We start from the raw sequence: 51,884 nt of genomic DNA, 5'->3' as shown, positions 1-51,884 counted from the left end.
GTTCACAAATGTTCAATCATTTCTCCTTGTTTTTCGTTTGTTAATGGCTCTCCCTTTGGCTTGCTGGAACACTAAAGCTTTATAAATTAAGTAATGATTAAACAAGGGGGGTAATTACTCTTTTCACACAAGGTCAACTTTGAATCGCTATTTTTCCTTATACTCTAAATGGAATCACTTTTTGAAAACAGTATTTTTGTTCTCTTGGGTTATATTTGCCTCACATTTACATGTGTTTGATGATCTTAAACATCACAGTAGGGAAACTTCAAAAATATAGGAATTTGAAAGAAAGCCAATACTTTTTCATGACATTGTACATACAGTACATTCACTCACTCTTCTGATTGCAACCATTTGCAGAAAACAATTATTTTTTTCCCCTCAACGTATACACAACACTCCATATGTACAAAAACTGAAAAGTAGATTGTTTTGCACATTTATTAAACAATAAAAACTGACAAAACACATAATCGTTTTTTCCAGGCGCTCTGGTTTCCTTGCGCATCCCCAAAACATGCAACATTAATTGAAGACTCTAAATACCCCCTAGGTGTGATTGCGAGTGTGACTGTTGTCTGTCGCCATGTGCCCTGTGATTGGCGGGCAACCAGTTCAGGGTGTACCCAACCTCCTGCCCATTGACAACTGGGATAGGCTCCAGCACTCCCCGCGACCCTTGTGAGGATAAGCGCCAAAGAAAATGGATGGATGGAGAAAAACACATGACCGTAAGTACTCTGACGCTTTTTTCAGTAGTGAGTCCCTGCACTGTGAATTTTTCCATAAAGAAAAACCTAAAAGCATAAGTTTATGTGGAATCAATTTAAGAAAACCTTTTCAATTGTTGTGACTCAGACTTAGATCAGATCACATTTAATTACCAATTTAAGCGGAAATTGTACAAATTTTCCAAGTGTTCACATGCATTTTCATTTGCAGCTGCAATAGGCATAGTGTATTAAGAATAAAAATAAATGCAGCAATCACATGACGTGTGAGACATCATACATGAAATAATTCTGCAGTCACATTTTAACCAAATTACACAATATGTAAGATATACAAGGTTTTCATATATTGTAATTATGGATGGATGGATGGATGGATGGATGGATGGATGGATGGATGGATGGATGGAAGTGTGGAAACAGTATTTGAAAGGAAGGGGATGGGTCCATTCATTTGAAAGTATATTCTGGTCACAAACTTTGCTTTGTCATGATGGGACATTATATATAATGAATATTGGTAAGTATTGATTGAAAACAACATTTGATACTTTACATAATTTTTTAATGGCTTGAGGCGAGGCAATGTGGGGGCATGGCTTGTAAACCCAGAAATGTATTTTCACCTTGAGGCAAAGATCGAGTGCATTTTGATTGAATGTAAACTTGGACGTGAAGAAACGTGCGACCGAGATTATAGTTTTGAATCACATCAAAAGCAGTGGCCGACCGATCGGAAGGTTCCGAAACAATGCACACTGCGCCATCAGTGGGGTTCAGCTGTGATCCTTCATGTGCATCGGCCTTACTCATCTTAATTAACATTAACTGATCCTAAACTACCTTAACCCCATCCCTAGACCTGAACTTAACCATAAAATTCAATGTTTTTTATATTTGGGATCGACATCTCCTTATATAATTGGCACAGTGAACAACTGGTTATAGCTACCTCACATTTCGGAGGACTGGAATTCAAATTCCTCCCTGTCTTTGCGTGGATTTTCTCTTTTTTCCCTTCCATATCCTAAAAACATGCACGGTAGGTTGATTGAAGACTCTGAATGGCCTGTCGGTGTGAAAGTGAGGACGCATGGTTGTTTGTTTAGAGGGTTAGGGGTGGCCACACAATCCTAATGACCCATTTTCAAATCCCGGCTCCGCCTGCGTGGTAATTGGATGTTCTCCCCGTGCCTGCTTGGGTTTTCTCCAGGCACTCTGGTTTCCTCCCACATCCCAAATACATGTATTTATTGAAGACTCTAAATTGACCGTAGGTGTGAATGTGAGTACAACTGAATGAATCTCTTTACATCCGTATAGTCTACGCTCCCTGTGATGGAAGAGCCAATCATGTTGAAGCAGGGTAGGTATTGCCGATAAAAGGCAGTGGGGTATCGAAGAATGTCTGTCTCGTTCTGGGATCATGGGTCTTTGTTGTAATTTCTTGTCTTTTGTGAAAGTGTTTCTGCTTTTGTTAATGTCTTTTGTGAAATGTCCATCCATCCATTTTCCTAGCCGCTAATCCTCACAAGGGTCGCAGGGTTGCTGGATCTTATCCCAGCTGTCAAGGGGCAGGAGGCAGGATACACCCTAAAATGGTTGCCAACCAACCGCAAGGCACATGGAGACAGACAAACGTCACACTCACAATCACACCTGGAGGCAATTGAGAGTGTCTACTTAATGTTACATGTTTTGGGGATCTGCGGGGAAACCGGAGTACACACAGCTGGCTTCATGAACCACAATCAGCATTAATCAATCAGTTAAGTGTCTTTAGAGAAGTGTAGTGAGAATAGCTGAGAATAACTTTTTTTTTTTTTATGTATATGTGTAAGCCTCTGGTACTGACTTGGTCTACCTGTCAAATTTTAAAATTCAATGTGGTATACCCTGAACTGGTTGCCAGGCAATTGCAGGGCAGAAATGTGAAAGTGTTTGTGAAAATGTGAACATTTGTTTTCTGAAATGTAAAATTGTTCCAATATTTGTTATATGAGGTGGCACCGCATCAGCTTTAAAGCGTTGGCCTCAAAGTTCTGAGGACCTGGGTTCGATCCTGGCCCCGCCTGTGTGGAGTTTGTATGTTCTCCCTGTGCCTGCGTGGGTTTTCTCTGGGCACTGTGTTTTCCTCCCACATCCCAAAAAAAATGCAACATTAACTGGACATTCTAAATTGCCCCTAGGTGTGATTGTGACTGTGACTGTCTCTATGTGCCTTGCGATTGGCTGCCAACCAGTTCAGGGTCAACCCTGCCTCCTGCTCGTTGACAGCTGGGATAGGCTCCAGCACTTAGCGCGACCCTCATGAGGATAAGCGGCAAAAGAAAATGGATGGATATTTGTTATTTTGTTTTTAATTTCCAGGCCATCGTAATTAATATACCTGAACTATTTACTTCTTCATCTATATGAAACGTTAGAACAGAGGTGGGCAAACCACAGCATGTGGGCTACATCCGACCCCTTGATCATTTCAATCCCCAAAGTTTGATACAGAACTGCTCAAATTATACCAAAATTCTCACTACGTTCATATGATATTGGTTGTCCTATAATGTCCTGTAATGCACAGTGGTTCCCCCAGAAGGTGCAGTAGGTACAGTGATACGTTGATTTGCCTGAGACTTTTTACTCTGCTTCAGCTCTGAACGCATCTTAAACTAGGAGTGCACAACAGAAAATAAAAGTGAACGGTGAGTGCGTGAGATGTGACTCTGCCATTTTTGAGAAACGAGTTAATTTATGTAATACACTTCCAAATAAAATATCCATCCATACTATTTTCTTAACCGCTTATCCTCATGAGGGTCATGGGAGTGTTGAAGCCTATCCCAGCTGTCAACGGACAGGAGGCAGGATACACCCTAAAATGGTTGCCAACCAACCGCAAGGCACATGGAGACAGACAAACGTCACACTCACAATCACACCTGGAGGCAATTGAGAGTGTCTACTTAATGTTACATGTTTTGGGGATCTGCGGGGAAACCGGAGTACACACAGCTGGCTTCATGAACCACAATCAGCATTAATCAATCAGTTAAGTGTCTTTAGAGAAGTGTAGTGAGAATAGCTGAGAATAACTTTTTTTTTTTTTATGTATATGTGTAAGCCTCTGGTACTGACTTGGTCTACCTGTCAAATTTTAAAATTCAATGTGGCCCCTGAGGCAAAAATTTTGTCCACCCCTGCATTTCAACATCATTTATATTAAGTTGTGAAGTATTGTTGTTGCATTACATTAACCCAAAATACACAAAGTATAATTCTGAAATATGACGCGAGCAGGACTGATGCGGCATTGTAGGTAAAGTATGTTTCCTTGGTAACATCAGAGCCTGGAAAATAGACCATAAAAGGAAACTGTTTTTATGGTTTTGAAATACAGTAGAAAGGTCCAAAATTAAACGTTGTTCCTTTCACTGGATGACTGACCTGTTGTCACAGTGGCATCAGAGTGTGCCACCACCAGGTTGTTCTCGATCCTGCAGCTGTATGTGTGACTTATGTTGACCAATCGCAGTGTGCTGACCACTCGAAATATCTCTGCAGAGCTCTGCTGGACATCTGTGCTCCCCTGCAGGATGTTGTTATCGCCATCCAGCCAAGTGACATTGGGCCTGGGAAACCACCTGCTTGCCTCAGCGGTTATAACACCATTTGAAAATGTAAATGTGGGTGCCGTAAACGCTATCGGGAGGTAAAAAGAAATCATTAGCACACCATCAAAAAATGTACAGTTTATCCTAGCCTGTTATGTTAATTAAACAAAAGAAAAGAAAAGAAAACACTGTGGTGTAAGGTGGAAATGACCAATGGAAGCCGAGTGGCTTTTGTTTGCTTTATTGTTTGTCTCCACATAAGACACAATGAGCCTGATCAAATTGCTCCACTTTACTTGGTTGTAATACACTTTCATAATGTCATATTTGCTTCCGCCATAATATAGTACTTTCCCAAAAAGAACACACACAACACATTAACAGTTCTTGTCATAAACAGTCTACAAAAAAAAAGACAAATAGTTTCATACAACGGTGATCTGGGAGGATCACCAGCGAATCACTACATACACTTTCAGCAAGAAGTTTACATACACTGTGCCAAAACACACTTTTCATTTTTCGTCACATTGTCTGAACTCAAATCAGACTAAACCTCTCCTGTTTCAGGTCAGTCAAGATCACCAAAATTATTTAATGTTGTTAAATGCCACGATAATGACAAAAAGAATGAAATGACTTCAAAGTTTACATACATTTCCTTAATATAAAGGATTTCCTTTGAATTGCGTCAAACGTTTTGGGTGACCTTCCACAACCTTCTGATAATACTCTGCTGGAATCCATGCCAATTCCTCCCGATAGAACTGGCATAACTGAGGCAGGTTTGTTGGTTACCTGGCTTGCACACTCCTTTTCAGATCTGCCCACAAATTGTCAATAGGAGTCAGATGAAAGCTTTGTGAAAGACACTCCAAGACATTGACTTTATCATCAAGCCACTTTTTAACAATTTAGGCAGTATGCTTAGGGTCGTTGTCTATTTGGAAGATGCATTTGCGCCCAAGTTTTAGCTTCCTGGCTAATGTTGCTTTAATATCTTGCATTTAATGTTCTTTTTTCATGATGGCATCTATTTTAGGAAGAGCTCATGTTCCTGCTGCAGCAAAACAGCCCCACATCATGATACTGCCACTTCCATACTTCCCAGTTGGTATGATGTTCTCAGATCTCCAAGCTTCCTCCTTTTTCCTCCAGATGTAATGTTGGTCATTATGGACAAACAGCTACACATTAGTTTCATCAGACCACAGAATGTGTCTCCAGAAGTTAAGATCTTTGTCTTGGTGTCTTTTTGCAAACTGTAATTGGGCTTTTTTAAGTTTGTCTTGGAGTAATGGCTTCATTCTCTGTGAGCGACCTTTCAGCCCATGTCAGTGCTGGACTTATTTCATTGTGGATAGTGACACTTTCTTACCGGCTTCATTCAGCATCTTCACAAGGTCTTTCAGCTTTTGTTCTGGGGTTTTTCTCACATTTCAGACCAAAACATGTTCATATCTGGGATACAGAATCTGTCTCCTTCCTGAGTGGTGTGATGGCTGGACATTGCCATGATGTTTATACTTGTGTGTAATTGAACAAATGAACCTTCAACCATCTGGAAATTGTGTGGCCTTAAATACATCCCCAGCTCACCTAGTCTGTTCACCTATCAGGAGGGTCCAAGGCCATGACCTCATTATCTGGGCTTCCCCAGGTTCTTTAAAGACATAATATTTTTCGTGGATGTAAACTTTTCACCTTGAATAATATAATGTTAATACTTTTAAGAAATTTTCTCTTTCATTTTTGTAGCCTTTAATATAATGAAATAAATTTGCTGATCCTGACTGACCTGAAACAGCGGAGGATTAATCTGATTTGACTTCAGACAGTGAGACAAATAATGCAACATGTATTTTTGCATGTGTCAAGCAGACCAGGAGAAGTCCATGCATCCATAAAATCCATGCTTTTATCTCAAGTAGACTTGATTATTGTTGATTATTGTAATGGTCTTCTGACTGGGGTCCCCCAAAAGAGTTCATTCAGAATGCTGGAGAGCAGGTTGTGAGCAGAACAAAGCAGTCAGCGCATACAACTCCAATTCTAAAGTCTTTACACTGGCTTCCAGTCAGTTTTAGAATAGATTTTAAAATTCTACTGTCCATCCATCCATCCATCCATCCATTATCCAAGCCACTTACTATATCCTCACAAGGGTCATGGGAGAGCTGACTGTCTCTTCGTCGTACCATCTCTGCGGGGGGACGTCATCAACTGGGCCCACATGAATAGGATGGTCTGCCAACCGGGCATAGCGAAGACGTGCTCGGTGATTGAACAGCGGTTCTGGTGGCCCAACATGGGTGGGGACGTCAGGGAGTTCGTCAATGCCTGCCCAGTGTGTGCAGCCAACAAGATGTCCCACCTTGCCCTTTTGGAGAGCTGCGTCCTCTGTCCATTCCTTTTCACCTGTGTTCGCATATAGCAGTGGATTTTGTCACTGGCTTGCCTCCCTCTTAGGGGTACACAGTGGTCCTCTCTATTGTTGACAGATTCTCCAAGATGGTCCACTTCGTGCCGGTCCCGAAGATCCCGTCTCCCAAGCAGACAGCCCAGTTGCTGCTGGACGAGGTCGTCCACTACAAAGGGCTCCTGGTGGACATCGTGTTGGACAGAGGACCGCAGTTCATGTCGCGTTTCTGGAAGGAGTTCTACGCCCTCATCGGCGCTTTGGTAAGTCTGACATCAGGCCATCACCTGGAGTCCAATAGCCAGACAGAGAGGGTCAACCAAGATCTGGAGACCGGCATTTGCTGTTCGGTATCGGGACCGTAGCACGTGGAGCCAGCACCTTAGATGGATAGACTATGCACACAACTCGCTACCCTCCACTTCCACAGGTATGGCTCTGTTCCACATTGTGCATGGCTACCCCCCCTCTCTGTTCCCTTCGGTGGCCACGGATTCCGCGTTGCCATCGGCCCTGGCGGTGGTACGACGCTGTAAGTGGACTTGGCAGGCAGCACGCAGGACGCTGCTGTGCATGGGCAGCTCCTACAAGTCCGCAGCGAACCCCAAGAGGAGAGGTGCGCCGACGCTCAAGGTGGGACAGTGAGTGTGGCTGTCCACCAAGGACCTTCCGCTGTGCACTGAGTCACGCAAGCTGGCCCCCAGGTTCGTTGGTCTGTTCCCCGTCTGTAAAATCATCAACCCTGTGGCCGTATCCCTGAAGATTCCTAGGTCGATGAGGGTCCATCCTACTTTTCACGTTAGCAGGCTCCGTCCGACCCGTCTGTCGCCGCTGGTTCCTCCGGTTTCTGATCCTGCTGCTTGTTTGGACTGATTCGCTGATCTCTGATACATGAACGAATTAAGGCATATACGCACCGCTTCTCTGCTACCTGAGTTGTGCTTTTGGGTCCGCCCTCGAGCCTTGTTCGTGACATCAGATTAAAAAACTTTTTTTTCCTCAAGTGCTTTACAATACTTTCACTTTTCAGTGATATGTCTTGCACTAAAAGCTGTTTTAATTGTACGTTTTCAAATATTTGTATTTATGTATTTGAATGGTTTTAATCATGTAAAGCGCATTGCGTTGCCTTGTGTATGAAACGTGGTATACAAATACATTTGCTTTGCTTTGCTTTCGTTTTAGAATGCCATCAATAGTGGGAAGAGTATATTTCTCCCTCTTCATTACTTTGTTTGGCTTATTGAGGTCCACACTTATCCTTGGCTCACAGTGGACGAGCTGTGGGATGTGCCGCGCTCCTTCAAAGTGAATTTGATTGGTTTATGTTGAGCTTGCCAACATTGACTAGAGGGAAGTCTTTAACTGGTCTGCGGTCATTATTTCTTCTACATGCTTATCTCGGTGCATTGCTATGGCAACCTTTTAACTCAGTAGGTTGCTACAGTGTGGCACTTTTGTCACACAGACTTTGAACCTACCGGTAAATTTTATAAATTTATAATTTAAATCTTTTCCACTTCGTAGTAGCTGTGAAGTGTCCAACACCATTGACTTTACCTCCTTGGCTGTCAGGTTTGCTCAATGGGGTCTTCAATTTTGGCTTTTATTGTACTTGATTAAATGTCTTCTCTAACATGACACTTTAATTGGATATTATGAGTCCATAGTCCATGCGCCATTTGACTCATCGACATCTAATTTCAGCTAGAAACAAAGTAAACGTATGCTTGGCTGTAATTTTCTTTGTGGGTTGTATTGACCTCATTGACAATGTGGGACTGACACACCACAGTAAAATGCCATAACTTTCAATAGTTGTGACACTGCATTACATGTCATACATTTTTACTCCTTGGAATGCACTCCTCGACCTATGTTGACTCTGCACCCAGGCTTACTTACATAACTTCCTAATTGATGCTCTCCTCCACTTTAAGCATATCCATGGTTAAATTTGTCATTATACAGCACACGTTTTGACCCTACTTCACTTATTTGCACAGTGGTGTTAGCCTCTTGTTCACAGATATTTTGCTTCACTTGGTCTCATTGTCTCACTAGCTCTGCTTTGCTGGGTGTAACCCTGTTAAAAGTTGGTACAGGTAAAAGTTCAGTATAATAGAGTGGCAATTAGGTTATAGGTTTTCTTTATGCAATGTGGTGGAATATCTGTTAAACTGTGTGTGCTGACAGTATTTTCTTTTGGAAGGATTTGTATTTAAATGTGTTTGATTCATTTGTGAAAAAGAAATACTTTTGTTAGTCATTTTATTGTTGTAACCATTGTTTAAGAATCATAGGAAGTGACGTGTTGAAGAGCCGGGAGAAAGAGAGAGAGAGAGAGGGAGAGAGAGAGAGAGAGAGAGAGAGAAAGAAAGAAGGTGTGACCTGGAGTGCAAGGTACAAGTGGTTGAAAAAAAAAGAACCAAGAAAATGAACGGTGGATATTTATCAAAAGTTGATCGTGTTTGACAAGGATTTTTGAAAGTTCAACTGGGATAGTGTGTCGTTTGAGTGGACTACTCAAATCACGCTGTAATGTGGTGGAGTTAGCCACTACCACAGGGGCTAAGTGCATGCATGGGACCAGGCTTGGGCGCTAGCAACCAGCAAACACTAGCTCGCGAGGCCTGTGTTGGACCATGTGGAAGAAGATGAAGACACTAGCATCGAGCTAACGCGGTTAGCGAGGCCTGTGTTTGGACTTCAAGGAAGAGAAAAAGGGACGAGGACTGTGAGGACGCCGGACAGAGGAAAAACCACCTTCACCTTTCTTCATATCTGCCTTGGGAAGCATCACAGTGACATTGGGGTTTGAATTTTGTTTGCTTGCCGGCTATATTCACATTTGTTTGGGCTCTTAGCTTAGCATGTGTGCATTGTGTACCTGTCATATTGACTTTGTTTATTTGATTGTTGTGCATACATGTTTGATTTTTCATCCTTTATTTTGTTATTAAATGTTCACACTTTTTATGACAACCAGGTGTATTATTTGACTATCTGCAAGACAGTTAGAAGTGGAGAGTTTATATGATAGCTGGGTTATCTACATTAGTTAACCTTTACTCATAAGGGAAACATTATTGCAGAGACTTTTGATAGAGAATTAAATGCACAAGTAAAGAGTAAAATTGTAATAGACATTTAGAGTAATTACCATTGAGTTAATTTATTTTTTGACTACTTTGAGGTGAGGAAAGAACTCAGGTGGCTAACTCATTGAAGTATTTTAAACTAGAGAGGCGCTACATGAGGATCAAATCAGGCATTAATTGCAGCATCTGTGACAGCTCTATAGCGAGTATCCCTATGACCAATCTGTCACAGATATTCTCGTTCAGCAAATGAATAGGTGTTGGCGAGTTCATGCATATGTCTTAAGCACTTTTCCGCAATTTCTCCCAGCTTTCGATTGCACAGATGGTAACAGGCTCTTTCATGAATAGTGCGCACTTTTGACACCAAATAATTGTGCAGTTTCACCATGACTGCCCCATAATTATTTTTTGTGTCATCTTAAAATATTGGCCTTGTTGACTTGTTGGGCTTCTCTCCCCGAAGAAAAGAGTAGACCTGTGCCTCTCCTTCCTCTTGTTCAACTTTGTTGCCCTGTTCGGGTAAATTGTTTGATGCAACCCTGGCCAACATTCTGGGCATGAAAAGTCGAAATTCTCAGGCTGTGGGAACTTTGCAAACTTCTAGAACTTCTGACACCATGTAGTGTAATGTGGAAATGAGAAGGAGATGTCGACTGGCTTTTGATCCCTGTCTTGCATTCTTCTTCTTCTGCCCTTCCTTCACAGGTTGTAGTCTCATGGAACATCCATATTTAATGTTCCTTTGTTATAGACATGGAATGATTTGATTCTCATTCGCTTTTCAGTGAGCGCTTCATCTTTGTTTCTCCAACCCCTCAAAAATTTTGTTCTGTTTGACTGGTCGACTCTGATCCTCAATAAAACTTAAATTCAAACACAAAGAAAAGACAGAGGAAGCTCAAAAATTCCATTGTGATACAGTAAAGCTGTTCTGCCATAAAAGGGATGCAGATTCTCCATTCTGTTTGATCGAACAGCCAAACAGGACACAAAAAAGGAAAGAGAAACCCAGTCCAAACCCTCTCAAGAGGACTGGTACCAGACCCCAAGCAGTGTGTGGGAGGAAGTTTGACTTTATCTAGTCATAACATCTTGACCTTACACAGCAGCTCAGGCTCCTTCCCAGCCAGAGTGGTGATGTTCCATGTCTCTGGAACCAGAACCAGCGTTTGTACCCGGGGATTGGATTTCCAAGGTCCCTGCCTTCGGGCACCACCCAACTTGCACTGCACCCGGCCCATATGCCCTCTCCCACAGATGGTTAGCCTATGGGCAGGGGTACCCACGTTACCCTTTGGGGCTCTGCCCATCCGGACCCCATGGGTGCAGGTTCAGCCACCAGGCACTCTTCTTTGAGTCCTACATTCAGGCCTGGCTCCAGAAGGGATAATGATGCAGTCCCACTTCCACATTAAATTCTTCTAACACACCAACGGCACACCTCACCACTGTTCTGCTTCCCTCATACATGTTCTGTAATATTCGAACATATTTCTCACACCAGAGTTACGCATGCAGTACCACAGTTCCTTCTTGTCACTCTCTCATAGGCTTTTTCTCGATCCACAAAGACACAATGTCGCACCTTCTGACCTTCACTGGACTTTTCCATTCGCAGCCTTAAGGTAAATAATCTATCTGTGGTACTCTTTCTTGGCATGGAACTATACTGTTACTTGCAGATATTTACTTCTGTCCTGAGACTTTCATCCTCTTTAATCCCTTTCTAACATCCCCCTTACTCATCATTGCCACTTCCTGGTCATTCACGCTTGCCACTTCAATTCTACCCTCTCTCCCATTCTCTTCATTCATTAATTTCTCGAAGTACTCCTTCCATCTACTTAGCACACTACTGACATCAGTCAATATATTTCTATCGCTATCCTTAATCACCTTTACTTGCTCCACATCTTTCCCATCTCTATCCCTCTGTCTGGCCAACCTGTAGAGACCATGTTCTCCCTCCTTCATATCCAACCTGGCGTACATGTCGTCATATGACTCTTGTTTAGCCTTCACCACCTCTACCCTTGCCCTACGTCACTGACAGCCAAGGAGGTAAAGTCTTCATTCTTCCTGGATCCTCTCTTAAATTGTTTTTTAGTGATTGAGAAGCACTGACTCTGGACAATTGACATTATATTAGAGGTTATGTTTCATACATACAGACAGCTTTCTTACAGAGCTAACACAACAGCATCGAGCTGGAAAAAGACAAAACCAACTCTTACTACTACAGGGCCTTGTGAAAGTATTCGGGTCGGACTCCGCCAAGGCTCCCCTTTGTCACTGATTCTGTTCATAACTTTTAGGGACAGCCGAGGTGTTGAGGGGGTCCGATTTAGTGGCTTTAGTATTGCATCTATGCTTGTTGCGGATGATGTAGTTCTTTCGGTTTCATCAAGCCAAGACCTCCAACTCTCACTAGCGCGGTTTGATGCCGAGTGTGAAGCGGCTTCGATGAAAATCCGCACCTCCAAATCTGAGACTATGGTCCTCATTAGGACAGGGGGAGCGTACCTTCTCTATGTCGTGGATGAGATCCTGCCCTAAGTGGAAGAACTCATGTATCTTGGGGTCTTGTACATGAGTGATGGATGAATGCATTGTAAGATCAACAGACAAATCAGTAGTATTTCAGTGATGCAAACTTTTTATTGGTCGGTTGTGGTAAAGAAGGAGCCAAGCTGAAATGCAAAGCTCTCAATTTATTGTTCCTATCCTCCTTACCCATGGGCATGAGCTGTGGGTCAAATAACAAGATCCCGGATATAAGCAGCCAAAAGGAGTTTCCTCTGCAGGGTGTCCGGGCCCTCCCTTTAAGATAGGGCAGGAAGCTCGGTCATCCAGGAGGAATTTAGAGAAGAGCCGCTGCTCCTCCACAGTGACAGGAGCCTGATGAGGTGGCTGGGGCATCTTATTTGGATCCCTCCCAAACGCCTCCCTGGTGAGGTGTTCTGGGCACAGTCTAGGGCACACTGGAGAGACTATGTCTCTCGGCTGGCCTGGGAATGACCCGGTGTTAGAGTTATTGTTAATATATTCATTATGGACTTGCAACAAAGCCAGTATGTAGTATGATCCTTGCTTCGAAGAGTCTTGTTCACAGGACGAGCTCCTACACACAGATGCAACAGTATCTTCCTAGAAGTGGCCATGGACAACTCCATCATGACCAAAGAATGTGCCACATCATCACCAAAAACTGTACTTTTGTTCATTTAATCTCCTCACCCCTCCTTTTGATCTTGCGTGTTTTCTGATTAAAAAAAACGTGAGAGGTTGGTTCAGAACGTGTTTGGAGTCTGTAACTGGCCTGTCTCTCACGTCCTCCTGATCAGAAGAAAGACGACTTCTTGTCTGTTATTTGTGTAACTATTCCAGCAAGTTAGGTGATAAACCTAACACTTGGGATCCCCATGGAAGAGCTGAATGGAGTGGGTGAGGATTAAGAAGTCCAGGCAGCCCTGCTGAAGCTACAACACAACAACAACACCTATTTAACAATAATATTTTTATGATGTGATATCATGGCTTCGTATCCCACTGGGGCCTCCACTCCCTGAGAAGGGTTGCGTCAGGAAGGGCATCCGGTGTAAAAATTGTGCCAAACATATATATGCGTTCATCTGAGATGACACGCTGTGGCGACCCCGAAAGGGACAAGCCGAAAGAAACTTGCTTTACTCTGGGCCACACACACACATGGGGTACGGCTAATGACTGCCAGTCGGGCATACGTGAGGCCAGGTTATGAGTTGCATGTGGGGGTGGGGTGCCTTGGTGGGACCAATGGATTATCCTGAATCCCTCAGTATGGAAGGTGTTCTGTTCACCTGGCCATTCTCACGTGGACTCCTGGGCCCAACCATGCTTCTCAGTTGGGCGGGGTCGTCTCCTCAGCCCCACAGTGCACTTCAAAGCGAATGTCAGGACACTTCTGAAGGTTATTTATTATCTTGCATTTGCCTGCGGACACACACCCCTGGCTCTGGAGGCAACTCACTCCTAGCGACAAGAATTAATTTCCTGGGTTTCCCCTCACACTCTGGTCAAAGAGACATTAATAATTTACATAGCTACTGCCAACACACTTTAGTTATGCAGCCGGGTCCATAACCCCTGTCCCACATGTTTCCTCTCAAATCCCTGTCCTGCCAGTCTTGTCCTTCCCTTAAAGGTTGCCACACTACTGATCCATAAAACACTCTAATTCAATCTGTCTTTGGACCAGTTATCTAATGCTTTATTTTTCTCATCTTAACTACTGCTGATTTTTGCCTGTCTCGCAGTCCCATCTGTCTCGAGTTTGCATGTTCTGCCTGTTCTTGCGTGGGTTTTCTCTGGGAACTCCGGTTTCTTCCCTCATCCCCAAAACATGCATGTTAGGTTTATTAAAGACTCTAAATTGGCCTTTTAGTGTGAATGTGAGTGCCCTAGTGAGGATAAGCGGTTAAAAAGATGGATGGACAGGTGGATGAATGGATGGATGGATGGATGGACAACGTTCTCCCATACAGCAGACATAAACGCACTTGGCATGTTCTTCCTCAAAATCTTTCGCCATGCCAGAAAACATCACTGCCCTTTTTTTTTTTTTTTTAAACTTCACATCTGACCACTGGTTTTACGTCTCCTTTCAGCAGTGGGCATTAATACAGGCTCCACTTTTTTCTCTCAGGTGCATAATCACTTCGCCTAATGAGTAAATGAGAGAAACAGAAAAACAGAGAATTTTGCGTGCTTACGCCCCAAAATTAAGGGTTCAGTCAAATATCATAAACCGTTCCACCCTTGGTTACGTCACCTAGCTTTACTGAAATGTTCACAATCACATCATTTTTAGTTTTAATCATCCCAAACCAGTCTATAAAACTTAGACACACACACACACACACACACATTTTAAACGTTGATTTAGAGGACATTGTAGATTGAAAAGTGGCAAAACTGTCTCACTTTTCATTTGCAGGTTCCTAATGTTTGATTAGAGAAGCAAACACAGTACAACAGGAAAGTCAAGTTTATTCACCTGCTGTCCTGAGAACAATATTCACATTCCCGCTGCCTCCTGAATGGCTGAGCGAACATGTGTACTCGCCTGCATCACTGCGTCGCACCTTCCTCAATAGCAGTGAGGCGTTTCCTTTCACCAAAACATTGCTGAATATCTCTACTCTGCCGCTGTAGAATGAGTCCTGCTCGGTGTTGCTCTCGGAACCATCCTCATAGCGGTAAACGATTCCAGTTAGCAACTCCTTCCTCCAAGTAACAGAAACCTCTTTGAGTGTACTTTGTTCATTGTCTGTGGGCAGAAAGCAGCTGAGCATGTGGTCTTTGCCAAGGTTAGCCACAGGAAGTCTGTTGAGGCTCTGCACCGGAGGCCAACTGCCTTCACAGATAAAGAAACGAGAAACTTTCACACAGTGACCTAGCAAAATAGGTCCTTGAGGCAGATAACCATTTGGTGTAAGGTAAAAAAAACAAAACAAATAGACAGCGAAAATTGTTTGTAACGCAGCAAACTGTGTGGCAAGTGTTTATCAGGTGTGAAACTGCACACTTTGTCATGATCCTGCCGCTTCAGCACGAGCTGTGCGGGTGCCCGCGCGGCTGCGCTAATTGGGAGGCGCAGACCTGCGCCTCATGCGGGCTGATCTTCTTCTTTTCCTTTCGGCTTGTCCCGTTAGGGGTCGTCACAGCGTGTCATCTTTTGCCATCTTAGCCTATCTCCTGCATCTTCCTCTCTAACCCCAACTGCCCTCATGTCTTCCCTCACCACATCCATAAACCTTCTCTTTGGTCTTCCTCTCGCTCTTTTGCCTGGGAGCTCCATCCTCAGCATCCTTCTACCAATATACTCACTCTCTCGCCTCTGAACATGTCCAAACCATCGAAGTCTGCTCTCTCGAATCTTGTCTCCAAAACATCCAGCTTTGGCTGTCCCTCTAATGAGCTCATTTCTAATCCTATCCAACCTGGTCACTCCGAGCGAAAACCTCAACATCTTCATTTCTGCCACCTCCAGTTCTGCTTCCTGTTGTTTCTTCAGTGCCACCGTCTCTAATCCGTACATCATGGCCGGCCTCACCACTGTTTTGTAAACTTTGCCCTTCATCCTAGCAGACACTCTTCTGTCACATAACACACCAGACACCTTTCGCCAGCTGTTCCAACCTGCTTGGACCCGTTTCTTTACTTCCTGACCACACTCTCCATTGCTCTGTATTGTTGACCCCAAGTATTTGAAGTCGTCCACCCTCGCTATCTCTTCTCCCTGTAGCCTCACTCTTCCCCCTCTACTTTTCTCATTCACGCACATATATTCTGTTTTACTTCGGCTAATCTTCATTCCTCTCCTTTCCAGTGCATGTCTCCATCTTTCCAATTGTTCCTCTGCATGCTCCCTGCTTTCACTGCATATGACAATATCATCTGCGAACATCATGGTCCAAGGGGATTCCAGTCTAACCTCATCTGTCAGCCTATCCATTACCACTGCAAACAGGAAGGGGCTCAGAGCTGATCCCTGATGCAGTCCCACCTCCACCTTAAATTCCTCTGTCACACCTAAGGCACACCTCACCATTGTTCTGCTGCCATCATACATGTCCTGTACTATTTTAACATACTTCTCTGCCACACCAGACTTACGCATGCAGTACCACAGTTCCTCTCTTGGTACTCTGTCATAGGCTTTCTCTAGATCCACAAAGACACAATGTAGCTCCTTCTGACCTTCTCTGTACTTTTCCACGAGCATCCTCAAGGCAAATAATGCATCTGTGGTACTCTTTCTAGGCATGAAACCATACTGTTGCTCGCAGATACTTACTTCTGTCCTGAGTCTAGCCTCCACTACTCTTTCCCATAACTTCATTGTGTGGCTCATCAACTTTATTCCTCTATAGTTCCCACAGCTCTGAACATCCCCTTTGTTCTTAAAAATGGGAACTAGAACACTTTTCCTCCATTCTTCAGGCATCTTTTCGCCCGCTAGTATTCTGTTGAATAAGTTGGTCAAAAACTCCACAGCCATCTCTCCAAATTGCTTCCATACCTCTACCGGTATGTCATCAGGACCAACTGCCTTCCCATTTTTCATCCTTTGTAATGCCTTTCTGACTTCCCCCTTAGTAATCATTTCCACTTCCTGGTCCTTCACTCTTGCCTCTTCAACTCTTCCTTCTCTCTCATTTTCTTCATTCATCAACTTCTCAAAGTATTCTTTCCATCTATTTAGCACACTACCGGCACCAGTCAACACATTTCCATCTCTATCCTTAATCACCCTAACCTTCTGCACATCCTTCCCATCTCTATTCCTCTGTCTGGCCAACCTGTAGAGATCCTTTTCTCCTTCTTTCGTGTCCAACCTGGTGTACATGTCTTCATATGCCTCTTGTTTAGCCTTTGCCACCTCTACCTTTGCCCTACGTCGCATCTCGATGTACTCCTTTCGCCTCTCCTCAGTCCTCTCAGTATCCCACTTCTTCTTCGCTAATCTCTTTCCTTGTATGACTCCCTGTATTATGGGGTTCCACCACCAAGTCTCCTTCTCCCCTTTCCTACCAGATGACACACCAAGTACTCTCCTGCCTGTCTCTCTGATCACCTTGGCTGTCGTCGTCCAGTCTTCCGGGAGCTTCGGTTGTCCATCGAGAGCCTGTCTCACCTCTTTCCGGAAGGCCGCACAACATTCTTCCTTTCTCAGCTTCCACCACATGGTTCTCTGCTCTACCTTTGTCTTCTTAATCTTCCTACCCACCACCAGAATCATCCTACATACTACCATCCTATGCTGTCGAGCTACACTCTCCCCTACCACTACTTTACAGTCAGTAACCTCCTTCAGATTACATCGTCTGCACAAAATATAATCTACCTGCGTGGTTCTACCGCCGCTCTTGTAGGTCACTATATGTTCCTCCCTCTTTTGGAAATAAGTGTTCACTACAGCCATCTCCATCCTTTTTGCAAAGTCCACCACCATCTGCCCTTCAAAGTTCCTTTCCTGGATGCCGTACGTACCCATCACTTCTTCATCGCCCCTGTTTCCTTTACCAATATGTCCATTACAATCTGCACCAATCACAACTCTCTCGCTGTCTGGGATCCTCAGAACTACTTCATCGAGTTCCTTCCAGAATTTCTCTTTCAACTCTAGGTCACATCCTACCTGTGGTGCATAGCCGGTAACTACATTATACATAACACCCTCAATTTCAAATTTTAGTCTCATCACTCGATCTGATACTCTTTTCACCTCCAAGACATTCTTAGCCAGCTCTTCCTTTAAAATAACCCCTACTCCATTTCTCCTCCCATCTACTCCGTGGTAGAATAATTTAAACCCTGCTCCCAAACTTCTAGCCTTACTACCTTTCCACCTGCTCTCTTGGATGCACAGAATATCAACCTTTCTCCTAATCATCATGTCAACCAACTCCTGAGCTTTTCCTGTCATAGTCCCAACATTCAAAGTCCCTACACTCAGTTGTAGGCTCTGTGCATTCCTCTTTTTCTTCTGACGCTGGATCCGGTTTCCTCCTCTTCTTTGTCTTCGACCCACAGTAGCTGAATTTCCACCGACGCCCTGCAGGTTAGCAGTGCCGGGGGCGGGCGTTGTTAACCCGGGCCACGACCGATCCGGTATGGGATTCTTTAGATGAACGCTCATATTTGTTTGGCACAGTTTTTACGCCGGATGCCCTTCCTGACGCAACCCTCTGCATTTATCCGGGCTTGGGACCGGCCTACAGATTGCACTGGTTTGTGCCCCCATAGGGCTGCATTCTCATGCGGGCTGATCATCCCCTGTATATATTGGACCCGGTGACGACTGGTCCTCCGCCAGATCGTTGAGCTTTATGTCCCGTTCCAGCACTGTCGTATCCCTGATTGAACCTGTGTGTACCGACCTTCGTCCGTTCTCCGACCAACCCCGTAAGCCTGACTCCTTCGATACTTCTGCCTGCGCTGATTGTTCTCCCGTGTACCGACTCCTGCCTGTCCGCTCATCTGCTCTCTTCGCCCGACGTCACAACTACCGCTGCTGCACCGGACTGCCTGCTCGATCCCCGACCTCTGCATACAATAAACGTGTCTCTTCTTGAACTACCTTGCGTCTTCCGAGTTCCTGCATTTGGGTCCTACTCTCGTTTCCGATGGGACGTGACAGAACGAACTGGCCAATACAGGACCCAGCAGGAAAGACCCGGCGTCGCCTGGACCGACGCAAGGTAGACCGTCTGCCGGAGGACCAAGCCTGTCCAATCCGGGTAGGCTCCCTGACGTCCTCCACTTCCGTGTCTTACGCTCCGCCAGCGAGGTATGAATACGTCCCGAACACGACCCGTCCGGCTCCTCATATTCTTCTGGACTCTGACTTTTCGGAATATGAGGAGGACCGTGATTTGTATGACCGGCTGGCGGAGTACGACTCCGATTATTCTGACTATGAATCTGCTCGTCCGATCTTTCATCCCAGTCAGTTTGTTTCACCTCCCCGCGTTTCCAGCACCTGAACGTCTTCACCCGGTAGTTTTAAGTACACCAATCTGTATGAGGGAACCCGCTTGGCCATCTACCCGGGACCTTCCGCGTGGCGGTCAGAGGAGACGCCCCGGCTGGGCGCTCCCTTGTGCCTCCCGCTGCGCGGCAACTAAGACACAGTCCTCCCACTCCTCGCTGGCAACGGCGAAGCCTGCAGACCCGCTGGTGGCGAAGCTTCCAGCCCAGAGGGAGGAGGAGTCGCCAAATCACGAGGCGTTCCGCCGCGAAATGCGGGCGGAGATAGAGCAGCAGAGCGCCGAATTGGCAGCTCTCACGGCCCAGGTCCGGCAAGGATTGGCGATCCAGCGACGGACTCACTGCTGACTCAGGTTAGGCCGTGGAAACCGACCCGCCCCCTTGCCAAGTGCACGTAGCTGTGGAGACTGACCCGCCTCCTCCCCATTCCCACGTCGAGGTTTTGGCGGTTCCGAGCAGTGCTCACGCGGCAGTTGGAACTGACCCGCTCCCGAGACACGCCCATGTGTCAGTTTGGACTGACTCTCCGCCTACTCAGGTTCACGTTGCCCTGGAAACGGATTCGCCACCGCGCCACGCCCACGTTGCTGTTTCAACGGATGCACTGCAAGCTCACGTGGCAGTGGGGACCGACCCGATGCCGCCTCACGTTGCTGTCCAGGAGGTGGCGACGTCTCCACAGCCGCCTCTCGTCCGTGCTCTGGAGTGGCAGTGGCGACCGGCCCGCGGACGCTCCACACTCCTGCTCTGTCGGCGACCGGCCCGCGGTCGCTCCCCGTTCCTGCTCTGTCGGCGACGGGCACTCCCATACGTTCCTGTCCAGGAGGTGGCGACGGTGACACTGACGCTGCCTTCTCAGGTTGCTGTCCAGGAGGTGGCGATGACGATGGGGTCGCCGCCTTCTCACGTTGCTGTCCAGGAGGGGGCGGTACTGGCGCCGCCTTCTCACGTTGCTGTCCAGGAGGGGGCGGTACTGGCGCCGCCTTCTCACGTTGCTGTCCAGGAGGGGGCGGTACTGGCGCCGGCTTCTCAGGTTGCTGTCCAGGAGGGGGCGGTACTGGCGCTGCCTTCTCACGTTGCTGTCCAGGAGGGGGCGGTACTGGCCCCGCCTTCTCACGTTGCTTTCCAGGACGGGGCGGTACTGGCGCCGCCTTCTCACGTTGCTGTCCAGGAGGGGGCGGTACTGGTGCCGCCTTCTCACGTTGCTAACCAGGAGGGGGCGGTACTGGCGCCGCCTTCTCACGTTGCTGACCAGGAGGGGGCGGTACTGGCGCCGCCTTCTCACGTTGCTGACCAGGAGGGGGCGATTTCGTTGCCGCCTTCTCACGTTGCTGTCCAGGAGGGGGCGATGGCGTCGCCGCCTTCTCACGTTCCTGTCCAGGAGGGGGCGATTGCGTTGCCGCCTTCTCACATTCCTGTCTAGGAGGGGGCGATGGCGTCGCCGCCTTCTCACGTTCCTGTCCGACAAGAGCTGGAGAGTTCTGATGAGCCACCCCGGAGCTGGAGAGACTTCGGGATGGTAATGGTGACGGTCAATGCTCTGGTCCTTCTCTCCATCATCCTATTCGCTCCAGATGGCTCCCAGCCGCTTCATGACCTGGCCTCGTTGGCGACCAATCCCTGGTCGTCTTGCAACGAAGGCGTGGGAGGTTCTCGTCCGGAGCAGTGGCCTGCCTCGTTCTGGTTCCTGCTTCGCCATTTGGTTCCTCACAGAGGTCGTCCGCCCGAGTCGCCCCGTGGGGACCCTGGTGCTTGGCGTCCGGGTCGTCCTCCTGACCTGTCCGCCCGGACGCCTCGTGTTTGGTGGCCTAGATGGCCACCAGTCTGGGGCTCGGGGGGGGGGGGGGGCGTCCCCTCTTCCGGACCCCCTTCCGCCCACCCCTGCCTGTGTTATTATTGTCTGTTTTTTCGTTTAGGCACGTCTGGGAGCCGTGCCTTTGAGGGAGGGGGGTACTGTCATGATCCTGCCGCTTCAGGACAAGCTGTGCGGGTGCCCGCGCGGCTGCGCTAATTGGGAGGCGCACACCTGATGCCTCATGCGGGCTGATCATCCCCTGTATATGTAGGACCCGGTGACGACTGGTCCTCCGCCAGATCGTTGAGCTTCATGTCCCGTTCCAGCACTCTCGTATCCCTGATTGAACCTGTGTGTACCGACCTTCGTCCGTTCTCCGACCAACCCCGTAAGCCTGACTCCTTTGATACTTCTGCCTGCGCTGATTGTTCTCCCGTGTACCGACTCCTGCCTGTCCGCTCATCTGCTCTCTTCACCCGACGTCACAACTACCGCTGCTGCACCGGACTCCCTGCTCGATCCCCGACCTCTGCATACAATAAACGTGTCTCTTCTTGAACTACCTTGCGTCTTCCGAGTTCCTGCATTTGGGTCCTACTCTCGTTTCCGATGGGACGTGACACACTCGTGTCATGCCATTTTGGGATGCCCTTATGATTATCCCACACAGTCAATGTGCTTAATCACACTTTGGTACTTGGAAAGATCACAACACACATTTCTGAAATGTTTTCACATAGAGACAATGAAAAAAAATCTGCTTTTTGGGCAGTGTGAAAGGGGCTAGTGATTCATTTATGTAAAGATCCTGGATAAAGGCTGCAGAATCATCTACATGATACAGATACCTTGAGAACCACACAGTTTGGTGCGACTTAAAATACTTGTTGGGGAGCACCAATTGCTTTCAACACAACAGTGACACATGGGATAAAAGCGTAAACATGTTTGTACAATCATTGCAAATGGAATGGGCGGTCTAGTATATTGAGCCTGATGTCTACCTGACTTAGGTAAGGGGCACTTTGTGTGGCGTGAAGTGAATTGTCTTTTATAGTGCATACGAACATACAGATGCAAACTTTGTTAGGCTAACTTGATAATTCGTCAAAGGCTTACCTGACAGTGCAACAGACAGGATAATGATGATGAGTGCTGAGAAAACAACAATGAGTGTGATCATGCTACAAAAACACACACAAATGCAGACAATGAGCTTTCATGTGCCACAACTTCGCCAAAGTTAGTTATGACTCAAGATTACTGCCACCATTCATGACAACAAAGCAACTGTGATTAGCTCCATTTATGATTAATAATAGATCAATCTGATCAATATAGTTGGATTAAAAATAACACACATTGCATGCTCACATGTAGAAGATGATCCGTCCCAATGAAGACATGGCTTCTCACATACAAATACCTTAGAAGAAAAATTTGTTCAAGTCAAACACCAAGTCAAATGTGAAAAGATGATCTTTCTTCATGGGACAACTGACTTACTGACACAGAGTGTCTTAAATACAACACCATGAGTCAATATTAGCTTAAGGTGTATGCTGCTGCTCATTTGCTCTGTGGAAATAAAGTTGATTTCCACTGTCAAGAAATGAGTACTCCTCTCACATTCCACAACATGCATTTTTGGTGCCCTGAAAAGTCTACATCTTCCAAAGGTCTCAATGTGAGAGAGAATGGTTGTTTGTCTGGACTGTACACTGCCGGTATTTCCCTCAGCTCAAATTACAAATTTTGGTTCGTATAGTTTTGTCCACATAAATATTTAAATCTTCAAAAGTACTACCGCATATATTGGGTTTTGGATAAAAGCGCAATGAATACAGAAAAAGAAAATTGGAATGTAGACGATTGCATCTATGTCCTTCTGGTGTAATTCAACTTTTAGAAGGTGACAATCAAACTAACTTGTAGTAACAGGGTAGAAAATGGAACAAGCTAAACATGACGGTCAATCTCAATCGGAATGGAGCCCCATGCAAGATATCACCTCGTGGGATCTCAGTGATCCTTGGAAAGATGGGGAATCAGCCCAGGACTACACAACAGGACTTGGTCAATGACCTCAAAAGAGCTTGGATGACCGTTTCCAAGGTGACTGTTGGTAACACTAAGATGTCATGGTTTGAAATCATGCATGGCACGGGAGGTTCCCCTGCTTAAACCAGCACATGTCAAGGTCCGTCTTAAGTTTGCCAATGACCATTTGGATAGGAGGAGCGGCTCAGAAGAATGCAGCACCAATGCCTCAGCCGCGTGTGACGACAACACATTAAAGCGCCCCAGCTCGACGGTGTTGTTCATTGCGTACTGCGGCGGCTATGAACAACCCTGCTCCATGATAAGCCACATCAGTGCCGAAAATGAGCCACACCAGACGGCGGAGATGAGCTGTCGCGGCTCATCACATATCATTCGCATATCATCTGAATATGGCTCGAAACAATAGTGTAATATTTCCCCGGTAACTTCACTCAGCTATGTGTTCTGCTTTTCGAAAAGCGCTTCTGTGTCAGAAGGGGCGTGTTCATCTCTTAGTAGAGCGCACCGCGTGTTTTCATTGGCGAATGTCCGGGTGACGTCATGGACAGACGATGCAGCCAATATGGCAACCACTTGGATGTCTTAGAATGACACTTCTCCAACTTATGCGCTCTCCGCTCATTTATTTTCGTATCAACATTGGAGTGAATGTTATATGTATTTTTCATTCCTAATATCTATTTTCGAATGTTTATAGGGGTGACACTTGACTTTTGTTTCTCACGTTTCCAATGCAATAAAGATTTTTTTAGAGTTTCTTTCTGGAAATACTTCATACACATCTTGCGGTATTCAATACTTCTGGCCGGGATTATCAGAAAAAGTATGATGCTGGAGAATTAAAAGAACTAAAGTTCAGTAACCAAAGATGTGTATGTTTTTTTTTTTTATTTTACCGTCGACAAATTTTTTTCCAAAGTCTTTTGAAAAAAGAGATTTTTGTCTTGCGATCCTGTGCTTTAGCTGGACCGTCCATTTTCGCTGTGCAAATTGTGCTCTTCTCTGGACAAACTTTGCGTCTCCTCATGCTGGCAAAGAAGTCTTTCATCTTTGTAATACAGTTTCTTTTTCGGAGGGGTGGCTCAGGTACTGGGAGTCCTGGGTGTCCAGGTGTTGAACTATGAACCACACTTTTTTTTGTGTGGTTTTTTTACATTTTTTGTTTTTTAGGTCTTTTGAGGCCATAATCTTGTGCTTCCTCTTCTTGCTATCTTGAGGGGTGTCAAAAGGTAAATGTTTTAGTGTTTCGGTCATGCTTTCTTTGGCAGTTGATTGTACTTTTGTGGCTTTTGTTTTTACACTCTTAGAAGCATCAAAAAGACGATGCGGACAGCATCGTTTACTCTCATCATCTGATTCCAATCCAATTGGGTGGACTTTGCACATCTGGCGTCTTGATAAGATGTCTGCAAAGTCAGCCAAATTCTCTGCATTCTCGTGAACGCTTTCCAGGCTTGGTATGGAATTTTCAGGACGTTCTTCTGCAACAGACAACATTTTCAGACTCTGCTCTCCTTTGAGGTTTTAGACTTTCTCGCATTAATCCTCTCTTATGGTATAGTTTACTAAAATGACTAATCAAACCCTCAATTTTTGTTTTGGAGCATGTTTGTAGCACAGTGGAAGAGTACTCACCAAGGAAGTCTCTGGTGGTTTGTTGATGGAGACTCTCGTGTAATAAAAGTTTCAAAGGTGAATGACCTTTTTCTAACCAAGTTCTTCCATCAGTTTTAGACTGTCCAAAGGCTTCTCCTTGTATTGACGCTTTGCCTTCTTTCATGGAATTTGAGTATTCTTCGACTTGACTCAATAGGGCCTGAAATATGGTGCTGGAGCACGTTTTTATTGCATCACTAAAGTACTTTTCCAGAATTTCTGGCACCGATATTTTAATCTCTTGTGGTGAATATCTCAATGACTTTGTTGGCCCTCCCAGTTGGTGTTCGACAAGACTATCATCACCCATTTGTATCTCAATTGAGCTGCCAGTAGCGTCAGTGATGGGTCCTTCTGTGCAGCTAGGTGAAACCGAACTGGCATTTTGTGACAGTTCTTGGAATGGAAAAGTGTCATCATGTGGGCATGTTTTAATTAAATTTTTCTTGAACTCCTCACACGAGGGGGTTGGAACAGGAGTTACACCTGCATCCTGTTTCTTTGATGGAGATGGGCTCAAGAATTTGGATACCGTGTCTTCATCTGGTAAGATATCAACCTGATGAACAAAGCCCTCACAGATGGAGGTCAAGGCAGCCTGGACATCATTATCCATGGATACTGAAGCAGGGGATGAGGCTTGGGAACCACTCTTAAGTTTTGAAAGTTCTGGAGTTAAACCCTTGTGGTCGTCTTGAGTCAGTGTGGACAAGTCTTTATTCTGCTTCCCAAGTGGAAATGACCTTGAGGATACTGGTGACACCTTATCTCTTAGTATGAAACCGTCATCATCATCATCATCATCATCATCATCATCATCCACCTGGAGTAATTCTTGACAAGGGGAAATTGAGTCAGGTTTATTCGCACATTGGATATTATCATTAGAACACACTGAAGAGTGGCTTCCACATTTTGAAGATCCATGTGTTGAATCCTTGTGGGAAATGTTATCTCTTTGAGATCCTACTCCGCTGTCCCCCTCTTGTAGTGATGCTGACACCACATTCTTAATAAGCTCCCGTTCATCATCAACTTCTACAAAATCTAAATGAGATGGGATCTCAGCCCCTTTCCACTCCTCCTGTGGTGATAGGTTCACTGCTTTTTTATCCATGAAATTATTAAGATCAAGAAAATCGACCTCCTGAGAAGGACTCAAGGGTGGAGTTTCATCCCATTTCTGCTGCTCTGCTACTAATGGACTCAATGAATTTGGTGGTGTCTCTTGATCCAAGTTGCTATCAACATTGATATGATCCCAACCAGTAGAGGTAGAGGATGCTGTTGCACTCTCATCCTGCTCCTCTCTTGGTGATCGAGTCAATGGTATCTCTCTGTCAAACTCAAGTGGATCAATCTTCTGGCCAGTAATGATAGAGAGTGTTGTTGCATCACAATATTGCTCACCTCTAGGTGATACACTTAAGGATTTTGATGGTTTCCCTTCATCCACCTCAGTGTCAACTTCCATAGTATCGTGACCAGAAATAGTATAAGGTGCTGTGGCATACCCATACTGCTCCTTTCCTGGTGACATACTCAAGGGTTTTGATGGCTTCTTTTCATCCACATCACTGTCAACATCCAGAGGATACTGCTCCTCTCCTGGTGATAGACTCAAGGATTTTGATGGTTTCTCTTCATTCACATCACTGTCAACATCCAGAGGATCAGACCCCTGACAAGGAGATGTTGAGGCTAGTGTTGCAACCCCATACTGCTCCACGTTTGGTGATAGACTTGAGGATTTTGATGGCTTTTCTTCATCCACATCACTGGAAACATCCAGGGGATCCTGACCAGTAGCGGTAGAAGGTGGTGTTGCATTGGTTAACTGCTCTTCCCGTGGTGACAGACTTGAAGATGTTGATGGTTTCCCTTCATTCAAATCACTGTAAACATTCAGAGGATCCTGACCAGGAGAGTGAGATGATGGAGTTCCATCCTCAGAGTGCTCCTCTTTTGGGGATTGATTGATGCATTTTGTTCGTTTTTCTATATCAACTGCACTGTCAACATCATAAGGTGGTGTTGCATCTCCATACTGCTCATTTTTTGGTGATGAGGATTTTGATGGTTTTCCTTCATCCACATCAGTTTCAACTTCCAAAGGACAAGAGGTAGTAGAATGTGATCTTGTATCCAAATACTGCTCCTCCCCTGGTGATAGACTCAAGGATTTTGACAGTTTCTCTATATCCGCATCACTGGTAATATCAAGAGGATCTGACCAATAAAAAGTAGAGGCCAATGGTGGTGTTGCACCCCCATACTGTTCCACTCTTGGTGATGAAAGACATGAGGATTTTGATTGTTTCACTTCAACTACATCACTCTCAATATGCAGAGGATCAACTCCGTGGCCAGAAGAATGAGAGAATGATGTTGCATTCCCATAGTGCTCCTCTCTTGATGATAGGCTCAAGAATTTTGATTCTTTCCCTTCATCCACATCATTGTCAAGATACGGAGGATCCGAACCCAGACAAGTAGTTGTTGAGGGAGGTGTTGCATTACCGTACTGCTCCTTTTTTGGTGATAAACTCAAGGATTTTGATTGTTCCTCGTTATCTAAATCACTGTCAACATCCAGAGGATCAAACCACTGACCCGAAACGTTAGAAGGTACTGTAGCATCCTCATGGTGTTCCTCTCTTGGTAACAGGTTCAAGAATTTGGATGATTTCTCCTCACCCAGATCACTATCAACCTCTAGAGGATGTGACTGCTGACAAGCAGATGTTGTGGGTGATGTTGTTTCCCTATACTGCTCCCTTTTTGGTGATATACTGAAGGATTTTGATTCTTTCTCTTCATCCACAACACTGTCAACATCTGGAGAATCGATCCCATTGCCAAAAGTGTTGCAGAGTGGTGTTGCATTCCCATGCTGGTCCTGGCTTGGTGACAGAATCAAAAATTTTGATTGCTTCTGATCATCCACATAACTACCAAACTCCACAGAATTTGACTCCTGATAAGCACAGTTCAAGAGTAGTGATGGTTCCACATATTGCCCATCTGCTCCCCTTTCTTCTGGTGTGACATCCTTGTGATGTAATCCTTGACCAACAGGGCTCCATGGTTGTTTTGAAGCATCTGGGCTATTACTGGAACATACATAGGTAGGGTTGCTTCCCTTTCCCAAGATTTCTGGAGTCAAAACCAGGTCACTGGAGACTGAAGACTGTTCTTCACTGTGTTCCTCTTGGGATAATTTGGATGCCACACCAACAGGTAGTTCTGCATCACTATCTTCAGGATGTATCTCCTGACAAGGGTTGGCTGGTGACACTTCTCTGTTTATCTTATTTATAGGACATGGTACCACCGATTTGCATGCCATGTCCGCATCATGTGCAATGTCAACGTACTGAACAAACCCCCCATAGATGGTGGTGGTGGCTGTCTTTATCTCAGCCTGAATATCATCATTCAAGTATACAGAGGTAGAGGAGGATGTTGTAGAACTGCTCTGATGTTCCAAGGTGTTTGGGGTTAATTCTCTTTGCACTTCCCAGTCTTCTTGGACACCTGTACACATTTGCTCTTCAAGTGGACAGGACTGCATGAAATAGTCCACGGTTTCGTCTGATCTGACACCGCCATTCTCTACATGACCTAACTCTTGACTTTTGATTAATCGCTGCATGTTGTCATGGACATCCAAAGGTATGGGAGTGCCTGCGTAAGGACAACTTCCACACTCTGAGGCGTCTTGTTCCTGATCACTACGCAATGCATTATCTTTAGCATCTGTGGATGCTTTTTCTGTATGGTCCTCACTGTCATTATTGATCAGGCCATCCAACAACCCAGAAAAAGATAAATTTGGATTTTCATTAGTTTCTGTTGGGCTGTTGTCTGACTCCATCTCTTTTTTTTAAGTGTGTTAATTAATATCTATCCAGCCATATTGACGTCATCCTATCTGCACTCTCATGGCTACAAATTTGATGGACATGGAAGCAACAATTTTGTGTACAAACTGTGGTTTATAAACATGAGCCTTCATGACCTGGTGGGAGCTTTTATAACTGAAAACACAGCCTTCACTAAATACTCATGCTGCCTTCAGTGACCAAACATAAGCCTTTATGAGTTCATTTATCCAGCCTTCGATGACCTCATTGGAATTACATCATAGGACTCTGAGGGGAAAGGGTGGGTGTCACATGACTCTGAAAGTTTAAGATCCACCCCTATATTGGACTAATGGGTAGTATGATAGCTTCCCCCTCCTCCTTTTCACTCAAACGACTAACGTTGTTGTCTTAATCTGAGTCTGTCTGTCGCTCCCAATGTCATTTTCATCTCTAGACACTGTTATCGCTGAAATTGTGTTGTTCTCCTCACGTAGCAGTCCGGTATTTTGAAAACCAATGGTAATGGTTGATTCTTTGACATCGGTCCAAGCTTTTAAAATCCACTGGCAGACCCCAGAAAATAATGACCTTTGCATGTGAGCCGCATTTGTTAAGAAATTCAAGTGAATTAGATTTTTAAAAAAAGTAATAATAATAAATACAGTATAAATCAGAATCAGCTTTACTGGCCAAGTGTGTAAAAACACAAGGAATTTTTCTCGGGCAGTCAGTGCTGCCCTGGTAAGACTAGCATAGTCTTCTATGCATGCTCGTGGTTCCTTCATCTTCCTCCATGTGAAATTGAAGTAGATTCTTTTTCTTCTACATGCAATTAAGGTCGATTCTTCATCTATGCAATATTTGTCCTCTATGTGCAATTGAGATGGGTTCTTCGCCGTGCAATTGAGGTAAATTATTTGTCTTTTATGCACGCTGAAGTAAAATATTATTCTGATACACAACCTTTGGGCAAAGTTTGATTATTATACATTTGAGGCATTTGTGCAAGCTCAAATCTGAGTGCATTTCAGGGAACGGACATTTTTTTTGGTGTGTGTGTCCATTTCGGCTGTTAGATTAAGCTGAACACAGAATCTGCATCCCCTTTATCCCAGAACAGTTTTACTTTGCCACAGTGGATTTTTTTTAGCTTCCTCTGTGATTTCTTCCCATTTTAATTTAAGTTTTATTGAGGGTCAGAGTCAATCAGTTGAACAGAACAGAATTTCTAGACAAAAACAAAGTGCCAAATGTAAACAGAATGAGAAAACCAAATTATTCCATATGTACATCTAAGAATCAACTATGGATGTTATGCGAAACTAGTGCTACACACAGTGAAGGAAGAACAAGACAAGATAGGAGAGGACAAGGACAGGAGAATAAGTATTCAAGACAAGGATAGTGAATCCGGCTATACAACTGGAATGTGGTGGGAGTCACGGTGAATTATAGCGGTCTACAGTATGGGAATATAAATTGTGTGATATATACAGTCTTCATGTATACATAAATTATTTATTGTAATATGTGTTGCGGCGCCTCCAAGGAGTAGAGGATCCAAAACAGGCACACGTGATTTTGTAGAATGCAATCAATTTATTCACAAGAGGCTGCTGAAAGTGTACAAGGACAGAAGGGAACTAAAGATGCACAAAACTAGTGAGCGGCAGCCATAGCAGCACAAACCTAAATAAACATGGATAAAACAGTCTATAAGAACAAGCACGAAATGGGAAAAAATAAAAGTGCACTCAACTCATGAGTGACAGCTGAAATAGTATAAATAAAAATTAGACACGCACAAAGCAGTCCGCGTAACAAGCTACAACATTGCTGATAGAATCGGAAAACAGCCACAGCGGAAAAAAGACACCCGGGTGTAACGACTAGGCTAGGGGAGTCAAACTCACAAAATACTGTTCTCGAACCAAGTCGGATACATACAAAGTTGGAACCACAAAGACTATGACCAGGAGCAAAGTGATGCTATGAAATAATCAGACGTTGTCCTCCCTATTCTGTTCCCTTTAAACGGTGGGTCCCACCCTCCAGCAGTCTGCCAAGTACTGAAATCACAAAGCAATATCAGCGAACCAAAGCCTGACAATAAGTGAGTTCCCATATCCAGTGAAAGAATTCCAGAGGTGTGTATTACGGTTACATGCAAGTGAATACACACCAATGTGCATGTAAAAAGACTGACAGAAATGTCCTATAATTGCTGTGTCGACAATGCGGAGGTGATGGATTTCACCCAGTCAATTGAGGATGGTAACCAGGACCAGCAGTACACCTGAGAGCAACCCTGTGGACAGAACATGTCCCACGCCAAGGGACCAGGGGTGGTCCGCCAGCCCCCCGCCCCCCGGGGCGCCCTAACAACTGGCCACTGGGCAATGGCTGTAGGGACCCAATGCCACCGCCGCAGCCACATTTCTTTGCATTAAATATTTGTGCATAAAACATTTGTGCATAGTGCAGTTTATCCTCTACATTACACATCCCTTCAAAAGACGCATCTGACTCATCTCCAATCTGAAAAATATCCACTGCCGCTACCTTTGGTGCATCACTGTCAAACACACCAAGGACTCTCTTGCCTGTCTCTCTGATCACCTTGGCTGCAGTAGTCCATTCTTCTGGGAGCTCCTCCTGTCCGTAGAGAGCCTGTCTCACCTCTTTCGAAAAGGCTACACAACATTCTTCCTTTCTGAGCTTCCATTAAACGGTTCTCTGTTCTATCTTTGTCTTCTTAATCTTCCTACCGACCACCAGAGTCATTTTACACACCACCAACCACTATGCTGTCGAGCTATACTCTCCCCGAGTTTGGGTTGCGCAGAGCAGCCTCTCCACCTCCGTTCGGCATCAATCTGTAAAGCAGCTTTCTTACAGCGTCCAGTAGCTATCAAAACAACGTCAGCACTAACTGTAGAAACGAGTGTAATGGGCACATTTTAAAAAAGCGAGCATTTCAATTGTGTGCGGTCTCCATTTTTGTTTTGTTTTTTAAATGTACTCATTACGCCCTTAATATGTAGTTTGAGCTGATGTTGCTTTGAAAACGTCATGAAACCAATGAGCTCTTGTTGTTTTGACTGCCGTGCTGCTTCCGGGTTGCTTGTGTCAGCGATGACAATTCTTTTAAAGCAGTGGTTCCCAAAGTGGGGTCCACGGACCACCAGGAGGTGAAAAACATCTTTCCAGGGGGTCCGTGACATAATGTCTGAGACACTGTAATAATAAAATATTTTTCTGAAGAAAAGAACTAAACATTTTTTTTCTTCTGTTTCGCTATGGCTCACATCCTATCTATCCTCTTTTTAGCCCAGCCCAGATGAGTGATTCAGGCAGCTCCGCGCACCAGCCCTACAGTGCCGGTAGCTTAGCGGAGAGAGATAGCTGTGTCCAGCACTACGTTATTGGCGAAAGTTGACGTTGGGGGTCCGGGAGCTTTTTGAATGACTCACTGGGGGTCCGGGCCCAGGTTGACTTTCAGAAACACTGTTTTAAAAGCAGCTGCACATCTAGTTGTTGTAGTCGACATTTTTTTTTTGCTTAGTTTGAGTTAAAACCAACTCACAGGCAGTCATTCTGATCTTTAGTGCAGGAGCAACAAATATGCTTCACTAACAATCGTAAAATGCAAGCTCCCCGAGGAGGCTATAGAACTCAGGTTGGTGGTGAACATTATTAACATAATATATATAAATGTGTAACATAAGACATCAAATATATCAAAATGTATATGTATACCGTTTTTACCACTCTATGTACCTGTATACGACTATACAATGTGATTGTATTTTTTAGTTTTTATACATTCCTAAATATAAGGTGCTCTATTAACTTTTTGAAAATATTTTTGCAAAAAATTCCGGATTATTTTTGATAAATTACGGTACTTCTTCCCATATGGTAATTAGTAAGTGTATTGATTTGGTAAATAAAATTTATTTGAAAAAAAAAAAAGTCTTTTATTTTGTGAAAGAAGCTTTACTATTTACTTGACAAACTCCGGCAGTTCGAGAGTACTCGGAAGTGTTGGGATTTTTATTTTTATTATATTCCTGCCTGTTTGGAATTCTTGGAACAGTTCATCACATGTCCTAAAAAGATTATTTTTAAAGGGGAAATCCAGTCGTTTTGTTTAACAATGCATCTGATAGGTCATCGCATATGTACTGTACCTTGATTAACCTCAAATTTTCAAGGTACAGTACATATGCCATGACCTATTGGATACATTGTTAATCCAAACGACTAGACTTCTCCTTTAAATAGTTGCACGTGGTCGATTCCATGTTCCCAGTTGCTAAAATAAAATGGTACTTTATTCATTTTAAAATATGGACAATGTCAGGGCACATGGTGGCGCAGTTGTAGAGCGTTGGCCTCACAGGTCTGAAGACCGGGCTTCAAATCCTGAGTGTGGAATTTTTATGTTCTCTCTGTGGCTGCATAAATTTTCTCCGGGCACTCGAGTTTCCTCCCACATCCCAAAAACATGCATTAATGGTAGACTTTAAATTCCACTGAGATGTGATTGTGAGTACGACTGTTGTCTGTCTTCATGTGTCCTGTGATTGGCTGGCAACCAATTCAGGGTGGACCCTGCCTCCTGCCCAATGATGGTTGGGATTGGCTTTGGCAGTCTTGCGACCCTCGTGATGATAAGTGGCTCAGAAAATGGATGGATGTTTTGTTTTGTGGGGGTTATTCCTCTAGTTTCTGGAAAAGGGGTCAGATGTAGTGTGATCTGGGTTGTGGCTGAAGGCAGGGACCTTGGCAATCCAATCCCCGGCTAGCAAAACTGGCAGGTACTTCCCTGTCTGGCAGGGAAGTACCTGAGCTGGTGTGTGCGGTTAAGAGGTTCTAACTACCTATGCTCAAGATCGCTCCCATACAAAACTTGGGCTCTGGTACCAGTCCTCCTTAGAGGGGTTGGACTCTGTTCCTGGAGTTGCCCACGGTGGGAGGCGCAGAGCACGTGTGGCTATACTAATTGCCCCCCTGTTCAGTACCTCTACGTTGGGGTTCACCCCATTGAACGAGCGGGTAACCTAACTCCGCATTTGGGTGGGAGGTTGGGTCCTGACTGTTGTTTGTGCCTATACACCAAACAGGAGTTCAGAATACCCACTCTTTTTGCAGTCCTTAGATGGGGTGCTCGAGAGCACTCCCGCTGGGGACTGCATTGTTCTGCTGGGGGACTTAAATGCTCACGTGGACAATGACAGTGAGACCTGGAAAGACATGATTTGGAGGAACAGACCCCCCCCCCTACCCCCCCCCCAATCAGAACCCAAGCGGTGTTTATATGGGACTTCTGTGCTCATTATGGATTGTCCATAACAAACACCATGTTCGAGCATAAGTGTGTCCACACGTGCACTTGGCACCAGGACACCCTTGGTCGCAGTTTGGTGGTTGATTTTGTGCTCATGTCATCAGACTTGTGTACGCATGTCTTCGACACTCAGGTGAAGAGAAGGATGGAGGTGTCAACTGATCACCACCTGGTGGTGAGTTGGCTTCGATGGTGGGGGGAAATGCCCGTTTGATGTGGCAGTGCCAAACGTATTATGAAGGTCTCCTGAGAACAGCTAGCAGAATCCCCTATCAGAAGAAGTTTCAACTTCCACGTCTGACAGAACTTTGTTCATGTCATGTCAGGAGGCGGAGCGGACTTTGAGTGGACTGTGTTCCGCGCCTCCATTGATCAGGTGGCTGACTAGACCTGTAGTTGTTAAGTGGTTGGTGTCTGTTGTGGCAATCCCCGAATTCATTGGTAGACACAAGTGGTGAGGGATGTTGTCAAGATGAAGAAGAAGTCCTGTCAGGCTTTTTTTTCGCATGTGGGACTCCTGAGGCAACTAATGGGTACCAATTGGCCAAGAAGAATGCAGCTTTGGTGGTCGCTGAGGCAAAAACTTGGACGAGGGAAGAATTCAGTGACACCATTGAGAAAGGCTTTTGGGTGGCTTCGAAGAGATTCTGATTGACCATACGGCATCTCAGAAGGGGTTAACTGTGCACCATCAACATTGTGTATGGTGAAGATGGGCCACTGGTGTCCTGGACTCGGGACGTTGTGAGTCGGTGGGGAGAATAATTTGAAGACCTCCTCAATTCCACTGACACCTTCCCAAGAGGAAGCAGAGTCTGTGTTCTCAGAGGCAGACTCTCCTATTTTTGGGGTCTAGGTCATGGAGGCGGTTAAAAAGCTCCTTGGTGGGAAGGGCCAAGAAAGGATGAAATGTACCTGGAGTTCATTGTGGTGATGTGGTGGTCCCCCTTTTTAAGAAAGGCAACCAGAGAATGTATTCCAACTACGGGGGTATCACACTCCACAGCCTCCCTGGTAAGATCTATTCAGGGATGCTGGAGAGGAGGGTCTATCAGGAAGGCAAATCCCAGATTCAGGAGAAATATTGTGGTTTTCGTCCAGGCTTTGAAACAATGGACCAGCTCTATACCCGCGGCAGGATCTTCACGGGTCCATTGAAGTTTGCCCAACCAGTTTACATGAATTTTTTAGACTTGGAAAAGACGTTCAACCATGTCCCTCAGGGATTCCTATGGAGAGTTCCTTGGGAGTATGGGGGGGCTGTTAAGTCTCTGTCCGACCGGAGTCAGAGTTTGGTCCAGATTGCCGGCAGTAAATGAGACATGTTTCTGATGAGGGTTGGACTACGCCAAGGCTGCTCTTTGACACCGATTTTGTTCATAACCTTTATGGACAGAATTTCTACACACAGGCAAAGCATAGAGGGGGTCCGGTTGGGTGGCCTCGGCATTATATCTCTGCTTTTTGCAGATTATGTGGTTATGTTGGGTTCATCAAGACATGATCTCCAACTTTCACTGGAGCGGTATGCAGCCAAGTGTGAAGCAGCTGAAATGAGAATCAGCATCTCCAAATCCAAGACTATAGTCTTCATTCAGAAAAGAGTTGTTTGCCCTCTCCATGTTGGGATAAGATCCTGTCCCAATTAGAGGAGTTCAAGTATCTTGGAGTCTTAGTCACGAGTGAGGCCCGTGGTGTCGCACCGCTGGCACCGCTCCTTCTTTCGTATCCAACCTGGTGTAAATGTCATCATATGCCTCTTGTCTAGCCTTCCCCACCTCTACCTTTGGCCTTTTGCCTCACCTCAGTCCTCTCAGTGTCCCTCTTCTTTGCTCACCTATTTCATTGTATGACTTCCTGTATTTTGGGGTTCCACCACCAAGTCTCCTTTTCCCCTTTCCTACCAGAAGACACACCAAGGACTCTCTTGCCTGTCTCTCTGATCACCTTGGCTGCAGTAGTCCATTCTTCTGGGAGCTCCTCCTGTCCGTAGAGAGCCTGTCTCACCTCTTTCGAAAAGGCTACACAACATTCTTCCTTTCTGAGCTTCCATTAAACGGTTCTCTGTTCTATCTTTGTCTTCTTAATCTTCCTACCGACCACCAGAGTCATTTTACACACCACCAACCACTATGCTGTCGAGCTATACTCTCCCCAATCACTACGTCAAGGTCGTCTGCACAAAATGTAATCCACTTTTGTGCTTCTACCGCCACTCTTGTAGGTCACTCCATTTTCCTGCCTCTACTGCTATTTGCATCCTTTTTGCAAATTCCACCACCATCTGTCCCCCAAACCTCTTCTCCTGGATGCCGTACTGCATGACCGACGCTTGCTGAACATGGGGTAAAGAGGGACTCACCTTGGGTTTCACAGCTGCTTGTGAAGAGGTAGCCCTGCCTACGTGAGGCCACATTTTGATAACACAACTGTAGCATATGTCGCGGAAAACTCAAACCATGCTTTAAGCCTTTAAAGCTCATTTAATTTGGCACTGAGCGATGAAAATTCATATGTCTTCGTATGACTTTCAGGACATGTTAATGTAAGTTGTGGCCTACCTGGAACTGTCAAGTCCCATCGGAACGAGAGTAGGACCCAAATGCAGGAACTCGGAAGACGCAAGGTAGTTCAAGGAGACACGTTTATTATATGCAGAGGTAGGGGATCGAGCAGGCAGTCCGGTGCAGCAGCGGTAGTTGGGACGTTGGGCGAAGAGAGCAGATGAGCGGACAGGGAGGAGTCGGTGCACAGGAGAACAATCAAAGCAGGCAGAAGTAACGAAGGAGTCAGGCTTACAAGGTTGGTCGCAGAACGGACGAAGGTCGGTACACACAGGTTCAATCAGGGATACCGGAGCACACGAACGGGACATGAAGATCATACGAACTGGCGCCGGCCAGTTGTCATCGCGGTCATATAAATCCACAGCATAATCGGGCTGCATGAGGCGCAGGTGTGCACCTTCCAATCAGCGCACCTGCGCGGACACCCGCACAGCTCGTGCTGAAGCGGCAGGATCATGACAGGAACAACCTTTCAAGAATAGGAGTAAAAGAGTCAGAGGCTACGTTGGTAAAGTGTTAAGTCAGCAAACATTGTTGAGACTTACACTTGCCAGACTTTGGTGCAGGCAGCGTGGTTTCAGTTCACACCTAGTGTATCTTCTTTTCCTTTCGGCTTGTCCCGTCAGGGGTCACCACAGCGTGTCATCTCTCATCAACCCCTGTCATTCACGCACATATATTCTGTTTTACTTCAGCTATTCTTCATTCCTCTCCTTTCCAGTGCATGCCTCAATTTTTCTAATTGTTCCTCCACCTGCTCCCTGCTTTCCCTGCACATCACAATATCAGCTGCAAACATCATGGTCCATCGGGACCTAACCTTGTAACCTAACGTATACTTTAGATATATGCTCTGCAACTGAATGGTGTCCAGTTCAGGGTGTAGTCTACCTGCTTCTTCTTGTGTCTTCAGCAACACTGCCTTTAACTGTACAGCATGGGTGGCCCCCTCCTTGAGCCCTCACCTTACCGGGTGCAATGTGAGCTAGGCCGTGTCCAAAGGCAGGGACCTTGGCGATCTGATCCCCAGCTACAGAAACTAGCTCTAGGGACATGGAATGCCACCTCTTTGGCAGGGAAAAAGCGCGAGGTGGTGCGGGAGGTCGAGAAGTTCCAACTAGATATAATGGGACTCGCCTCTACGCACCGCTTGTGCTCTGGTTCCACTCATCTTGAGAGGGGTTGGACTCTGTTCCACTCTGTAGTTGCCCACGGTGAGAGACGCCGAGCAGGTGTAGGTATACTAATTGTCCCCCAGCTCGGGGCCTGTACATTGGGGTTTACCCCGGTGGATGAGAGGACGGAGAGGGGGACGGATCCTGACTGTTGTTTGTGCTTATGAACCAAACAGCAGTTCAGAGTACCCACCCTTTTTGGAGTCCTTCAAGGGAGTGCTCGAGGGTGCTCCCTCTGGGGGCTCCATCATTCTGCTGGGGAACTTCAATGCTCACGTGGGCAATGACAGTGAGACATGGAAGGGTGTGATTGGCAAGAACACCTCCCTCCGATCAGAACCCTTGTGGTGTTCTGTTATTGGACTTCTGTGCTCATCACGGATTGTCCATAACAAAGACCATGTTCAGGCATAGGGGTGTCCACATGTGCACCTGGCACCAGGACACCCTAGGTCACCGTTCAATGATCGACTTTGTAGTCATGTCATCAGACTTGCAACCACATGTCTTGGACACTCGGGTGAAGAGAGCGGTGGAGCTGTCAAATGATCACCACCTAGTGGTGAATTGGCTCCGATGGTGGGGGAAGATGCCGGTCCGACGTGGCAGCCCCAAATGTATTGTGAAGGTCTGCTGGGAACGGCTGGAAGATTCCCGTGTCAGAAGGAATTTCAACTCCCATCTCTGAAAGAATTTTGGTCACATTCTGGGCGAGGCACGGGACCACCGTCACTGTCACTGCAACCTGACCTCTGATAAGCAGTTGAAGATGAATGACTGATTGGGGGGGGGGGGATCCAAAACCAGTGGTATGGTGTGCATTCCCACGTAGCACAAAAATGGGTCTCTAGGGCAACCCCAGAACACGTTGGTGGACCCTTGCAGTGAGGGATGCTGTCAAGCTGAAGAAGGAGTCCTATCGGGCATTTTTAGCTTGCGGGACTCCCGAGGCAGCTGATAGATACCGACTGGCCAACTGAAATGCAGCTTTGGTGGTCACTGAGACAAAAACCCAGGCATGGGAAGAGTTCGTTGAGGCCATGGAGAACGACTTCAGGATGGCTTCGAGGAAATTCCGGTCCACCGTCCCGGGTCTCAGGAGGGGGAAGCAGTGCACTGTCAACACGGTGTATACTGGGCATGGGGCACTGCTGACCTCAACTTGGGATGTTGTGATTCGGTAGGGAAAAAACTTCGAAGACCTCCTTGATTCCACCAACACACCTTCCCATGAGAATTCTGAGTGTGGGTTCTTTGAGGCGGGATCTTCTATCTCTGGAGTTGAGGTCACCGAGGTGGTTAAAAAGCTCCTTGGTGGCAGGCCCTGGGGGTAGATGAGATTCGCCCAGAGTTCCTAAAGGCTATGGATGTTGTGGGGCTGTCCTGGTTGACACGCCTCTGCAACATCGCGTGGACATCGGGGAGAGTGCTTCTGGATTGGCAGACTGGGGTGGTGAGTCCCCTTTTCAAGAAGGTGGACCGGAGGGTGTGTTCCAACTATAGGTGGGTCACAGTCCTCAGCCTCCCTGGAAAGGTCTATTCAGGAGTGCTGGAGAGGAGGGTCTGTCATGACAGAAGCTGGGACAGCTGAACTTGTCCATCATTCATTTTGATTAAATGTTTTAGGGTGGCACAGTGGAGCAGCTGTAAAACGTTGCCCTCGTTGTTCTGAAGTCCAGCGTTCAATCCCGGCTCTTCTGTGTGGCGTTTGCATGTTCTCCCTATGCCTGCGTGGGTTTTCTCTGGGCACTCTGGTTTCCTCCCAGATCCCAAAAACATGTAACATTAATTGGACACTTGAAAGTGTTCCCAAGTGTGTTTGTAAGTGCAATTTGCAGGGCACATGGAGACAGACAGTTGTCACACTCACAGCTTAGAACAATTTTGCGTCTCCAATTAATGCATGTTTTTGGGATGTGAGAGGAATGATGGCATTAATTGGAGACTTTAAATTGCCCTTAGGTGTAATTGTGAGTGAGAATGGTTGTTTGTTTCTATTTTCAGGTAATACCCCAGGTCCTGCCTGAAGATAGCTGGGATAGGCTTCAGCATTCCTTCGACCCTTGTGTGAATAAGCGACTCAGACAATGAATGGATGAAAATGATTGACGTGGCTGACTTTGTAAAAACTGCCCTTTTTTTATACAGTTTTGTAAACACTGTAACAGTGTATACATTTTTTTTCTTCTGGTTAATAGTGTGATTTTACTGTCTGTGTTTGTGTACTGTGTCAAAAAATAAAAAATACATCAGTGAGGTTTTTTGGCCTTTTTACTCAGCATTATTTTTGTCAAATCTATTGCAGCTCGATGGGGGCACAAGCCAGTGTAATCTGTACGCCGGTCCCAAGCCCGGATAAATGCAGAGGGTTGCGTCAGGATGGGCATCCGACATGAAAACTGTGCCAAACAAATATGAGCGTTCATCTAAAAAATCCCAGACCGAATGGCCTGGGTTAACAACGCCCGTCCCCGGCACTGCTAACCTGCAGGGCGTCGGTGGAAATTCAGCTACTGTGGGTTGAAGAAAAGAAGAAAAGGAAACCGGATTTGTTGTCAGAAGAAGAAGAGGAATGCACAGAGCCTACAACTGAGTCTAGGGACTTTGAATGTTTTGTAAGATGATTGGGAAACTCAAAACTCAGACAAGGGTCACATGTCTCTGATCTCAATTGGCATAAAGCTCAATGCAGGAAGTCTTTGAAAGAAAAATGAGTCAAGCCTCAGGAGTGACACAAAGCTGAATGTGTGATTCACTTTATTATGATGACCTGCCAACTAAGGTCAATGACTGGGATACAACACACTCCATTCTAATAGTATGGTAAGAAGTTGTTTGCTCGCTGTAATTAGATGGACAATGACATTTCATTTGTACATTCTGATGTATTGGAACTACTAAATAAATCAATTTGTCTTCAATAATATACTTGGAGTGACTTTCAGTTTTTACAGATTGTGTTTGTTCTATTGTGGGTGAGTTGAAAGAATCATCATAAAGGGAATCTTTCATCAAGTTGATAGTGTACATCTGCATGTGTGTTGTCTTGTCTGACGGTGGTTGTGGTAGTGTTGTAAGATGGAAACAGCTGTTTTCCTCAGGAGTGCATCTGATTTTACATCCCAACTGTGAAATTTAGGGTCGTGGAGCTGGACGCAACGGGATGTCACTGATTATCTCAACCCCCTTTCCTCAACCCTTGATATAATGATCATGAAGACGCATGAAGATCAATTCCATACTTTAAGACACAATTTCAAGAGCCTGCTACATTGTCTGATGCTCTGTAAGCACCACTTGTTTGACCAAAATATAGGAATCAATAATAATAGAATCTTATTTTATCAGCGCTTGTGAACAGTATGGGTTTAATACTCACCAAATTACAGAGATGGAGGTAGAGTCAACAATCGATATCAAACCTATGAACTAAAATACAATGTGTGTGTAACTAACGGAATCAACATTAATACTTATTAATTACTTTCAGCTCAAATTTAAATATACCTGTATCATTGTTAAAATAGTTATTCGCAACAGTTTTATCATATCAAATGTTTAATATGTCCAAGTTTGAACTTGACTTCTTGTTTGAAGCATGACAAAATCTTTTGAACAAATCTTTTTAAAGAACAGATTTGAATGATACAGTGCACTCAAAAGAACTGCTGTGCCTATCACTATGTTTGGATTTAAAAAGAAAAAAAAAAAGTTGCAGTGACGTTTGCAGATGTCATGAAAGAATCAGAGCTAGAAGATCCCAGATGCTTTCTACAGTATGTCTAGATTTTCCAATCACTTTGCAGTCTGATCACAGCAATAAAAACATTGACAAAATGTGTTCCACTTTGAGAAAATACAGTACAAAACGTGAGTAGCTACATGTGAATATAATTTTTATACTACTGAAGTTATTGAAGTTTCACCATTAAAATATAATCTATTGTGTCAGCTCTCTGATAAATTTGTCCGCACTGTATTTTTAAATTTGAGACTACTCCATGTGAAACATTTGAATTTTATGACAACTGTCAATTGTAACAGGTCAGTGTTTGTAAATGCAGAAACTAACCCGAATGGTTTGATTAAAGTGGAGGACACAGGAGGAATGCAGATGTAGTTCACAAAACCTTTTTTTTGAAGGATGGCAACCTCTTTATGTTATGGATTATTTTCTATGGCGGCATTATGACGCAGGTGTAGAACGTTAAGCTCACAGTTCTGAGGACCAGGGATCAAATCCTGGCCCCACCTGTGTGGAGTTTGCGTGTTCTCCCCATGGCTGTGCGGGTTTTCTCCAGACACTCTGGTTTCCTCCCACAAACTCTAAATTGCCCTTAGGTCTGATTGTCAGACTGTTGTCCGTCTCCATGTGCCCAGAGATTGGCTGCCAACCAGTTTAGATGTGTACCCCGCCTTCTGCCCGATGACAGCTGGGAAAAACTCCAGCACTCCCGCGACCCTCATGAGGTTAAAAGGCTTAGATAATGGATGGATGGATGGATTATTTCCTAATCTCTTTCATTCTCTATTAGCCCCTAGGGAATACTGTACATATGATATTTGTTCAACAGAAAACAGTCTTGGCTTTTGCTCAACTGTTCTTTTCAGAACCGTAGGAGTTACACGGCTGTCATTCCAAAGTTACAGTGCAAAAAGTGCAAAACAATACACAGTACAACAAATTGTGTAACACTAACATTTTACAAAACACAAAAACAAAAGACGAAATACAAAAACATAGACAAAACACTAAAATTTCACAAAACACAAACTCATAAAATAAAACACTAACATTTCACGAAACACACTATTGTTTTGTGATATGTTAAAGTGTTTTATCTTTTGTGTTTGTGTTTCCTGAAATGTAGTGTTTCACAATTTGTTATATTGTTTTGGACTTCCAGGCTACCCTTGAAAGTACACAGCATTTCTGAAAAAAAAGTTAATTGAAATTGAGTTTGAAATACAACTTGCAAACATTTTAGTGCAATAAATTCTACAAACCCAATTCCAATGAAGTTGGGACGCTGCATTAAAGATAAATAAAATCAGAAACCATATTCAATTTAATTGAATACACTACAAAAACAAAATATTTGATGTTCAAACATAAATTTAGTTTTTACCAAATCATAAACTTAGAATTTTCGACTCCGACAAGTTCCCAAAAAGCGGGTACAGGGTCAAGTTTAACGTCACCTTTTTTTTTAACAACATTCAGCAAATGTTTGGGAACTTGGACACTAATTGTCGAAGCTTTGTTGGTGGATTTTTTTTCCCATTCTTGCTTGATACACAGTTTTAGATGTTCAGCAGTCTGTTGTCATATTTTACACTTCAAAATGCCCCACATATTTTCAATGGGAGACCGGTTTGGATGACAGGCAGGCCAGTCGAGTACATGCGCTCTTTTACAACAAAGACATGCTATTGTAAGACCTGCAGAATGTGGTTTGGCATTGTCTGGCTGAAATAAGCGAAGAAAGAGTACCACAGATGCATTATTTGCATTGAGGATGCTAGTTAAAAGTACAGAGACGGTCAGAAGGAGCTAGCTTGTGTCTTTGTGGATCTAGAGAAAGCCTATGACCGAGTACCAAGAGAGGAACTGTGGTACTGCATGCGTAAGTCTGGTGTGGAGGAGAAATATGTTAGAATAGTACAGGAAATGTATGATGGCAGCAGAAAAATTGTGAGGTGTGCCGTAGGTGTGACAGAAGAATTTAAGGTCGAGGTGGGAGTGCCTCAGGGATCAGCTCTGAGCCCCTTCCTGTTTGCTGTGGTAATGGATTGGTTGACGAATGAGGGTAGACTGGAATCCCCTAGGACTATGATGTTCGCAAATGATATTATGAGTTGCAGAGAAAGCAGCGAGCAGGTGGAGGAACGATTGCAAAGATGGAGGCATGCACTCAAAATGAAAGGAATAAAGATTAGCCAAAGAAATGGGTCCAATCAGGTTGGAACAGCTGGTGGAAGGTGTCTGTGGTGTTATGTGACAGAAGATTTTCTGCTAGGATGAAGGGCAAAGTTTATAAAACAGTGGTGAGGCCATTCATGATGTACAGGTTAGAGACAGTGAACCTGAAGAGGCAAAAGGAAACTGAGATGGAGGTGACAGAAATCAAGATGCCGAGGTTCTCTCTAGGAGTGAGCAGGTTTGATAGAATTAGATATGTGCTCATTAGAGGGACAGCCAAAGTTGGATGTTTTGGAGACAAAGTTTGAGAAACCAGACTTCGAGTGTGGTGAGGAAGTGAAGAAACGGGTCCAATCAGGTTGGAAAACCTGGTGGAAGGTGTCTGAGGTGTTATGTGACAGAAGAGTCTGGTAGAATGAAAGGCAAATTTTATAAAACAGTGGTGAGGCTGGCCATGATGTACGGATTAGAGATGGTGGCAGTGAAGAGAAAACAGGAAGGAGAATTGGAGCTGGCAGAAATTAAGATGTTGAGGTCCTCGCTCGGAGTGAGCAGGTTGGACAGCATTAGAAATGAGACATTAGAGGGACAGCCAAAGTTGGATGTTTTGGAGACAAGATTTGAGAAAGCAGACTTCGATAGTTTGGACATATCCAAAGGTGAGAGAGTGAGTATATATTGGTAGAAACGTGCTGAGGAGGGAGCTGTTCTCAATCAGCCATCACCACCACTATTTAAGCCTGCCCGTTTCCCGAGTTTGATGCCAAATTATTGCAGCCTCTCCTCATGGTACCGTGACCTACCTGACTCAAGTATGCCACACTAGTCCTTGTTCCTTTGATAACTCTTGTGTTTTCATGTTCACAGTAGTCCCTGATGTTCCTGACCCCTGTCATTACTGTTTACAAGCCAGCCCCCTGTTCTGTCCACTGCCTGCCCCCGGTCCACTCTGCTGTCTGCCAACACATCCTGGATCATCTCCTTAACCTTCATCAGTAAACTGTTTGTCATATTATATCTGCTTCTGCCTGGTCTTGGGTTCAGCTCCTCTCAATTCATGACAGAATGCTTTGGCCATCATGAACCCAAGCAACCCCAGAGGCAATAACAACTGCACTCACCCTCCTGGAACTCATGTAAACATTCCAATTCCTCAGATAACAGGCATCTCGTTTTCTAACCAACCCAACTCCGCTACATATTCCTCCTGAGCCCGCAGCTTCCGATCTGCCTCACACTCTGTACAAAGAACCTAATGTCCCCGGTCCAAAACCCTACTCTAGGGACCTCGGTTTATGGAGCCAGTTTCTACTAAAATGCTCACTTGTATTCAATCTCCAACCATAGAGTTAAACGTTGAACTGAAAGTTCAAAAGTAGCCTATGTCACTAACCTCCTGCATAGCAAAGCAGCTAAATGTTATAATGGCATAACTCCTCCCTGGTGGTTCATTCATTTGACTCCTTTTCCATTGAACTCCGCAAGGTGTTTGATCAACCCGTCCAGGGCAAAGAAGTTGCCCGTCGTCTCCTCTCGCTTTCTCAGGGCAATAGATCCATCGCTGAATATTCCGTCGATTTCCGTATCCTTGCTGTTGAATGTGGGTGGCATGAAGCGACCCCGAGGGGAGTTTTCCCCAATGGGCTCACTGATCAAATTAAAGATGACCTCGCTGTCTGGGATGAGCCCTCTTCTCTGAATGCTCTTGTAGCCTTTGCTATCAGGCTGCAAAAGAGAGCACGTGAAAAAGGGTTCTGCTCGCATAGACATACTTCCACGCTAAGCACCACACCATTCGCCAGACATCCACTTCCTCTTCACTCCACTGAATCCGATGAACCTAGTCATATTGAGAAAACACGATTAAACTCACAAGAGTATGAGCGTTGTGTTATCCAGCAGCTGTGCTTTTATTGTGGTCAACCTGATCATTTTATGTCCTCGTGACCTATCCGTCGCAAAAAGCTAGGCTCACTGCGACATGAGAGCGTCATGGTAAACCCAACCTCTGTTCCCCTGAGCACCCCCCCTGACCCCCTGCATGACTGTTCCCGTTTGCATTACAGTCTCTGCTCTAAACCACCCAACTACTGCCCTCATTGATTCCAGTGATGGTGCCAACTTCATTCAGGATGGATTAACACACAAATTCCAAATTCCCCTCCAACCACTCCCATCTCCATGAAGCATAACAGTCCTGAATAGCTGGGTCATCTCCTCTGTCACCCACCAAACAGTGCCCATCACACTCTTGATCTCCGGCAATCACTGTGAAACCACATACCTATTTGTCATCCCTTCCCCTGCGATCCCTGTGGTTCTTGGTATTCACTGGCTCCAAATTCACAACCTTGGATGTATTATGTAGGAATACATGTTAATATCCCTCTATTCATGCATAATTTGGCTCCGATGAGGCTCTCTGGGATGTTCAAATAAGTGATAGAACCCTACAGGTTATCAAGTGGGCTTTCTTCCGTCATCAAGTGTTTCGATGATAGGCCCACAACACTCTTAAGAGGGTTCAGCAGTGAATCCCAGCATCCCAGGTTCACCCCATAGGTGCCATCAATTCTCCTGAAGGCCTAACTGGGGTCTTTCCTCTTTATCCACAGTCCCTGGCTGGCCTTTTCCACCACCTTGGAGAGATCTCTGACTGCCTGCTGATGGGCCTTCCCTCGGACTCGCATCTCTCTGAGTACCCTGGATGTTGAAGAGGCTATAAACACTCACCGGCCGTACCTCTGCTCTCCAACCTTGCTGTTGTCTTCGGCCACAAGTCCTGCATACCTCAGCCACTTCCGCTTATACCCCTCCTCGATTGGCCCCTCCCAGGGGACTGTGAGTTTGATGATGGAGACAAGCTTGAGAGAGGCAGACCAAAGTACTAGATCTGGTCGTAGGGTGGTAGTTGCAATCTCAGATGGAAAGCAGAGGTTCTTGTCCAGGTCTGCCAGCAGCTTCTAGTCTCGTGCACTGGCCAGCTCGCCGCTGTCTGGTGGCTTGTTGGTGTGGCCGGTTTAACTCTCCCCCTCCTGAACAAATAGCCTTGGTTGCCAGTTGCCTGACTAGGGTGGGAAGGCGTTCACCCTCATCTGGTGGTTCTCTAGAAGACCAGTGAGACACTTCAGCACTTGGTTGTGCTGCCAGGTGTAATGGCCTTAAGTAAGGCTGCTCTTGCAACCAACCACGATGTGCTCCAGTGTTGCAGGACTTGGTCATAACAGGCACTTGGGATCTTTCGCAGACCACTGGTTTAGGTTCGTGGGAGAAGGCAAGATGTCATATACAGCTCTGATGGTAAAGCTTCCCCTGAATGCCTCCATCTCTCACAGCTCTTTCCCAGTGATCTTCATTGCCTCCACTTCTTTCCAGGCCAACAACTGCCCTTGCTTGGCCTGCGACAAAGCTTGGGCGCACCTTTTTGCTTCCTCTTTTAGATAGGTCTCATTTATCCATCACTGGAAGGAGCCCTCATTGTCATTCAACTTCCAGGTTTCTGCTGTTACACCCTCCAAAGGCGCCCCAGCTGCTGCTGTCCCACTAGACTGCTCACAAGTTCCACAAGAATATCAGGGCCTCTCACCAGTATGTTGTAAGAATTTAGCAATATTTCTGCCGCCCAGCTGGCATTGACATCTTGGCAGGACCCCACTTCCCTCAAGCGGGCTGTCCAATGTGACCCATCCTGAGAAGAGAGTTATGGAAGATTACATCTGTGACACCCTGGCTGGTGGCATCATATGCCCCTCCTCATAATCGGATGGGGCTCGATTCTTCGTCGAGAAGAAAGACACTATTCTCCACCTGTGCATTGACTACCGGGGACTAAACAATACCCATCCATTGATTTTCTGAGTCGCTTATCTTTGCCTTCCATACCTCTCTTAGACACTTCGAGTATCTGGTCATGCCATTCGGGTTAATCAATGCCAGTGCAATTTTCTAAACATGTATCTAATGTCCTCCAAGATATGTGCGATTTCATACAGCAGATATCTTTTACATATATACAAAATATTAGTTTTTGTCATGATCCTGCCGGTCCCAGCCCTGGCGGTGCAGGTCCCCTGCACACCTGGGTCTCATCAGTGATAATGAACCCTAGTATATATAGGACCCAGCGGACGGTCTGGCTTTGCATCGTTGCATCCATGCTTTGTTCCCCACACGTCCTCGTTCCTGATCCTAAACCCCTGTGTACCAACCTCCACCTGTCCTCTGACCAGCCCCGTAAGCTTGACGCTCTTGATACTGCTGCTCACTCTGACTGACTCCCCGGCATACGACCTTGGAACGAATAAAGATCTTCCTTTAACTGCCTCCCTGTCTACAGAGTAGTGCATTTGGGTCCGCCCTAGCGTTCTGGTTATGACAGTTTTATCCATTCTACTTCCTTCAGCTTTAACAGTTTTTTTTTCCTGGTGTGGATCTCGTTCTCTCAGTCATGTGATATTCCTACCGGCTCCACGTGTATACGGCTGGACATAGATTACTGTCTTGTTTTGTCTCTCTCTGTCTCTCTCACTTTAATATAAGGAAAGGACTTTTTGTCTGATCTTTAGTCAGGGGTGACAACTCGTACGACATGTACACTTTCCCCTCTTTGCAAAGACTTTCCTTTCTTTTTGTAAAAAAAAAAAATCCACAAAGAAAAGATCTCTTTGCTTCTGGTATCAGAAAAACATTTTGCCAAAACACATGCTCACCCAGTTTGTGTTTGTGTACCTCGAAGAACATCGCATCCATGTCCACCAAGTCCTGCAGCACCTCCTTGAGGACCAGCTATATGTCAAACAAGAAAAATGCAAATTCCACCAGTCCTCAGTACATTTTCTGAGATACATCATTGCAAAAGGACAACTACAACCTGATCTTGACAAGATCCCAAGCTATCATAAACTTGCCCATCCCCACAACATGGAAAGAACTGCAATGCTTCCTCAGATTTTTTTTCATTTTTACCATTGTTTCATCTGCAAGTACAGTAAAGTCGCAATTCCCCCTACCAGCCTCACAACCACCTTGCACCATGCCCCAGCTTGTCTGCTGTGCCCCTTTGCTGATTCCAAGCCAACTGTGGTCTCACATCATCGTGGACTTAATCACAAGCCTTCCCGCTTCTGAAAGTAACACTGTCATCCTTATAGTAGATCACTTTTCTAAATGTGGCCATTATGTACCCCTCCCAAAACTCCCATCTGCCTGGGCAACTGCTAACCTCCTTATGCCACATGTGTTTGGACTCCATGGCATGCCCATTGATTTTGTCTCTGATCAAGGTCCCCAATTCTCATCACAAATCTGTAAGGAATTCTGCAAAGCGGTGGGTGCAGGAGCCAGTTTGTCATCAGGTTATCACCCCCAAACCAACAGCCGGACAGAGTGGCCGAACCAGAATTGCCTCTCCGCTGTATTGCTATCAACCACCCGGCTTCATGGAGTTTTTTCCTTCCAAGGATTGAGTACGCCCAAAATTCCCTCACCAGCTCTGGCTTGATATGGTTATTAATTCCCATTTTAATCCTTTTAAAATGAAATTTTCATGTTATTCAGGCTCCCAGAAAACTCGATTGCGCATTGATTTCTTTTTTTGTCTCTCAAAACCTTCTGTCAAAGGTTAAAAATGTCACATCCCATCGGAACGGGAGTAGGACACAAATGCAGGACTAGGACGATGCAACGTAGTTCAGGAAGAAACGTTTATTATATGCCGAGGTCGGGGATCGAGCAGGCAATCGGGTGCAGCAGCAATAGTTGGGACGTCGGGCGAAGAGAGCAGGTGAGCGGGCAGGCAGGAGTCGGTACACAGGAGAACGATCAAAGCAGGCAGAATTATCAAAGGAGACAGGCTTACAAGGTTGGTCGGAGAACAGGCGAAGGTCGGTACACACAGGTTGACGATCAGGGATACGAGTGTGCTGGAACGTGACATGAAGCTCAACGAACTGGCGGGGACCAGTCGTCATCGGGGTGATATAAATACACAGACTAATCAGCCCGCATGAGACGCAGGTGTGCGCCCCAATCAGCGCACCCGCGCAGGCACCCGCACAGCTCGTGCTGGAGCGGCAGGATCATGACAAAAAACTGTTGGTGTGACAGTATAGTGATTAGCGACCATGCACCAATATCTATGAATATTCAAATAGACAAACTTTGTCACTGCCCCTAGAATTGGCAATTTAAGTCTATATGGCTGCAGAATGAGAACTTTGTCTCCTTCATAAAAAGTAAAATTGATTTTTTTTTAAATTAATACAGATCTAACGGGAGCCTGTATAAGATGGGAAGCATTCAAAGCATAAGTTATTAGTTTTACAAGTTCTAAATCTAAACAACAAAAAGCAGAGATGTGTGATTTAGAGAAGTAAATTAAGGAGTTAGAAAATGATTTAGATCAGGTAGATGATCCACGTAAACATGAATAATTGCCATTTTAAAAAGTAAATATAATAAATTATCTACAGATAAAGCGGCAAAAAGTTTATTATGGCTTAAGCAGCATTATTACGATCAAGGTGAAAAAGTGGGTAAATTTTTGTCTTGGAGGATTAGGGAATTACAAACAGAACGGGCAATTAATAGCATCAGGACATCTAATGGAGATTTGACTGTTGACCCTCAAGAAATTAATAGTACGTTCAGGGATTTCTATGGACAATTGTATAAATCAGAGAAACAACAGACTTTGTTTGAGAGGGATGCATTTCTTGATTCACTTGTATTTCCAGTGCTATCAGAGGAGGCATAGCAAAACTTAGATAACCATCTGACAGAAGAAGAAATTTCTGCTGCCATTCAAAGTATTAACACTAATTGTGCTCCTGGGACCGATGGACTGACTATAGAATATTATAAAGCATTTAAAAAATCAATTACTGACTCCATTGATGGACATGTATAAAGAATCATATAATAAGGAGACTCTTCCTCCTACATTGAGACTTGTGCTGATTACCCTGATCCTCAAACCTAATAAGCCTTGGACAGAATGTTCCTCATATGGACCAATAAGCTTGATGGGATGCGATACAAAAATACTTTGCAAAGCCCTGGCAATACGATTGGATCAGTATATACCTAGTTTAATACATAGTGATCAAAACGGTTTTGTTAAAAAACGTCAAGGATTTCCCAATATTTGAAGAGTTTTGAATATATTACATGAAAAGGCAGAGTGTAAAGATACAGCACTGCTGTCGTTGGATCCACGTCAGGCCTTTGACAGAATTGAATGGTCATTTTTATTTAATGTTCTACAGTGGTTTGAATTTGGCAATAATTTTCTTAAATGGTTAAACATTTTATATACAAACCCTACTGCTAGTATTATCACAAACAGTATTTCTTCTAAACCAATTGTTTTGGAAAGATCCACACGCCAGGGCGGCTCTCTTTCCCCAATGTTGTTCATTTTAGCCTTACAAACTCTGTGCATGTCGATTCGTATGGATAGAGGCTTGACGGGCATCCAAATTGGTGGTCAAGATCACAGAATCTCTCTTTATGCTGATGACGTCATTCTCTTTTTGACTAAGTTATCCACGAGCCTTCCAAATTTATTGGAGCAAATTAAAAAGTTTGGTAGTCTCCGAGGCTATGTGATTAAAGATACAAAGTCATCCATTTTATTTTTAAGTACTGAAGAGAGACTTAAGCCTGTGGTTAACACTCCTCATTGAACGCGAGAGATGGATTTACTTATTTGGATGTCAAAATTTCCCCTGATGTTAACAATATAGTTCAGATTAATTATGACCCTTTAATCTTGGAGGGACAACAGTTATTAGACAGGTGGATGATTATGCCAATTTCAATATTGGGACGTATAAACACCGTTAAATGAGCATTTTGCTGAAATTGTTATATTTTTTTCAAACCATCCCTCTTCCATTACCTGACATCTTTTTCACTAGACTCAACAGAATGCTCCTGAATTTTATTTGGAATAATAAGAAAGCCAGATAAAGACTACGGTTGCTTTATATGCCTCATAAAACTGGAGGGTTACAATTTCCAAACTTTAAATGGTATTACTGGTCTGCTCAACTACGCTCAGCTATGTATTATTTTTCAACAT

At 44.9% G+C, this 51,884-nt stretch overlaps 1 protein-coding gene across 2 annotated transcripts; it reads right to left on the bottom strand.

Moving 5' to 3' along the window:
- Positions 1 to 14,133: 14,133 nt before the first annotated feature.
- vtcn1 (V-set domain containing T cell activation inhibitor 1) lies at positions 14,134 to 49,721 on the bottom strand. 2 transcript variants are annotated; one of them, XM_061842310.1, is made up of 4 exons: positions 49,659 to 49,721; positions 22,569 to 22,620; positions 22,314 to 22,378; positions 14,134 to 15,260 (listed from the first exon to the last, which is right to left on the bottom strand). In XM_061842310.1, the coding sequence occupies exons 2-4, from the start codon at positions 22,598 to 22,600 to the stop codon at positions 14,893 to 14,895; spliced, it is 465 nt and encodes a 154-aa protein (XP_061698294.1). In that variant the 5' UTR covers positions 22,601 to 22,620; positions 49,659 to 49,721; the 3' UTR covers positions 14,134 to 14,892. The 2 variants fall into 2 exon arrangements, with proteins under 2 accessions (XP_061698294.1, XP_061698295.1); XM_061842311.1 differs by lacking the exon at positions 49,659 to 49,721 and having other exon boundaries at positions 22,569 to 22,639.
- Positions 49,722 to 51,884: the final 2,163 nt, after the last annotated feature.

This window comes from Syngnathoides biaculeatus, chromosome 14, assembly GCF_019802595.1.
Source record: "Syngnathoides biaculeatus isolate LvHL_M chromosome 14, ASM1980259v1, whole genome shotgun sequence".
Classification (NCBI taxonomy): domain Eukaryota; kingdom Metazoa; phylum Chordata; class Actinopteri; order Syngnathiformes; family Syngnathidae; genus Syngnathoides; species Syngnathoides biaculeatus.
The sequence above is the reverse complement of the archived record's forward strand: the minus strand, read 5'-3'. Positions and strand labels throughout refer to the sequence as shown.

Coding starts and splice junctions, on each gene's coding strand:
- vtcn1 (XM_061842310.1), bottom strand. CDS start 22,600: ATGTCTTCATTGGGACGGATCATCTTCTACAT. Junction 22,379..22,568: donor GGACGGATCATCTTCTACAT/GTGAGCATGCAA, acceptor GTGTTTTTGTAG/CATGATCACACTCATTGTTG. Junction 15,261..22,313: donor CCTGTCTGTTGCACTGTCAG/GTAAGCCTTTGA, acceptor TTATCTGTGAAG/GCAGTTGGCCTCCGGTGCAG.